Source organism: Haliotis cracherodii, unplaced genomic scaffold, assembly GCF_022045235.1.
Source record: "Haliotis cracherodii isolate W230 unplaced genomic scaffold, xgHalCrac1.p SCAF_9, whole genome shotgun sequence".
In the NCBI taxonomy this organism is placed as follows: domain Eukaryota; kingdom Metazoa; phylum Mollusca; class Gastropoda; order Lepetellida; family Haliotidae; genus Haliotis; species Haliotis cracherodii.
In genome coordinates, this window is record NW_027266343.1 from 39,801,282 (window position 1) to 39,873,370 (window position 72,089).

The 72,089-nt window shown below is 41.5% G+C and overlaps 3 protein-coding genes and 1 pseudogene across 3 annotated transcripts; all 4 read right to left on the reverse strand.

Moving 5' to 3' along the window:
• Positions 1-3,079: 3,079 nt before the first annotated feature.
• On the reverse strand, positions 3,080-6,714 carry LOC139452404 (funoran endo-beta-hydrolase-like). Its single transcript, XM_071233873.1, has 3 exons — positions 6,448-6,714; positions 4,983-5,127; positions 3,080-4,545 (listed from the first exon to the last, which is right to left on the reverse strand). The coding sequence occupies exons 1-3, from the start codon at positions 6,688-6,690 to the stop codon at positions 3,089-3,091; spliced, it is 1,845 nt and encodes a 614-aa protein (XP_071089974.1). The 5' UTR covers positions 6,691-6,714; the 3' UTR covers positions 3,080-3,088.
• Positions 6,715-13,795: 7,081 nt separating this feature from the next.
• On the reverse strand, positions 13,796-19,710 carry LOC139452934 (funoran endo-beta-hydrolase-like). Its single transcript, XM_071234553.1, has 3 exons — positions 19,442-19,710; positions 17,496-17,640; positions 13,796-15,272 (listed from the first exon to the last, which is right to left on the reverse strand). The coding sequence occupies exons 1-3, from the start codon at positions 19,682-19,684 to the stop codon at positions 13,816-13,818; spliced, it is 1,845 nt and encodes a 614-aa protein (XP_071090654.1). The 5' UTR covers positions 19,685-19,710; the 3' UTR covers positions 13,796-13,815.
• A 10,710-nt stretch (positions 19,711-30,420) lies between these two features.
• Positions 30,421-33,329, reverse strand: LOC139452138 (protein let-653-like; annotated as a pseudogene).
• Positions 33,330-33,372: 43 nt separating this feature from the next.
• On the reverse strand, positions 33,373-49,438 carry LOC139451878 (collagen alpha-6(VI) chain-like). The gene is made up of 20 exons (XM_071233173.1): positions 49,412-49,438; positions 48,261-48,465; positions 47,718-47,900; positions 47,074-47,256; positions 45,880-46,062; positions 44,790-44,972; positions 43,596-43,778; positions 43,053-43,235; positions 42,409-42,591; positions 41,215-41,397; positions 40,125-40,307; positions 38,931-39,113; positions 38,388-38,570; positions 37,841-38,023; positions 36,647-36,829; positions 36,104-36,286; positions 35,557-35,739; positions 34,363-34,545; positions 33,820-34,002; positions 33,373-33,380 (listed from the first exon to the last, which is right to left on the reverse strand). The coding sequence occupies exons 1-20, from the start codon at positions 49,436-49,438 to the stop codon at positions 33,373-33,375; spliced, it is 3,351 nt and encodes a 1,116-aa protein (XP_071089274.1).
• Positions 49,439-72,089: the final 22,651 nt, after the last annotated feature.

Consider the following 72,089-nt stretch of genomic DNA (forward strand, 5'->3'; position numbering starts at 1 on the left):
ACTAAATAACGTGACAGATAAGATACTGCCTTGTGGGACGCCCTGATCCTGATGATAATGATCAGACAGGGTTGAACCCACGCGGACCTGAAATTGTCTGTCAGTTAAAAAACTTGGATATAAATTGCGGCAAACGGCCTCGCAATCCAAAGTCATGTAAATACCTAGCTTCCATGTAGTGTCATATGCTTTTTCTAAATAAAAAAAGATAGACACTGCATGCTGTTTGTTAACAATGGCATTCTTAACGAATGACTCAGTCGAACTACAATGTAAATGGTCAATGGTACTGTGATTTTTACGGAATCCACATTGAATATTTGTGATTAAATTATTAGATTCTAAGTACCAAGTTAATCTATTATTTACCATGCGTTCCATGGTTTTGCAAACGCTAGTCAATGAAATGGGACGATAATTGGAAGGATCAGTATCATCATGTCCAGTCTTAGGTATGGGAACAATGATAGCTTCACGTCATGAAGAAGGAAATTCCCCTGACGTCCAGATTTTATCAAATATTATCAAAAGGGTTTCTAAACAGGATTGTGGTAAATGTTTTAAGAGTTGATAATGTATATTTTCAGACCCCGCAGCAGTATCATGAGCTTGCCCAAGTGCAGCATGGAGTTCATCATAGAATAGTTGTATAGAGTCGGGAACATCAATAAAAACTTCAGGTTTCAGTTTGTTAGAACAAAGGACTTCATATAATGCCTAGTTGACTTTAGTAAAATTCCAACTTGAAGCTGGAGAAACATCAGAAGGAAAATGGTCACTTCCACAGAGGTCATCGTGGACTGACCATTCAAATTCATTAAGTAAATTAGCATCTACAACTGACAAGTCAAGACAAGAGTAAGTTCCAGTTGCCGGATGTAGATACGTAGGAGAACCATCATTAAAAATACATAAATCGTTATTAAGAAAAAATCTTCCAGCAATTTTCCTTTGTTATTGGTATCATTACTACCCCAAAGTGGGTTATGACCATTCAGATCTCCCATGATAACACATGGTTTGGGGAGCTGGTCATGCAGTGCCTGAAGATCAGACTGTCGGAGAGAGTACGACATTAAATGTTACACGTACTGCAACAGCCTGAAGAGAGGTATTAAGAAGAACAGGACTGTGAATGATGCCCTGCCTCACTATAACAGAAGATCCTCCAGATGCCTTTTCACCCGGAGGGGAAAAGCAATGGTAAGAATCGTACTGTCATAAATCACATTTATCAGTTGTAGTAGAGGAGTGAGTGAGTGAGTTGGGTTTATCGCCGCTTTTAACAGTATTTAAGTTATATCGCGGCGTGTCAGCTTAATGTGGGAGGAAAGCCCGAAGTGATGCAGATCTCTCAAGACGTTTACCACTTCGGTGAAACCCACTAGCACGGGTATGGTGCTGACAAACCTAGAAACATAATCGAGGCGAACCGGGATTCGAACCCACAATCATAGGTTTCTGGCGTGCCCAAGGGACGCAACTCTGCACAGCGAATCGCGGCGCCTTAGACGACTGGGCCACCCGTGCCCCCCTGTAGTAGAGGAAGTAGTATACTCTTGATCCACCAGCAAAGGAAATGTCATTAGTATACTTTAGTTTGAGAAGTTTTGATTGTCTTATCAAAGCTGGACATGATTTGAATGAGGACATGTGGTTACCGCCGCAGTTGGCACACCTGATGTTATCAGTGCAATCAGTGCCCTCATGATTATTACTGCAGCGGGCGCACATTTGGGTGGCATGACAGGATTTTGCACCATGTACAAAATGTTGATATTTAAAACATCGGAGTGGGCTTGGAATGTAAACATCCACAACGATGTTAAAATACCCAGCTTTGACAGATCAAGGAATTTTAGGAAGGGCAAATGTAAACAGATAGGTGTTGGTTTTGGTAACGGTATATCCATCTTTCCTGGTGAAACGTGTGACAGACGATACACCTTGGTGCTGCATTTCTTTTGTAATTTCCTCTTCAGACATATCTGAGAGGCACTTTGAACGATCTCGTACAATGCCTCTACATGAATTTAATGTTTTGTGCACTGAGACAACAATCTCAGTATTTGCAAAATGATGTGCATTGAGAAGATTTTGAGATTGCTGTCCACAAGCGGGGATCCGGGCCGGAAACAAGTAACATTTTTAACTGTTCCATATACATGTATACCTTCAACTGACTTTGAAACAACGAAGGGGTTGATTTTGAGGGGCTCTCGATCAACTCCTCCATTAACCAGAAATCGTGGCCAAGAATCAATATTGTGTGCAGACTCCTTCCTCATCAGAAGATGTGGCTGTATTAGTATCAACATGCCTACGTTTAGATTTTTTTATCTAGAACCAGCGAATTGTTGGGTAGCCATAATGTAACAAATGAAATTTAACACCCCTGCTCCCCGACCGCCACGGAGTGTCAACAGAGATGATGTTGAAGTAGAAACCAACTGCAAACACCGGGGTGTGCTACAGGGGTGCTATACTCCAGCAAAAAAGGACACAGGTAGCTAAACTTGTCAAACAGGGATACAAGTCAGGCTGGTTCCGCCCTAGACAGATATCTGATAACAAATAGAACCTGGAGGTCATTGATGCCAGACTGGCCCATGAGCCCCTGCCTTCTGGCATAGGACTCTAGGCAGATTTATAATGTATTCAAAATCATGTTTTCCAAAATAACTATGTTGAATATAAGGATATATTCAAAATCTAAATATACTATGCACAGGGCATGGCGTGACCAACCGATTGATAAAACCGGGCCCATTCTACCACCCGTCTAGGTGAAGTTAGGGTCAAAATGGTGTGTTGGGCAAAAGGAACACTGTTCCTGGCTCCAGTGCCCTCAACCAACAGAATCCCTTCCTCACTCGACACAGGGACGCAACCCATGGCAATTCGGTCGCCTTTTACGACAAGCAATGGGGTGCTGTGGACACATTCTACCCCGGGTCCACACGGGGGAAGAGCTATTAGCGTTACCCATCACTGACCACAGGGAGGTTGCTCTTCACGAGTGCCTATCACTATATTTAATAGCCATAGAATCATAATAAGCCAAGAGATGTATAATTAAAAAAAATCTTTAATGAAGGTTCCCTACAATCAGTGCAACAGAGCTAACATGACCCCCATTCCCTGCAAAGGTCATACTGATTGTGTTTGAAGAATGAACTTTATCCACAGGCACCCAGTACTCCCACATTTCCCATGTGGTTGGGGCGTTGTTCTTGTCTGTATCATACAGCATATATGTTGCTGGCAGTTTATGTTCATTAACCATGACGCTCAGAGGTTTCCCGTTTGCGCCTTTGTCTCTGCTCACGCCAATCCTCATACGTGCAGTATGGAAGCCTGATCCTTGTACCTGAACTGTAGTTTGAGCATGCCCGTTACTTATTGGGATCACCATGGTCTTTCCAAAGAAAGAATTCTCATTATTCGTCTTTACGCCTCCAAAATTGTAGTTGGTCTTGAATTTGTAGATACAGCTGGACTCTCCTGGGAGACCGACACGTCCGTTGTTCTTGTTGGTGTCAAAGTGGACATTGGAATGCATTGCTGCGTTGTCATTCTGGTACTGAATACATGTGGATTCGCCAGTTGTTGGGTTAATCCAGCCATTGTGGAAGTCTAGCTTTACATTCTGCCATTGTTTGCCATAGTTATGAAGGAGGACCATCATCTCTTTGTTATTCGGGTTCGCTAGAGCTAGAGGTGCCACTTGTCTCTCCCACCCTGTGTAATCACTCGAAAGTTTGAGAAACTTCTGGTCATAGTACAAATTGTGCCAGAATTTGAAGAAGTTTGCAATTGGTGTCTCATGCCCATCTGGAGTGAACAGAGACCAGTTAAGGCTAGCTGTGCCTGGATGTTGCTGCGTGGACCGGAGGAAGACAACGACTCTTTCCATAAACTCCCTAAGGTTGAGATAAGTGAACATGTGTGCATTTGACAAGTAGATGGTCGCAAAGTCTACAATCCCAGAATGAGCAACCTGGCCGATTCCGTGAACTCCACCTCTGCCGAACTCGCTGACGATGATAGGAAAATTCCTCCCTTTCTTTATGTGAGAGTAGTTTTCTATCATGTCAATTATGGCAACCAGTCGTGCTTCATTGATACCAGAAAAGGAATGGCTTCCACCAGATACATGGAGATCGTTGTAAGCATGGAAGGAGAAGAAATCCATGTTATCCAGAGACATGTCCATAAACTGTGCCATTCCCTTCCACAAACTGAAATTATTTGCATCTGCTCTGATTGTATAGCCAGTGTATGTTGGACCTCCAACTTTGATCCCAAATCTTGACTTAAGCTTTTGTGCCACATCTTTATGAAAGTTTAACACAGTCGTTGCATCGAGGATCTTATATGAGGCGTCGGGCTCGTTCATGACTTCAAAGAAAGCTGGGAGATGTCCTCCACTGTAATCCTTGGCACTCTGAACCATTAATGACACGAACTCTGCCGCCGCATCTAGGTTATTGGGGAACTTTCCTCCATGCTGGGACTTGTCAATCCAACTGGGCCAGCTGAGACCTGCCACAAAAATATAGATACCGTAATCAATAATCAATAATCAATAGTCTATCAAGTTCATTGGTCTCATATGGTATTAACCATACTGACGTATACAAGTTAGGGTCTACACAACTTTACCGCATTCGTATGAGGCGACTAACGGGATTGGGAGGTCAGGCTCGATGTCTTGATTGATGCATGTCATCCTATCCCGATTGCGGAGATCGATGCTCATGATGTCTATTACTGGATTGTCAGATCCAGACTCGATTATTTACAGATCGCCGTCAAAAAGGTGGAATATTGCTGGGTGTGAGTTAAACAACAACAAACAAACAAAACATGCAGTGAACAATACACGCAACAGCAATTTCATAATCCTCTGCCAAGATTAATTCAAGTATATCCAATGAATGGAGTCCATAAACGAAGTTTGGTCATTCTTGATGGCATACCTTTTATTTCCCACACCATATTCTTTATGTCATTTCCGAAAGCATGGACCTGTTGCATATAGAAGTCCCACGTGCGCTTCTGTAGACTATGGTCTTGAAGGTAGTGGGGGTCTGGGTAACCATAGTGAGATGGATTTTGGTGCCACTATAAATAAATTAGTAGTAGTAGTAGTAGTAGTAGTAGTAGTATTTCTTTTTACTGTAGTAGTTGTAAATACATATCGAAATGAGGGTTTGGGTGATCCTGGCACAGTCAGGCTGGTAAGGCTCATCATCAGCTCAGGGCCCTTGTCCCCTCTACACACAGCCCAGACAACGAATGGGACTTCTCCGTGGAAGCGCTGCACAGTCAAAACTATCCAGACCTTTTCGGGTAACGTGAAGACTCCCACTGCACTGAACACTGCAGCCATCTGCATTACCCACATTGTTTGAAGGGCTGCATTCATGGCAGAAAACCCGGGTACTCTTCAAATGTCAGACAACAGGTTAGGAGGTACCAAACCTAAGGCACCGAGAACAATGGGGAGTCAGACAACCTGGTACTTTGGATGCAAGTGTGACATATCGAAAGCGCATATTTGTCATGTTTTTGCTAAATCTTGTCAATCAAATTAGTGTCAAAAGAAACAGCATAATTCATTAATATAAATGATTTTAAGGGATTTTATAGATCAGGTGTGTTAGCCTAGACAGGTCTGAGGCTGTATACGGGCCTATTCCAAATACGCCATCTACAAATTCTGGGTCGTATCATGGAGACCCGTGAAGGTTCCGGGGTAGAATGGGTCTTCAGCAATCCTTGCTTGCCATAAAAGGTGACTATGCTTGTCGTAAAAGGAGACTATCGAGATCGGGTGGTCAAGCTCACTGAATTGGTTGAAGTATGTCATCGATCCCAAATGCGTCGATCGATGCTCATGATATCATTCACTGGATTGTCTGGTCCAGACTCGATCATTTACAGACCGCCGTCATATACCTGGAATATTGCTGAGTGCGGCGTTAAACAACAAACCAACCTCATCGTACCATAAGACAATGCCACAAAGAAAATCCTCTGACCTCTGTATCATTATTGCTGAAAAAAAACGGATCTGAAAAATAATAGACCGTATGCACTGTGATAAGAACACATGGAACTTAATATTATAGATAACAACTTCACTGTGCGTCCCTTGCACAAGCCAGAAACCTAAGATTGTCGGTTCGAGTCCCGGTTCCACTCTCGGGTCGTGCTCGTGGGTTTCACCAAATTCATAAGCCTCTGAGATTTGTATCATTTCCGGATTAAGCTGACACGCCGTGATATAACTGGTCCACATTTCAAAGCGGTTTTAAATCCAACTCACTCACTCTTTATTCTTTGTAACGTTTCGGGGCTACTTGTCTCTTCATCAAGTAAATTGAAACAAAGCGTATTTGGTGTAGTATTTTTTTTACAAAACCACATAATTATACCTACATTCTCGAAGAGGCCGCCATTTAAATCTCTGTTGAGCCAGCGTCCTGGTACGGTACCAATAGCTTTACACTTGGAAATGAGATTAGACCTGGTAAGACCGTTGTGTTTGTTCCATCTGTCCACCTCGTAATGAACACGCCCACCTTGGGAGAGCCACTCGTTGTAGATGGTGACTGTGGTGTCGGGGATCACCTCCCCACACAGCAAGACTGTTATGAACGCTACCACCGGCACCTGATGCATGGCTTTACGCGTTCAGGTGAGACGAGTTTGTTATATACTAAGACGCAATGAGTATCAAAATCATATGTTATACACACCTTGTTTTGAGATAAATAATTCCATATCAGTTAAGATTTTATCAATATAATCAAGACTTTGTAGATGTGTACCTTCAAATACAGAACTGACAGTTGTTTAACATAGATTTTTTTTATAAACGAGATAAGACTTGTGTTTGTCCATATTCAGGGTTTGTGCAACAGAGAGATGTAAGCTACATGTTGCTTATAGGAGGCCGGATATTCGCAAATATGGCAGTCAAACGTTACAGGAACAAATAATGATTAAACAAACTTTTAGAGTAGTTTACAGCAGACGACAGGATGATATACTGATGAATCTGAACCAAATTCGAGTCAAAGACATGTCACAGACCAAGTTTGATAAATTGATCGATATTATTTAGTCCAAAGTAAATGATCGATATTATTTAGTCCAAAGTAGATGATCGATATTATTTAGACCAAAGTAGATGATCGATATTATTTAGACCAAAGTAGATGATCGATATTATTAAGGATGAGACTATATTGTTGTGACCAAAGAAAAAACAGGCAATATTAAAGATATCAAAGGTTATGAAAGGGGGGAAATCGTGATATTTAATGGAGTTAAACCCAAAAATTGAGTAGGTAAACATAGATATGATTCAATCAGTACTGTTACATCATAATGAGATCAAACAATGGTACGGTTATGACTACCTGTCTAGCTTCAAAATTGAGAATTTGAAAAATAATCGAGTGTGGAACAGACAATCCAGTGATTCACATCACGAGCATCGATCCACGCAATTGGGACACGATGGCATGCATCAATCAAGTCAGCGAGCCTGACCCGTTAGTCGCCTCTTACGACAAGTATAGCCGCCATTTACGGCAAGCATGGGTTGCTGAAGACCTATTCTACCCCGGATCTATACGGGTCTTGTATTACTGACGAAGCGTAAACCCAAATACTAGTTAAACGTGTTACATCAACAAATGTTGAAGGAGTCTCTTGTAAAAAGATGTATTGACACGGCGATATTCTTTGGATCTTTCATAAGACAATAACACCTCAAATTAGGCGTGTGTTGTTTGGGTGTGTTTTTTTTATCGAAAACGTATGTTGTCCACATGACCTTGATTGAGCCACCATACACCAAGTTGTGTGGTTATGGGTTAGGATGATACATACTTTGTTCATATTAGTTATTTCCCCAATATCGGTAGCTGAATCGGTTGGCAGATAATTCTCGCTTCATCACTGTCATACAGTACTGTACTCTAGAGGTGAGGTGAGGTGAAATTGGGTTTAACGTCGCGTCAAGATTATTGCACTTTTATAGCGACTGTACTCTAGAGTGAGTGAGTTTGATTTTACGCCGCTTTTAGCAATATTCCAGCAATATCATGGCGGGGGACACCAGAAATGGGCTTCACACATTGTACCCATGTCGGGAATCGAACCCGGGTCTTCGGCGTGACGAGCGAACGCTTTAACCACTAGGCTCCCCGACCGCCCGACTGTACTCTAGAAGTGACCGTGGTTACAATCCGGGGAAAGGTCAGCAGTCAGGTGACAGGGAGCGGCTATATTTCGATAATCGCATACTTCTAAATATAACCGCTCGCAGTGACCTGACGGTATCAGAAGGTAGAGACACCGAGCAAAAGTTCCTGTGACACCAATATTTTAGTGTATTTTTCAAACAAGTAAAGTTTGGTTTTCAATATTGTTGTACATGTATGGAATCAGGTCACAAAACGCAACTGCTACAGAAAAGCATGCATTCCACGCAAAAGTTGACTTTTATGCAAGCCCCATGCATTTCACTACCCAAGAATGCGTATAAAAACATGTGCGATAACGGGATTCCATATGCATTTCTTAGCATCGTGCTGACAACAACCACTCAGAATTTTTTTTTTTTAAATTACGCAATTAGTCAACATCACGAAATGCCACGCCTGTCCGAAAATGAGCGTCTGCGAGCCATTGGTATGCTTGAAGCAGGATCGAGTCAACGTGATGTTGCAAGACAATTTAACGTCCACAGAAACACCATTTGCTGTTAATGGCAACGTTGGCAACAGACGAATGCAGTCAGAGACCATCCTCGGAGTGGCAGGCCACGCGTAACCAAAAATCGACAAGACAACTGGAATCGAACATCACACCTACGAAATCGATTCCAATCAGCAACAGTCACTGCAAGAAGCATCCCTGGCCTTCGACGAATATCTTCACCAACCGTACGTCGTCGCCTCAGATGTGCAGGGATTGTCGCCAGAAGACCAGCCAGACGTCCCATTTTGAAAGGAAACCACCGTCAAGCACGTCTACCACGGTGCAGACAGCGTCTACGCCGGACGGCCATGCAGTGGCGACAAGTATTCACTGACGAGTCTCGTTTTCACCTCAGCCACAGCGATGGAAAGATTCGAGTGTACCGACGTCGAGGTGAACGTTACGTCAATCATTGTATCATGGAAGAAGATTGGTTCGGGGGCGGCAGCGTTATGGTATGGGGTGGGATTACAGCAAGACAGAGGACCCGTTTGGTAGTGGTAGAGGGACACCATCGGCCCTTTTGTCCTACCGTTTTTGCGTCGTCATGGCCCAGGCAATACCTTTCAACATGACAACGCCCGGCCTCATATTGCTCGACTTGTTCAGGATTCTCTTCAACAAAACAACGTGAATGTCAACCACGTGATCCACAGACACTCCAGGAACTTGGAAACATGCTCCAGCAGATATGGACAGATATCCCACAGGACTTTGTGCGACGCCTGGTCCTTTCCATGAGACGAAGATGTGTTGCTTGCATCGCAACCAGAGGAGGACACACACGCTATTGATTTGTAAATTGACATTTTGGCATGTTCATGATTTTTTAATGAAATCACGCATTTTCTCCAGTCAGTATTGCAAATTAAACCTTTTAAACACTTACAGGAGTCATTTATCTGTTGCAAACCGAAATTGTTTCAGATTTGGTAAAAAAACATAACTTTGCATTAAATCTTATCCAATGTCACAGAAACTTTTGTTGTTCAGTATATGTAGTCCTGTGTTACTGTTTCATCCGGTTTCCTGGGAATGCTGAGTCAGCTACTGGAGATCGACTTCAGGTAGGGTGATGCCACAAAATGTGCACGAGACATACAGCACTATTTTACAGCTTGTACCTATTCATCTTCCTGAGGCAAGGGCGTTAACTGACTATAAATATATATGTTTTTCACCCTTGCCAAACTGGGCTTGAATTTCTGGACTCAACCGGATTCAACCTCTCATATCTTTTGCATTAGCTTTAAGGAAGAGGAAGAAATCTGCCCAAACGATCAGTACTGTCAGCTTTTGACCTGACTCTGAAACCTGTCCATTCCTCTTTTGTACTGGATTCCAAAGCTCCATAAAAATCCGTACAAAGAGAGATATATTGCTGGGTTCAGCAAATGTACCATCAAATCCCTGTCTCAAAGACTAACCATAATCCTTAATACAATCAAGGAAGGACTTTCTTTATATTCACAGAAAGTATTTAGGACAATTGGAATTAATACCATGTGGATTCTCAAAAACGCAAAGGATTTACTTGACCTTTTGCAATCTCAGAATTGAACCAATTTCTATTCTGTCAAAACATTAGGTTTTTCAACTTTGTACACCACCACCCCACATGACAAACTTTAGGGAAAACGTCATTCCTCGACCCATGTTTTTTTTGTTACAAAACGTGCTGAACACAGATACAGTTACGTATCTATATTAAGAGGTTCGGGACAATTTGTGAAACATGAAAGCAAATACCATCTGAGGTTTACTAAGAAAACAATATATGAAATGCTGGACATTGATAACATCTACGTATAATTTGGGGGTAAAATATTTAGGCAAGAAGTAGGCATCCCCATGGGCACCAATTGTGCTCCCCTTCTTGCGGTTCTGTTTCTTTATGCATATGCAAGGTCAAAACAAGGTAATTTGGCCAAGAAGTTTTACTCGAGCTTCAGGATTATCGATGTCGTTCAATAACAATCAAGCTGACAATTCCCTTCCACCGATTTACCCACCTGAACTAGAAATTGGATTTGTTTATTTGTTTGTTGTTTAACGCCGATAAAACTAAGATAAAAGAGAGACTATAACATCATAATCATCATTAAAATACTTTAATGAGAATGTTATTTCGGACAAATTTTCAGACAAAAAACTCATGACTAATACAAGTTTACTGAGGGATATTTTCTTTGAATATTCTACACATAAACGATATGCCTTCTGTAGAGCATGGTACTAACGTCTGTTTCAGTTTGTGTTGAGTTATCCATCCATGTTGTTGTAAGAATATAATTGTACACAAATTTCAATCGATTTCTTTAACAAACGTGTACCAAACCATAGCCTAGACTTCACCTTATAGAAACATACACATTTTCACTGTTGCTTGCTTGGTTTGTTTGTGTGTTGTTTAACGCCGCACTCAGCAATATTCCAGCTATATGACGGCGGTCTGTAAATAATCGGGTCTGGACCAGACAATTCAGTGACTAATGTCATGATCATCGATACACGCAATTGGGATCGATGACATGCATCAACCAAGTCAGCGAGCCTGACCACCCTATCCCGTTAGTCGCCTCTTACGACAAGCATAGTCACCTTTAACGGCAAGCGTGGGTTGCTGAAGACCAACATGTATTCTACCCCGGATCTTCCATCCTCTGCCGACACAGGGAAGCAACCCACGGCAAACAGGCTGCCCAATCTGACCAGACCAGTAATGGGGTGCTTGGGACATATTCTATCCCGGGTTCCCACAGGGTATTTTGCTGCGGATTTGGGTCTGAATATCAGCCTCTGAGGACTAGATTTATCATGGTGACATCCCCAATCCCATGGTCCAGATGCCCAAATAAGATACATGTTATGATTCATTTATTATAAAATACAAGGACAATATAGCAGAGAGGGGAAATAATTTAAGAATTTCTTTTTTATTTACTATTCTTTTATTTTCATTCATTGAAACTCTATGCCTTTCAGGTAATTGCACCAGGTATAAAATGTAGGCAATGTTGTAGCTGTTGACAATTTATTTATAGATCTCCTCATGATTTGCCCTTCTCACTTTCAGCAATGGTGACCTTAATGATCGATAATGTACGATGTACCATTACATCGGACTTATGCCTCAATTTAATTCATCACATGCAATTTAAAACTACAATATGACCCTAAACAAAATATGATTAATCGTCCTCATTAGGTATTTGATTGGTGCAAAAATCATCGCCCGCGAAGTAACTTTTCGCTGGCTGTGATGTCATAGCAATTAGTCAGTGGTTGTCCCTCTGGTTGAGACGGGAGCTAGGGGGCGGGTTTTATAGGCCGGGGCGGGACTGGATCGGTCTATTAAGCCCCGCCTCCTCGTTAGCGGTTTAAAGATTCGGCCACCGTATTGTACATTTGGCTACATAATGATGTAAGAAAAATAATACTAATTCTATTTTTCATGTTCTATCTTTAGTTATTCCTTATGACTGATTTGCTTTGTCGGATTGCTGTGGTTTTACTATGATTCTTACGAACAAATCGCCAGTTAGTATTTACATATCTATGAGCACGAGTGAGTATGGTTTTACGCCGCTTTTATCAATATTCCAGCAATATCACGGCGGGGCACACCAAAAATGGTCTTCACACATTGTACACATGTCCGGAATCGAACCCGGATCATCGGCGCCACGAGCGAACGCTTCAACTACTAGGCTACCCGACCGCCCCGTCTATCAACACGAACGGTAGTTTGTTTACGACGAGATACTACCAGTATTCAGATGCCGATGTTATCTCAGGATATTGTCAATTGTACACTGTTTTATTTCTCACAGAAACTGAGCACAGAGCTAGTGTCCTGTCGGACCAAAATCATAAGAATTTTAATGTGTGTAAATTTAAATGTCGTACATTGCAACAATGTTTTACAGGCAGACTTACTAACGTGGGAATGGAAATTCAGTTACTTGTCACATATTTGGTACATGTGCTCAGTATTTAGTGTTGCTGAAAATATTTGAGTAGGAATGCTGACAGCAACTTTTATTAAGCTGTTGACTACATATTCAAGTGAGCTACAGTTCCGTTGCACTCTTTCCTTAAATGTAGGTATCGTAAGTCCCCTCGGTCCCTAGTATGGTGGCCCAACTTTGGTTGCTGGTGATCTATATCCCGTTTTTATAATGTGTTGTTGAATCATAGGTTAATATTCTTTTAATTGTTCGAGCAACTAGTTTTACTTATAAACTGTGATAGTCTAGTTATTATACTGTCCATCGTTGACAGGTTTTTATTCGTCTAAATTTAAGTATTATAAATGTTCTCGTCACGATATGGCTTAAATACTGCCGATGTGACGTTACAGTATAACTCACTCACTCCTTAAATGTAGCCTATTGGTAGTTTGCCCTGTAGCCTTAGGGCGACAAGTATTTACGCTACTTCAACCAGGTTTCAGCCACTAATACTCTCAGTTACAAATTAGCATTTGGCCACAGTCGAGTACACACCATCCATATCCCTGTGGTCTGTAAGTAATTGTACCAGGACCAGACAAACTAGATGAGATTATGAATAGCGCCACATGTCGCTGAGGTTCGAAATCAACCCATAAACCTGTTAACCATAATTGATGCATTCTGTTTTGATATTCAACATGTTTACGTGAATAATGTTTATTATATGAAGATTGGATACATTATTTGTTTGTTTGTTTGTTTGTTTGTTTGTTGTTTAACGCCGCACTCAACAATATTCCAGCTATATGACGTCGGTCTGTAAATAATCGAGTCTGGGCCAGACAATCCAGTGATTGACAACATGAGCATCGATCCACGCAATTGGGGTCGATGGCATGCATCAACCAAGTCAGCGAGCCTGACCATCCAATCCCGTTAGTCGCCTTTTACGACAAGCATAGTCGCATTTTATGGCAAGCATGGGTTGGCCCTTTCGTAGCAAGGCATACATGTGTATCACTATATTTAATAGCCATAGATACATAATAATCCAAGAGTTGTATAGTTTAAAAAATCTTTAATGAAGGTTCCCTACAATCAGTGCAACAGAGCTAACATGACCCCCATTCCCTGCAAAGGTCATACTGATTGTGTTTGAAGAATGAACTTTATCCGCAGGCACCCAGTACTCCCACATTTCCCATTTGGTTGGGGCGTTATCCTTATCTGTATCATACAGCATATAGGTTGATGGCAGTTTATATCCATTAATCGTGACGCTCAGAGGTTTCCCGTTTGCGCTTTTGTCTCTGCTCACGCCAATCCTCATACGTGCAGTATGGAAGCCTGATCCTTGTACCTGAACTGTAGTTTGAGCATGCCCGTTACTTATTGGGATCACCATGGTCTTTCCAAAGAAGGATTTCTCATTATTCGTCTTTAGGCCTCCAAAATTGTAGTTGGTTTTGAATTTGTAGATACAGCTGGACTCTCCTGGGAGACCGACACGTCCGTTGTTCTTGTTGGTGTCAAAGTGGACATTGGCATGCATTGCTGGGTTGCCGTTCTGGTACTGAATACACGTGGATTCACCAGTTGTTGGGTTAATCCAACCATTGTGGAAGTCCAGCTTAACATTCTGCCATTGTTTGCCATAGTTATGAAGGAGGACCATCATCTCTTTGTTATTCGGGTTCGCCAGAGCTAGAGGTGCCACTTGTCTCTCCCACCCCGTGTAATCACTCGAAAGCTTGAGAAACTTCTGGTCATAGTACAAATTGTGCCAGAATTTGAAGAAGTTTGCAATTTGTGTCTCTTGCCCATCTGGAGTGAACAGAGACCAGTTCAGGCTAGTGTGACCTGGATATTGCTCCATGGAAAGGAGGAAGACGACGACTCTTTCCATAAACTCCCTAAGGTTGAGATAAGTGAACATGTGTGCATTTGACAAGTAAAGGGTCGCAAAGTCAACAATCCCCGAATGAGCATCCTGGCTGATTCCGTGAACTCCACCTCTGCCGAACTCGCTGACGATGATAGGAAAATTCCTCCCTTTCTTTATGTGAGAGTAGTTTTCTATCATGTCAATTATGGCAACCAGTCGTGCTTCATTGATACCAGAAAAGGAATGGCTTCCACCAGATACATGGAGATCGTTGTAAGCATGGAAGGAGAAGAAATCCATGTTATCCAGAGACATGTCCATAAACTGTGCCATTCTCTTCCACAAACTGAAATTATTTGCATCTGCTCTGATTGTATAGCCAGTGTATGTTGGACCTCCAACTTTGATTCCAAATCTTGACTTAAGCTTTTGTGCCACATCTTTATGAAAGTTTAACACAGTCGTTGAGTCAAGGATCTTATATGAGGCGTCGGGTTCGTTCATGACTTCAAAGAAAGCTGGGAGATGTCCTCCACTGTAATCCTTGGCACTCTGAACCATCAACGACACGAACTCTGCCGCCGCATCTAGGTTATTGGGGAACTTTCCTCCATGCTGGGACTTGTCAATCCAACTGGGCCAGCTGAGACCTAACACAGAAATATAGATACTGTTATCAATAATCTTCTTGTCATATCTACCTGGCAGGTATCACTGCATTATTCAGTTCATTGGTCTCGTGTGGTATTTACCTTCCTGACGGATACAAGTGTTTAATGTAAGGAATTGGTTGGTTGGTTGGTTGGTTGGTTTGTTGTTTTACGCCGCACTCAGCAATATTCCAGCTATATGACGGCGGTCTGTAAATAATCGAGTCTGGACCAGACAATCCAATGATTGATATCATGAGCATCGATCAACGCAATTGGGATCGATGACATGCTTCAATCAAGTCAGCGAGCCTGACCACCCGATCCCGTTAGTCGCCTTTTACGACAAGCATAGTCGCCTTTTACGGCAAGCAGGGGTTGCTGAAGACCTATTAGTTTTAACCTTTGCCATTTCAAGTCTACTATTCTGTGCTAAAATAAGAGTGCAAATATCGATAGTTTAAATCAGAGAACGTTTTTGAAAATCATCTTCCGTGTTCCGTGGTCGCTGTTATGGCCACGTCGCCCGTCGAATTTGCGTTGACATTATTCCAAACATTTAGCTGAGACAAATATTTTCAATCAGCTCGCCCAAGTTCATTTATGTGGTTGGTTGGTTTGTTGTTTAACGCCGCACTCAGCAATATTCCAGCTATATGACGGCGGTCTGTAAATAATCGAGTCTGGACCAGACAATCCAGTGATTAATATCATGCGCATCGATCCACGAAATTGGGATCGATGACATGCATCAACCTAGTCAGCGAGCCTACGTTTATGAACTAGTATGTCAGTGACTGAGATGCAGTGTTATTTTAGAGGGGAAAAAGCATTGGTATAATGCTGACAAACCTAGAAACGTAATCGGGGCGAGACGGGATTCCACCACACGATCGTAGGTTTGTGGTGTGCTCAAAGGACGCAATTCTGCACAGCGAATTGCGACGCCTTAAAGTGAGTGAGTGAGTTGGGTTTAACGCCGCTTATAACATTATTCCAGTTATATCACGGCGTGTCAGCTTAATGTGCGAGGAAAGACCGAAGTGATGCAGGTCTCAGACGTTTACCACTTCGGTGAAACCCACGAGCACGGGTATGGTGCTGACCAACTTAGAAACATTATTTGGGCTAGCCGGGATTCAAACCCACAATCATAGATTTCTGGCGTGCCCAAGGGACGCAACTCTCCACAGCGAATCGCGGCGCCTTAGAGGACTGGGCCACCCGTGCCCCCGCGACGCCTTAGAAGACTTTGCCACCCGTGCCTTCTCCCCGGCAATTGGGCATGTTAGAATTATGTTTGTTCATATAATATAGTAATAATACATATTGTTAACTATTAAAAAAGTGTCATATAAAGCCTTCAGAATAGACAGGCACAAGGGTGACTTGATGGTATGAGAAAATCTGATTAAACTTTAAATTTATACACAAAAGTCCATTCTCTGGAACAAATAAAGAATGGAACAAATAATTATTGGCAAACAATTTCGAACTCAGTCTTCATAAGTATAGATTATCTCAGATAAGCTTACAAATTCTCATTCATGTAACTCCATTAGTTTTTTGAGAAAACGTGTCCCCATTTCACGCAGTATGCACATCACGAGCATCGATCCACGTAAATGGGATTCGATGACATACATCATCCAGGTCGGGGAGCCTGACCACCTAATCCCGTTAGTCGCCCTTTACTGCAAGTATGGGTTGCTGAAGACCTATTCTACCCCGGATTTGATACTTGGTTGAAGCATGTCATCTATCCCAATTGGGTGGATCGATGCATATGATGTCAATCACTGTTTTTCTGGTCCAGACTCGATTATTTACAGACCGCCGTCATATAGCTGGAATATTGTTATCATGAGCCTCCGAAGATCCGTGTTAAAATTTGTCTTCAGCCACACGTTTGTCGTAAGAGGCGACAAACGGGATTGGGTTGTCAGACTGGCTGACTTGGTTGAGGCATGTCATCGTAACCCAGTTGCGTAGATCGATGCTGATGTGGTCTATCACTGCATTGTCTGGTGCAGACACGATTTTGTTTTGACAGACCGCGTCAAAAAGCTGGGGTTTTGTTGGGTGTAAGTCAAACATCAACAACCAAAACGTACAAGTAACGATACATGCAACAGCAATTTCAACGTCCTCTAACAAGACCAAGTTAAGTATGTATTATAAATGGAGTACACAAACGAAGTATAGTCATTCTCGATGGCATACCTTTGATTTCCCACACCATATTCTTTATGTCATTTCCGTAAGCATGGACCTGTTGCATATAGAAGTCCCACGTGCGCTTCTTTAGACTATCGTCTTGAAGGTAGTGGGGGTCTGGATAACCATGGTGAGATGGGTTTTGGTGCCACTGTTCAGTAAGGTTAAATTATTGTCATTATGTACAGATTAAAATAAAGAAAATGCAGCAAAGAGGGTTTGGGTGATCCTTGCACAGTCAGGCTCATCATCAGCTCAGGGCCCTTGCCCCCTCTACACGCAGCCCAGACAGCGAATGGGACTTCTCCCAGGAAGCGCTGCCATGTCGACGAACATACTCAGGCTTTTCGGAGAATGTGAAGACTCCCCAACACTGCAGCCATTACCCAGATTGTCAGAAGGGCTGTATACCTGGCAGCAACCCTGGGTACTCCCCCCAATGTCAGTCAATAGATTGGGAGGTACCAAACCTAAGGCACCAACAACAATGGGGAGTCGGACAACTTGGTACTTGCGATGCAAACGTGACATTTCGAGACGAGGTCTGCATAAGTGCCATGTTTTCCTGAATCTTTTCAATCACATTAGTGTCAAAAGGTACAGAAAATTCAATAATATAGATGATGTCATGGATTTATCAAAAAGGACAAGATCAGGTTTGTTGGCCTTGATAGGTCTGAGGCTGTATACGGGCATATTCGAAAAAATATTGTACTTATCATTTTCCATGACGCCCTCGACATATTCTGGGTCGTACAATGGACCTCTGTGTCAAAATCACAAGCATTGCGAAGACACAAGCATTGCGCCACTCCATCATGACGCTTAAGATACTGTGTTTGTGCCAAAGCTAGGCATCCACTGACAATATGTTGGGTAGTCTCATTAAATTCGACCCCTGAAGATCCGGGGTAGAATAGATCTTCAGCAACATATGCTTGCCGTAAAAGGCGACTATGCTTGTCGTAAAATGCGACTTACGGGATCGGGTGGCCAGGCTCGCTGACTTGGTTGATGCATGTCATCGATCCCAATTGCGTGCACGATGATCATGACATTAATCACTGGATTGTCTGGTCCAGACTCGATTATTTACAGACCGCCGTCATATAGCTGGAATATTGCTGGGTGCGGCGTTTAACAACAAACCAACCAACGACAAGGACCAATGGAACTGTTTTTTTATATATGACAAATTCACTGTGCGTCCCTTTGGCACACCTATGATCGGTTCTCCCCGATTATGTTTGTCAGCATTATACCCGTGCTCGTGGTTTTCCCCCATAAACGTCGGACACCTGCATCACTTTCCGCCACATCAAGCTGACACGCCGTGATATAACTGGAATACTGTTCAAAGTGGCTTTAAACCCAACTCACTCACTCACTTACTCTTTATTCATTGTAACGACGTTTGAGGGCTACTTGCCTCTTCATCAAGCGAATTGAAACAACGTATTTGGTGTAGCATTTTCTTGACAAAACCACATAATTGAACCTACATTCTCGAAGACCGTATGCACTGTGATAAGATTAGTTGGTTTGTTGTTTAACGCCGCATAGTCGCCTTTTACGGCAAGCATGGGTGGCTGAAGACCTATTCTACCCCGGAACTTCTACTGTGAAAAGAACACATGTAACTTATTTTTATACATAACAACTTCACTGTGAGTCCCTTGCGCACGCCAGAAACCTATGATCGTCGGTTCGAGTCCCGGTTCCACTCTCGGGTCGTATTCATGGGTTTCACCAAATTGATAAACCTCTGAGATTTGCATCACTTCCGGATTAAGCTGACATGCCGTGATATAACTGGAATACTGTTCAAAGCGGTTTTAAATCCAACTCACTCACTCCTTATTGTTTGTAACGTTTCGGGGCTACTTGTCTCTTCATCAAGTGAATTCAAACAAAGTAGTATTTTCTTGACAAAACAACAAAATTGTACCTACATTCTCGAAGAGGCCGCCATTTAAATCTCTGTTGAGCCAGCGTCCTGCTACGGTACCAATAGCTTTGCACTTGGAAATGAGATTAGACCTGGTAAGACCGTTGTGTTTGTTCCATCTGTCCACCTCGTAATGAACACGCCCACCTTGGGAGAGCCACTCGTTGTAGATGGTGACTGTGGTGTCGGGGATCACCTCCCCCCACAGCAAGACTGTTATGAACGCTACCACCGGCACCTGATGCATGGCTAAATACGCTTTCAGGTGAGATGAGTTTATAATATAAGACATAATGAGTGTGAAAAGTGCATATGTTATGCGCACCTTGTTTTAGATATATTTAGTTCCATATCTTTTAAAAATTCACGATTTTAAAGATATTTAGTTTCAAATATAAAACCGACAATTGTTAAGCCTAGATTGTGCTTTTACAATTAGATAAGAATTTTGTTTGTCCATTTGCGTGTTTCACGGTTTGTGCAACAGTCAGATATTAGCTGCATGTTACTTAGTCGTTTAAGGCGCCGCGATTCGCTGTGCAGAGTTGCGTCCCTTGGGCACGCCAGAAACCTATGATTGTGGGTTCGAATCCCGGTTCGCCCCGATTATGTTTCTAGGTTTGTCAGCACCATACCTGTGCTCTTGGGTTTCACCGAAGTGGTAAATGTCTGAGACCTGCATCACTTCGGGCTTTCCTCCCACATTAAGCTGACACGCCGTGACATAACTGGAAAACTGTTAAAAGCGGCGTTAACCCAAACTCACTTTCTCACTATTGGAGACCAGACATTCGCAAATATGGCAATCAAACGTTACAGGCACAAATAATGATTAAACAAACTTTTAGAGTAGCCGACAGGATGACATACTGATGAATCTGAACCAAATTCGAGTTAAAGGCATGTCACAGACCAAGTTTGATAAATTGATCGATATTATTTAGTCCAAAGTAAATGATCGATATTATTTAGTCCAAAGTAGATGATCGATATTATTTAGACCAAAGTAGATGATCGATATTATTAAGACCAAAGTAATTGATCGATATAATTTAGACCAAAGTAAATGACCGATATTATTTAGACCAAAGTAAATGATCGATATTATTTAGACCAAAGTAGATGATCGATATTATAAAGACCAAAGTAATTGATCGATATAATTTAGACCAACGTAAATGACCGATATTATTTAGACCAAAGTAAATGATCGATATCATTTAGACAAAAGTAAAGACAGTCAATACTAAAAAAGGTCAAAGTTTGTGAAATGAATAAAATCATGATATTTGATGGGAGTTCAACCAATTTTCTTTTGCAAGCACAGATATGATACAATCAGTACTGTAACGAGGTGAAATAGTGATATGGCAATGATTGCCAGTCCAGCTTAAAAAAGGAGTACGCAGTCCCTCTTTTTAAAAAATAGTCACATGTAACAATTTTGGGATTACACCTTCTTAGTAAAATACAATTTTAGTACTTTTTTTAGTAGAGTCCAATCCGAGGTTAGTTTTTTTAGTAGAGTCCAATCCGGGATTCAAACCAACATACTGAGAGTGAGGCACCTTATCGCCAGCACACAAAGTCAGTGATCTAACCCACTCGGGCAGCGAGGCTTCCACAAATATTGAAGTCTGACAACTGGTAGTGAAGATAAACCCAGAACAGTACTAGAATTTGTACTTTACTCACAAAGTTTAATCCCAAATATAACATGTATTAGCTTCAACAAATGTTGAAGGAGTCTCTTATAAAAAAATATGTATTGGCATGGAGATATTCTTTTGTTTTTGAAAATAATATAAACAGCTCAAGTTTTTTTTATCGAAAAAGTATGTCTTCCACATGTTCGTTTGGTTTGTTTTTTTTGCTTAACGCCGCACTCAGCAATATTCCAGCCATATAAGGGCGGTCCGTAAATAATCCACACTGGCCTAAACAGTCCAGTCATTAACATCATGAGCATCGATCAACGCAATTGGGACACGATGACATGCATCATCCAAGTCAGCGAGCCTGACCACCCGATCGCTTTAGTCGCCTTTTACGACAAACATGGATTGCTGAAGACCCTCTTCCACCCCGGATCTTCATGATCACGGACCATTTTCCACATGAATTGGATTAAGCCACAATACAAGTGCCGCTATACAGTTGTGTGTGGGTTGTGATGATACATACTGGTATAAGCTACCTATAATATACCTATTTCACTGAGCATGTAGCAGTTGAGATCGACTTTCAAAATTTCAAAATTCATGATTCCAGTTGTTCACGAAAAGGTGACCATATCCTGCCCAACCGGCGGCACCCGCCACAAACACATGCAAAGGCATTCCTTCATTATAGACGTGCTGCAAGTCTTGGGTTTGGAGAAGGCATTAGGCACAACATGGAAGTAAGGCATTTTGCACCTTATATATTGTGAAGATTCCGGGGTAGAATGGGTCTCCAGCAACCCATGGTTGCCGTAATTATAAAAGGTGACCATGCGTGTCGTAAAAGGCGACTAACGAGATCGGGTGGTCAGGCTCGCTGACTTGGTTGATGCATATCATCGAATCTCATGATATCAATCACTGGATTGTCTGGTCCAGACTCGATTATTTACAGACCGCCGTCATATGGCTGGAATATTGCTGAGTGTGCCGTTAAACAACAAACCAACCAACCTTATATATTTAGTATTATTCTTCACACAAACACACACACACACACACACACACACACACACATTATATATGCGTACCGTCAGTACAGTAAATATAAAATGTCATCGCCAGGGAATAATAAGTCTTGATTATCTAACGACAAGTTTTCCATGGGACAAAAGGCATAATACTGGTGAAAGTTATATACATGTAACTGGATCACTGAAGATCAGTAATGACGACAGGTGTTCACGAAAAGGGTCCTGCTGCACAGCTTAAATTCCATATAATGACCTCAGGCCCATGATAAGACAATATGTCAACAGGTGTTGGCAGTCAAGGTGTGACAAGCAGACTGGTAACACATTCTACGCCATTTAGCCCAGTAGACGGCACAAGTCATTTTTTGATAGGAGATGACGTTGTATTTCGTCGATGCCGTTAAGGACATTCCTTTCATTCTCAGTCATATCTGTCAAAAGCACAACCTGCTCCAGAATGTATTCCGTTAAAGATCATTCACAATAAAAAAGGACCCGTGAAGATATCCGTGGTGGAACAGGTCTTCAGCAACCCATGATTGCTGTAAAAGGCGACTGTACTTGTCGTACGAGGCGACTAGCGGGATCGGGTGGTCAGGCTCGCTGACTTGGTTCCCAATTGCGTGGATCGATGCTCATGATATCAATCACTGGATTGTCTGGTCCAGACTCGATTATTTACAGACCGCAGTCATATAGCTGGGACATTGCTGAGTGCGGCGTTAAACAACAAACCAAACCAAATGTCTTCCTTTTCCAAACGGCCAGCGACTGAATGAAGAGTGTAATTCATGCTGGTGTGCCATGCAGGTAGCAAGTCCCCATGGTATTTCGTATGGTGGCCCGACCCGTGAAGATTCCGGGGTAGAATAGGTCTTCAGAAACCCAGACAATCCAGTGATTGATATCATGAGCATCGATCCACGCAATTGGAATCGATTACATGCATCAACCAAGTCAGCGAGCCTGACCACCCGATCCCATTAGTCGCCTTTTACGACAAGCATAGTCGCCTTTTACGGCAAGCATGGGTTGCTGAAGACCTATTCTATCCCGGATCTTCACGGGTCACGGCAAGCATGGGTTGCTGAATATCTATTCTACCCCGGTTCTTCACGGTTCAGATACACACGTAGGTGGACCATTCCCACTGTATCAATTCGAGTTTCAAAACATACAGAAGACTTTATCAATAAGTAGAAGATGAAATGTTAAGAATAAAGACGCTTAATTCCACAATTCAGCACTCTCGTCACTGTTGAACACACATTCCCCTTCACAAAACATCCCTTGGGGAGACAGCGGCAAATGTCGGAACCTATATCAAGAACTTACGTTCTCGTGTCTGGAAAAGGACACACGTGACGTAACCGGAAGTAATTTGATTAGAAGTTTATTTTAAACAATAACACATTAAGTGATGTAATTTCAAAATATACAACAACGAAACAACCATGAGTGGTAACAAGTTGTTTGTCAACTGGCAACATAAATTTTGCATGAGCTTACAAAGAACATATTTCATGATTTTATGAGATTTTCTAATAGCTATGCTTCAGTAAGTATGCCTCTTGGACATTGCGCAAACTTTATTCTTTATCTTCTCCACAGGGGATATATAATGAACATAATGTCATTATACTGTTATTGGTCAAAGTAAAATATTCAACATGACTGTTGGATAAATCTTAATTTCAACTTAGTAAACTCAATTGTTTTACAGAGGGTGAGGAATATGTGCAACATTAGACTACAAGTGGTATAAACATGTAAAGATCTACTGTCAAATGTAAATACACAAAGTGTCAACATGGTTCCAATTTATCAGATATAATTCCATTAGATATTAAAACACGTCTAGGCAATGGAATAAACAGAAAACAACGGACACAGTTACATAGTTGCCACATTAGACACAAATGTCATACCCAGATATGTCTGGTACAATTGCAGTGATGCTCCATTCAATGTTACAAAACAGGGCCATTTCTGTGTAAATGTTTCCACATCTTACAATACATTACGAGTGTGCACTTAAATGCACATTTGAACCTGAGCATTGGCCTATTTATGATAAATATTTCTGTTGGATAAGATCCATTAATTTTCAGCTTCTTTTGCCAATTTGTTTCAGGAAAATGTGGTTTCATTTAATTTGAAATGAAGCAAAACGCATTGAAAAACCGTATAAATCTATAAAAAATAACCAATTAAATCTTGACACGTGAAATAATAATTGCATTCACAGCAAAACATATTCAGATGTGCTTTGAGCAAACCAGTCCAGTAACTGTCAATGGTTCAGTTACAATTAAGTTTTTACACAGACCTCATCAGCGAACCAAATGAGACACACAATCAGTTATAAATGATCACCTGAAATAACGTTTTTTCAACAGCCGCAAATTGATTAGGGTTTCACCACAATATTACATTTACCGTTATGATATAATTTCCGTAGTTCTAAACGAGCTGTTGAAAAGAAAAGTTTAACCATAGATAGAAAACAAAACATCTTGCCGCGACATCAGCTTCTATTAACACAAAGTTAAAACAAATCACTAAATGGTTACAAGGTCAAATAAATTTAAAAACAGGACAAAATGAAACAATCAACTTCTTATAATATTCGACTTGGTTGGTTGATTAACGCCGCACTCAGCAATGTTCCGGCTATATGACGGCGGTCTGTAAATAATCGAGTCTTGATCAGACAATCCAGTGTTTGATATCATGAGCATCCATCACGCAATTGGGATCGATGACATGCATCAACCAAGTTAGCGAGCCTGACCACCCGATCCCGTTAGTCGCCTTTTACGACAAGCATAGTCGACTTGGAAATTATTCTGTTGTTTACATCAATTTTCAGCTTCATATGAAGAGGAGAATAGCAATAAAAGCTGTATCACGGTCATAACCTGTATACACCAACAATGATAATTATATCGTACAAATATACACACCATCTACGCGTCTAGAAAAAAGAATTAATTATGAACATGTACAATATACATTATTATTGTTTATCTTATAATTGCGACAAAGTCCACAAAAGCGTTTGTTTACATTGCATGAATATTTCAGAAGATAAAATAAAGTTTTTATTTCACTTTAGTTGTAAATTCACTTTCAACTCGATTCATATGACGGCGGCCTGTAAATAATCGGGGAGCAACGATCCATGCTGTCGGGGTACAATTCTAAAAGGGACTCTTCATGGGTTGATCAAGTTCAGAACATTAAAGGCCTTTATATGGCAGACATGAGAATGTTGGTTGGTTGGTTGGTTTGTTGTTTAACGCCGCACTCAGGAATAGTCCAGCAATATGACGCTATAAAGAATCTCGTAATTGATATCATGACCATCGATCCACCCAATTGGGATTCATGACATGTATCAACTAAATCAGCGAGCCCGATCCCGTTACTCGCCTCTTACGACAAGCATAGTCGCCTTTTATGGCAAGCATGGGTTGCCGAAGACATGAGAAGGACATTTCCAAATTTGACGCATCAGTGAAATACATTTTTTTCCGATCAATTACCTTTTTTGATTTGTACCATAGGTTCCCATATTTTTTCAGGTACACAATTGACTAACCTGTGCATGTATTTGTGACAAGTGCCGCCGGTAGGGCAGGCTACGTTCACCTTATCGCTAACACCTGGTATCATCACTATTTAACCTGATTCATCATCACATGCTCATGTTATAACCGGAATCGTACAATGGACAATGATTCTATCAGATATGTGTTATGAATATGGAAAGGAATGTATATGTTGTTTATATTTTAATCACTTGGTCATATTAAAAATTACAAACGTATGGTCAAAATGAGCGGAAAGGTAGCGCTTTAGGCCCCCACCACCACCCAAGGTGTAGAGTCTGAAACTTTAGGAAGATGTCACAATTATAAAACTCGGGTTTTCAACGTTCAAGGCGTTAAACTCCTTTTTCAGATTTCTAAAACGAATTATAAGAAGACCTAAATAATCCTTCTACAAACCAAACAACACATGGATATTACCTGTAGAAAAACAGTGGCTTTCAACTTTTTCATGTCTGTGAAATTGTTAAAAATGGTGAAAATTAACAATAAAAATCTTCTCTCAATTCTAAATCCCCACGGAGATGAAAGCTTTTGAAGATTTGTAGGACTAAAATTTTACTTTGATTTTTCGTTTCATGACATGTACAAATTCGTTATTGGTCCTTACAATTAGGAACATTTTTTAAAGATCACACCCCCCACTCCACTTAAGATTATATTTTGGTAGGAGGTACTTCGAAGGGTTGTTGTGTAATGGGTTCACACATTATCGGGAGTCGAACCCGGCCGGTCTTTGACGTGATGTGCCATCGCTTTTTTTATCTGACTAACCCAACACCAACCAACTAGCATTACGTATCCACAAACAATCACAAATATTGTTTTGTTGCACTCACATACATGTACGGTATATCGAATTATATCTTCACATAAATATAGAAAAAATACATCTAAATTGTAACATGTTAAGAAACTAAAACAGGGGGTGCATTTTTAAGCATATGTAACTACATACATTTATAATAAGTAATTAAGTTCTTTTTGCAGTCTATGCTGGAGCATTTTAGATCTCCAACAAGTTTGCATTCATTATCAAGGCCTGAGTCTCTGCCTTGGGGACCTCAGAACGTTCCACTGGTGAACCGCCCCTTAAACAACTTTGCATCAAATTATCCTCTTGCACATTTCTAAATTTCATGTCTAATTTCTCGTCACGATATGGCTGAAATATTGCCGATGTGACGTAAAGCATTACCTCACTCACTCACTCTAAATTGCATACTCCTTAATCCAATCCAGCGTATGGCTGTTTTTAAAACCCTTTCTATGAGGATCTCTATAAGACATTTTCCTTTCTGCTGCTAAAATACGCTCCAACAAAACATTTGTCTTCTCCTACATGGCAGTTGGTAAAAGCAACGGAGGACATAATATTAACTAAACTTAAATCTGAAACAAATTAATTAATTTTTCAACAAGCAAATAATCAGTTAAGACGCTCATACAAATTGAATACATGCAAAGCTATATTTACAGATGGATCCAAAGCTTTTCATTTTTACGCAGAATCACAGTCCATGTTAACAGAACTATAATTATAATTATAAATAAACAATCGAAACTGGAACAATTAAGTACATTTTCAGACATTGTTGAACTATATAATGATCTTTCTGCTACCCAATACGACGTCACTTTCATCGGTAAGGGAGCAACCATTTGAATTTTGGGTAGGGTAGTGGTATTGTTTCTAAATAATTAACCCTAAGTATTACTGACAGCAAATTACATAGGACCCGCTTGTAGTTCAACATTGTCCCCTTTTCTTGCATACGGCGCATATTGAAATATTGAGAAGTCAAATTTACAACTGCTTATATTAAACTGTTTCCACACAATCCTGTTAAAGCCAGATTGCGATTGGGGCCAAGTTCCCAATGTCTTTTAAAAATCCCCAATGGCCCTCACCCGAGTCAAGTCCAGCTCCTGGCCTTCACGTGGTGGAATTGTTCTCACTGACAGGAGAAAGGGTGAAAGGTGCCTTAAAACCAGACGCTTCGGGCAGAGGGAGCTCGTCATCCTTGGCTGGCTGCTCTTCTAGGAGAAGGAATAGTCAGCGGAAAGGCTGAGAGAGTAAACGTCTCACAGCAAACCCGAGTCGGGGTCCCTCAGCCAGTCTGGTGTTGTCTTCAACACGGGAAGCAGTGCTCTATGGCCTGGGTTCGTGGGCCTCGGGCTCTGACCAGCCTGACCCGCGGACTGTAAACCTTGAGCAGGGTGAAAACTCATAACTGACTCAAAGCCAACTCTTGTCAGTCTCCAAGCGCCCAAGAGAAAAAAGGGCGTCCAAAGCTAGTCTAGAATGATTTGCGATGTCTAGATGGCCTCGGCTCTTGGGTATGTCCAAATCTCCATCGTTCACAAGCCAGATTCTGGCGTTTTATCCGTTAATTTTGTTCTTTCCACTGATTTTTTCAGCTGATGTGGGTGACCCCTACTGTAAACTTAATGAATGCCACCTTTGGGAGCTCACAATAACACTCTATACAGGGTTTAGGCTTTATGAGGAGGAAGCATCCCTGCATGGAACATTCACAGTATTTATATAGTTGCAATGTTATGCAAGGTATTAAAGGCAATTCTGACTACACTTTTTAGACTTAATATTAAGCAGATCCGTCCGAATCAGAAAATAGTTATTGTGAAGAACTTGTGTTATTTTGTTCACCAACTGGATGTGGAAAGTCACTAACATTTGAAATTGTATCATTCTTATAGATACTATACAGAGCTGGAAAACACAAGAACAACAGTCTTGATGCCACACTGGGAAGAGGAAGGATACCAGAGAGTGGTCAGAGTGAGTGAGTTGGGTTTAACGCCGCTTTTAACAGTATTCCAGTTATATCACGGCGTGTCAGCTTAATGTGGGAGGAAAGCCCGAAGTGATGCAGGTCGCAGACGTTTATCACTTCGGGGAAACCCACGAGCACGGGTATGGAGCTGACAAACCTAAAAACATAATTAGGGCGAACCGGGATTCGAACCCACAATCATAGGTTTCTGGCGTGCCCAAGGGACGCAACTCTGCACAGCGAATCGCGGAGCCTCAGACGACTGGACCACCATTGCCCCCGGAGTGGTCAGAAATATGCTGTCTGTGTAGCAGTGACATATAAACAGAAATGAAGGTAGACTTTGACAAGATTACAACAAATTAGAGCTTTGCAGATTTTGTTAGTCCCTGGAATTAAGGATTATTCTGGGCTTCATTTGGAATTTTTTTTTTTCTTTTGTAGATATATATTTTAAATAACTTTATTTCTGGAACTAAATGTCAGTCTGAGCCGACTTCTGCGAGTTCATCGCCGTCAAGGGGGAATGTGTGCAGCACCAACATAATACAAACTCTGCCCCAATCAGAAGCCCCTGCACGTTCTATGAGCAGTCGGATGCAAAGTTCAGAAAACTATAAGATGCGTTAATATCTGCTGGTTTTGGAGAACAGCAACCTAACAACCAACAGCAAGGCAGCGAGTCTTTCCAGTACAAGAAACGCTTTGATGTCTTTCACCAAGGCGTATCCTCGGAATCAGCTGGAGTGACCGAGTCAAAAATACTAAAGTTCTCTCCCTTGCCACGAGTCTCTTCACTCTGCTGAAATGGCACCGACTTGGTTGGCTTGGCCACGTCAGTTCAAGGGAGGACGGAAGGATCCAGAAGGATCACTTGCACTGGGAGCTCGGCTCCTGTAAAAGTGTGCTCTTAAGACGTCTGCAAGGAAGACTTAAGGGCGCTGGACATGAACGGTGAGAGGACTGCGGGAGATATGGAGGTAGGAGCTCAGCATGGGACCCAGGAAAGGCGATGCCAAACTGCAACAAGTCGCTGAGGAAAATCGAACTCGGCAGAAGAACTGCCAGAGCACAACTCCAGCAGACTACTCCATATCGCCTTTAAATCGAAATATCTAAAACGGAAAACAACTCGCTTACAATGCGAAGACAGATACGTACTATGGAATTAATCTGTGTAGTAATTTAATCGCAAAACCATTTCTGTTAACAGGTCTCTTAGACCGTGACATCTGTATGTGCACATGGTAAACAAATGGTGTATATGAATGCGAAGTGTATGAGACGCACGGTTTAAGCCCCATTGGGATGTTTGTAATTTTCGAGAGTTACTCTAAAAATCCCTTTAAAGCAAAAGGCACCAATTGGCAACCTTGTCTTTGTGTGTGCACAGTTTCAAGAAAGAGTACCTGTTAGTTTTAATATATGGTCCGGACAAACACACCATTATGAAGGGAGTCAAAGTCAAACTTGTTGCCATGGAAACAGGACATTTCTTTAGATTCCTGAATGGCAAAAGGCACGACTGCATCCCTTGATTAATAGTCCAGGTCCGGAAACGACACCTACCTCCGTTTCAGCTAGGTCTAAACTTGTTTCCATGGAAATTTGGAAAAAAGTCTCAAACAGCAAACGGCACAAAATGATTACGGTCGGGCGGGCGGACGGACAGACAGACCAGGCGTCGACTATACGAGGCGTCCCCGGGGGAGGGGGATAATAATCTTCCGTGAACGTTCCCAACAACGATCACAAGACAAAAATAGCGTGTACGTACATTGATTTTTCCCCTTTAGTCTTTAATATCGATACCAAATTATCAATTAAAAAACAGTTTTAATGTTCGTTTACACAACGGTAGTAGTTAAAATGCAAATTAGCACTGTAATCCTAATTTCGAATATCATTTTCTGTAGATGTTCCTCAGGAGGTCGAGGAGGTCCCATCCTAACAGGAAGGCACATGGAGCCAACAGGACAATGGATACCACCTTTCCAGTCATCTGTTGACTCTCAGAGCGGTTGGGAGTGGAAGTTTTCTTGCCGATCTGCTTGGAAAGTTGACGTTTGGGAAGCCGGAGATCTTTGATCACGTCATCGCTAACCTTGGGGATGAAGGCTGCCACTCGCTCACACTGACGGTAACAAGCGTTGGACGTGTTGCAACCTGTAGCATAAAATGGTGAGGACGAATACAATCATACTTTGTTTAACATTAAACGTCAGGATATACTGAGTGTAGACGTCTTACAACACTGTGAGTAACTTATATGGTCAGCAAACTACTTCTCGGATCAATGCTTTCATCTGGCACTTGTTAGTTTAGTTGGAACCACAAAATGCACCTAGCTCACATCCCGTTTCCCAAAATCTGAAGTAACGCTTGTGAATACAGATATTACATAGCGGGTTTTAACGTATATTATCAGGAACAGAAACTGTATTATAACTTATTATTCATATTATGATGGTATAAAATGAGGATGACATTAATCACTTTCCTTGAAATGTTCATAATTTGTTGCTTAATGCCCCCACTCTGCAATATTCTAGCTAAAGTACCTTGCCTGTAAGAAATTACAATCGAAACAGGAAACAGATTAACGTGGATACAATAGCCACGTCACAACTTGACCACCCTGTCCATACAGGAGACCATTGTACATTGCACAGATAAATTTGATAATTCGCTCCCCTACTCAAAGATCCTATAGTTACCCAGTAACCAATATGCCCTGGTATACTACAAATACCTTTTGGAAAATATGGTGGCGATACTGGTGTAGAAGTAGTTGTTGTGAGCATCGGTGTAGACACGGGTGATGTCCGAGTTGTAGCCTCAGGTGATGTCCGAGTTGTAGTCACATGTGATGTCCGAGTTGCAGCCTCAGGTGATGTCCGAGTTGTAGTCACAGGTGATGTCCGAGTTGCAGCCAAAGGTGAAGTCGGAGTTGTAGCCTCAGGTGATGTCCGAGTTGTAGCCTCAGGTGATGTCCGAGTTGCAGCCTCAGGTGATGTCTGAGTTGTAGTCACAGGTGATGTCCGAGTTGTAGCCTCAGGTGATGTCCGAGTTGCAGCCTCAGGTGATGTCCGAGTTGCAGCCTCATGCGATGTCTGAGTTGTAGCCACAGGTGATGTCCGAGTTGGAGCCTCAGGTGATGTCCGAGTTGCAGCCTCAGGTGATGTCCGAGTTGTAGCCTCAGGTGATGTCCGAGTTGCAGCTTCAGGTGATGTCCGAGTTGCAGCCTCATGCGATGTCTGGGTTGTAGCCACAGGTGATGTCCGAGTTGGAGCCTCAGGTGATGTCCGAGTTACAGCCTCAGGTGATGTCCGAGTTGTAGCCTCAGGTGATGTCTGAGTTGCAGCCACAGGTGATGTCCGAGTTGCAGCCTCAAGTGATGTCCGAGTTGTAGCATCAGGTGATGTCCGAGTTGTAGCCTCAGGTGATGTCCGAGTTGCAGCCTCAGGTGATGTCCGAGTTGTAGTCACAGGTGATGTCCGAGTTGCAGCCTCAGGTGATGTCCGAGTTGTAGTCACAGGTGATGTCCGAGTTGCAGCCACAGGTGATGTCCGAGTTGTAGCCTCAGGTGATGTCCGAGTTGCAGCCTCAGGTGATGTCCGAGTTGTAGTCACAGGTGATGTCCGAGTTGCAGCCTCAGGTGATGTCCGAGTTGTAGCCTCAGGTGATGTCCGAGTTGCAGCCTCAGGTGATGTCCGAGCTGTAGTCATAGGTGGTGTCCGAGTTGCAGCCTCAGGTGATGTCTGAGTTGTAGCCACAGGTGATGTCCGAGTTGTAGCCCTAGGTGATGGCTGTGCTGCAGTCACAGACCGAAGACCTTGAAGTGACATAATTCAGAATTTTAAAGAAAGAGTAATTTCGTTGGTGGCAGCAGGGATGGTCTGACTTTCTTGCATATTTGAACTTCCATCAACTAATAGTAGCAGGACATTCCTGACATAGTTTCTGTCCCCTTTTTTTATCTGAAAAACCTTTGTGTTTGCTGTTTCAAGGCCGGACACAATATTAGCATATCCACTTTTATACTTGATTTTTTTAATAGCACTCTCAATATCGTTTCTTGTATTGGAGGCACTCAGATAGAATTCAACATCGGAGGAGCTGGAGAAAGTGACACCTCCAACCCGGACCTTTCCGTCGTCTATACTTGTATTATTTACGACTTCGATGATAAATTTCTTTAAACGATCAAAGTTTGTAAGGTCCAACACTTTCAGACGAGTCAAGCAGAAAAAAACAGATACATGTAACTGTTGGAACAGTCTTCAAAAGTTGCTGCAAGAACAACACTATATGTCTGAGGATGCATGACAAAATATGTGGAACAAAGAAAACAATAAATTCATCTTTTGGTTGATTGGTTGGTTTGTTGTTTTACGCCGCACTCAGCAATATTCCAGCTATATGACGGCGGTCTGTAAATAATCGAGCCTGGACAAGACAATCCAGTGGTTGATATCATGAGCATCGATCCACCCAATTGGGATCGATGACATGCATCAACAAAGTCAGCGAGCCTGACCATCCGATCACGTTAGTCGCCTTTTACGGCAAGCATGGGTTAGCATTCAGTCACTGAATCGATATATGTACACTATAGCAACTATGCTCACCCTTGGAGGAGCTGGAGAAAGTGACCACTCCAACCCAGGCCTTTCCGTCGTCAAAACTTGTATCATTTACGACTTCGATAATACATTTCTTTAAACGATTAAAATTGGCAGGTCGAACTTTTTTAGGCGAGTCAAGCAGTAACACCAGATCCATGGAACTGTTGGAACTGTCTTCAAATGTTGCTGCAAGAACAACACTATATGTCTGAGGATGCATGTCAAAACATGAGGAACAAAGAAAACAATAAATTCATCTTTTGGTTGGTTGGTTGGTTGGTTGGTTGTTTTACGCCGCACTCAGCAATATTCCAGCTACATGACGGCGGTCTGTAAATAATCGAGCCTGGACAAGACAATCCTGTGATTGATATCATGAGCATCGATTCGCCCGCACTCAGCAATATTCCAGCTATATGACGGCGGTCTGTAAATAATCGAGCCTGGACAAGATAATCCAGTGATTGATATCATGAGCATCGATCCACGCAATTTGGATCGATGACAAGCATCAACCAAGTCAGCGAACCTGACCACCCGATCCTGTTAGTCGCCTCTTTCGACAAGCATTGTCGCCATTTACGGCAAGCATGGGTTAGCATTCAGTCACTGAATCGATATATGTACACTATAGCAACTATGCTCACCCTTGGAGGAGCTGGAGAAAGTGACCACTCCAACCCGGACCTTTCCGTCGTCAAAACTTGTATCATTTACGACTTCGATAATACATTTCTTTAAACGATTAAAATTGGCAGGTCGAACGTTTTTAGGCGAGTCAAGCAGTAACACCAGACCCATGGAACTGTTGGAACTGTCTTCAAATGTTGCTGCAAGAACAACACTATATGTCTGAGGATGCATGACAAAACATGTGGAACAAAGAAAACAATAAATTTATCTTTTGGTTCATTTGTTGGTTTGTTGTTTTACGCCGCACTCAGCAATATTCCAGCTATATGACGGCGGTCTGTAAATAATCGAGCCTGGACAAGACAATCCAGTGATAGATATCATGAGCATCGATCCACGCAATTGGGATCGATGATATGCTTCAACAAAGTCAGCGAGCCTGACCTCCCGATCCTGTTAGTCGCCTCTTTCGACAAGCATTTTCGCCTTTTACGGCAAGCATGGGTTAGCATTCAGTCACTGAATCGATATATGTACACTATAGCAACTATGCTCACCCTTGGAGGAGCTGGAGAAAGTGACCACTCCAACCCGGACCTTTCCGTCGTCAAAACTTGTATCATTTACGACTTCGATAATACATTTCTTTAAACGATTAAAATTGGCTGGTCGAACCTTTTTAGGCGAGTCAAGCAGTAACACCAGACCCATGGAACTGTTGGAACTGTCTTCAAATGTTGCTGCAAGAACAACACTATATGTCTGAGGATGCATGACAAAACATGTGGAACAAAGAAAACAATAAATTCATCTTTAGGTTCATTTGTTGGTTTGTTGTTTTACGCCGCACTCAGCAATATTCCAGCTATATGACGGCGGTCTGTAAATAATCGAGCCTGGACAGGACAATCCAGAGATTGATATCATGAGCATCGATCCATGGAATTGGGATCGATGATATGCTTCAACAAAGTCAGCGAGCCTGACCTCCCGATCCTGTTAGTCGCCTCTTACGACAAGCATAGTCGCCTTTAACAACAAGCATCAGTAGCTGAAGACCTATTCTACCCCGGATCTTCATCGGTCTTCTGAGCATAATTCCACAGCAAATATTTAGAAGGAGTATTAACATCGAATTTATTTAAGAGAAACTAAGATAAAAGAGAGACTAAAACATCATCATCTTCATTAAAATACTTTAATGAGAACGTTATTTCGGACAAATTTTCAGACAAAAAACTCATCACTGTAATACAAGTTTACTGAGTGATATTTTCTTTGACTATTCTACACATAAACGATATGCCATCCGTAGAGCATTGTACTAACGTTTGTTTCAGTGTGTGCTGAGTTATCCATCCATGTTGTTGTAAGGATATTATTAAACAAATTTCAATCGATTTCTTTAACAAACGTGTACCAAACCATAGCCTTGCCTCCACCTTTTTGAAACATACACATTTCCACTGTTGCTTGCTTGGTTTGTTTGTGTGTTGTTTAACGCCGCACTGAGCAACATTCCAGCTATATGACGGCGGTCTGTAAATAATCGAGTCTGGACCAGACAGTCCAGTGATTGATATCATGACCATCGATTTGCAAACGATGACGTGCATCAACCAAGTCAGCGAGCCTGACCATCCAATCACGTTAGTCGCCTCTTACGACAAGCATAGTCGCCTTTTACGGCAAGCATGGATTAGCATTAAGTCACTGAATCGATATATGTACACTATAGCAACTATGCTCACCCTTGGAGGAGCTGGAGAAAGTGACCACTCCAACCCAGGCCTTTCCGTCGTCAAAACTTGTATCATTTACGACTTCGATAATACATTTCTTTAAACGATTAAAATTGGCAGGTCGAACTTTTTTAGGCGAGTCAAGCAGTAACACCAGATCCATGGAACTGTTGGAACTGTCTTCAAATGTTGCTGCAAGAACAACACTATATGTCTGAGGATGCATGTCAAAACATGAGGAACAAAGAAAACAATAAATTCATCTTTTGGTTGGTTGGTTGGTTGGTTTGTTGTTTTACGCCGCACTCAGCAATATTCCAGCTATATGACGGCGGTCTGTAAATAATCGAGCCTGGACAAGATAATCCAGTGATTGATATCATGAGCATCGATCCACGCAATTTGGATCGATGACAAGCATCAACCAAGTCAGCGAACCTGACCACCCGATCCTGTTAGTCGCCTCTTTCGACAAGCATTGTCGCCATTTACGGCAAGCATGGGTTAGCATTCAGTCACTGAATCGATATATGTACACTATAGCAACTATGCTCACCCTTGGAGGAGCTGGAGAAAGTGACCACTCCAACCCGGACCTTTCCGTCGTCAAAACTTGTATCATTTACGACTTCGATAATACATTTCTTTAAACGATTAAAATTGGCTGGTCGAACGTTTTTAGGCGAGTCAAGCAGTAACACCAGACCCATGGAACTGTTGGAACTGTCTTCAAATGTTGCTGCAAGAACAACACTATATGTCTGAGGATGCATGACAAAACATGTGGAACAAAGAAAACAATAAATTCATCTTTTGGTTCATTTGTTGGTTTGTTGTTTTACGCCGCACTCAGCAATATTCCAGCTATATGACGGCGGTCTGTAAATAATCGAGCCTGGACAAGACAATCCAGTGATAGATATCATGAGCATCGATCCACGCAATTGGGATCGATGATATGCTTCAACAAAGTCAGCGAGCCTGACCTCCCGATCCTGTTAGTCGCCTCTTTCGACAAGCATTTTCGCCATTTACGGCAAGCATGGGTTAGCATTCAGTCACTGAATCGATATATGTACACTATAGCAACTATGCTCACCCTTGGAGGAGCTGGAGAAAGTGACCACTCCAACCCGGACCTTTCCGTCGTCAAAACTTGTATCATTTACGACTTCGATAATACATTTCTTTAAACGATTAAAATTGGCTGGTCGAACGTTTTTAGGCGAGTCAAGCAGTAACACCAGACCCATGGAACTGTTGGAACTGTCTTCAAATGTTGCTGCAAGAACAACACTATATGTCTGAGGATGCATGACAAAACATGTGGAAAAAAGAAAACAATAAATTCATCTTTAGGTTCATTTGTTGGTTTGTTGTTTTACGCCGCACTCAGCAATATTCCAGCTATATGACGGCGGTCTGTAAATAATCGAGGCTGGACAGGACAATCCACAGATTGATATCATGAGCATCGATCCATGGAATTGGGATAGATGATATGCTTCAACAAAGTCAGCGAGCCTGACCTCCCGATCCTGTTTGTCGCCTCTTACGACAAGCATAGTCGCCTTTAACAACAAGCATCAGTAGCTGAAGACCTATTCTACCATGGATCTTCATCGGTCTTCTGAGCATAATTCCACAGCAAATATTTAGATGCAGTATTAACATCGAATTTATTTAAGAGAAACTAAGATAAAAGAGAGACTAAAACATCATCATCTTCATTAAAATACTTTAATGAGAACGTTATTTCGGACAAATTTTCAGACAAAAAACTCATCACTGTAATACAAGTTTACTGAGTGATATTTTCTTTGACTATTCTACACATAAACGATATGCCATCCGTAGAGCATTGTACTAACGTTTGTTTCAGTGTGTGCTGAGTTATCCATCCATGTTGTTGTAAGGATATTATTAAACAAATTTCAATCGATTTCTTTAACAAACGTGTACCAAACCATAGCCTTGCCTCCACCTTTTTGAAACATACACATTTCCACTGTTGCTTGCTTGGTTTGTTTGTGTGTTGTTTAACGCCGCACTGAGCAACATTCCAGCTATATGACGGCGGTCTGTAAATAATCGAGTCTGGACCAGACAGTCCAGTGATTGATATCATGACCATCGATTTGCATACGATGACGTGCATCAACCAAGTCAGCGAGCCTGACCATCCGATCACGTTAGTCGCCTCTTACGACAAGCATAGTCGCCTTTTACGGCAAGCATGGATTAGCATTAAGTCACTGAATCGATATATGTACACTATAGCAACTATGCTCACCCTTGGAGGAGCTGGAGAAAGTGACCACTCCAACCCAGGCCTTTCCGTCGTCAAAACTTGTATCATTTACGACTTCGATAATACATTTCTTTAAAAGATTAAAATTGGCAGGTCGAACTTTTTTAGGCGAGTCAAGCAGTAACACCAGATCCATGGAACTGTTGGAACTGTCTTCAAATGTTGCTGCAAGAACAACACTATATGTCTGAGGATGCATGTCAAAACATGAGGAACAAAGAAAACAATAAATTCATCTTTTGGTTGGTTGGTTGGTTGGTTTGTTGTTTTACGCCGCACTCAGCAATATTCCAGCTATATGACGGCGGTCTGTAAATAATCGAGCCTGGACAAGATAATCCAGTGATTGATATCATGAGCATCGATCCACGCAATTTGGATCGATGACAAGCATCAACCAAGTCAGCGAACCTGACCACCCGATCCTGTTAGTCGCCTCTTTCGACAAGCATTGTCGCCATTTACGGCAAGCATGGGTTAGCATTCAGTCACTGAATCGATATATGTACACTATAGCAACTATGCTCACCCTTGGAGGAGCTGGAGAAAGTGACCACTCCAACCCGGACCTTTCCGTCGTCAAAACTTGTATCATTTACGACTTCGATAATACATTTCTTTAAACGATTAAAATTGGCTGGTCGAACGTTTTTAGGCGAGTCAAGCAGTAACACCAGACCCATGGAACTGTTGGAACTGTCTTCAAATGTTGCTGCAAGAACAACACTATATGTCTGAGGATGCATGACAAAACATGTGGAACAAAGAAAACAATAAATTCATCTTTTGGTTCATTTGTTGGTTTGTTGTTTTACGCCGCACTCAGCAATATTCCAGCTATATGACGGCGGTCTGTAAATAATCGAGCCTGGACAAGACAATCCAGTGATAGATATCATGAGCATCGATCCACGCAATTGGGATCGATGATATGCTTCAACAAAGTCAGCGAGCCTGACCTCCCGATCCTGTTAGTCGCCTCTTTCGACAAGCATTTTCGCCTTTTACGGCAAGCATGGGTTAGCATTCAGTCACTGAATCGATATATGTACACTATAGCAACTATGCTCACCCTTGGAGGAGCTGGAGAAAGTGACCACTCCAACCCGGACCTTTCCGTCGTCAAAACTTGTATCATTTACGACTTCGATAATACATTTCTTTAAACGATTAAAATTGGCTGGTCGAACGTTTTTAGGCGAGTCAAGCAGTAACACCAGACCCATGGAACTGTTGGAACTGTCTTCAAATGTTGCTGCAAGAACAACACTATATGTCTGAGGATGCATGACAAAACATGTGGAAAAAAGAAAACAATAAATTCATCTTTAGGTTCATTTGTTGGTTTGTTGTTTTACGCCGCACTCAGCAATATTCCAGCTATATGACGGCGGTCTGTAAATAATCGAGCCTGGACAGGACAATCCACAGATTGATATCATGAGCATCGATCCATGGAATTGGGATAGATGATATGCTTCAACAAAGTCAGCGAGCCTGACCTCCCGATCCTGTTTGTCGCCTCTTACGACAAGCATAGTCGCCTTTAACAACAAGCATCAGTAGCTGAAGACCTATTCTACCATGGATCTTCATCGGTCTTCTGAGCATAATTCCACAGCAAATATTTAGATGCAGTATTAACATCGAATTTATTTAAGAGAAACTAAGATAAAAGAGAGACTAAAACATCATCATCTTCATTAAAATACTTTAATGAGAACGTTATTTCGGACAAATTTTCAGACAAAAAACTCATCACTGTAATACAAGTTTACTGAGTGATATTTTCTTTGACTATTCTACACATAAACGATATGCCATCCGTAGAGCATTGTACTAACGTTTGTTTCAGTGTGTGCTGAGTTATCCATCCATGTTGTTGTAAGGATATTATTAAACAAATTTCAATCGATTTCTTTAACAAACGTGTACCAAACCATAGCCTTGCCTCCACCTTTTTGAAACATACACATTTCCACTGTTGCTTGCTTGGTTTGTTTGTGTGTTGTTTAACGCCGCACTGAGCAACATTCCAGCTATATGACGGCGGTCTGTAAATAATCGAGTCTGGACCAGACAGTCCAGTGATTGATATCATGACCATCGATTTGCATACGATGACGTGCATCAACCAAGTCAGCGAGCCTGACCATCCGATCACGTTAGTCGCCTCTTACGACAAGCATAGTCGCCTTTTACGGCAAGCATGGATTAGCATTAAGTCACTGAATCGATATATGTACACTATAGCAACTATGCTCACCCTTGGAGGAGCTGGAGAAAGTGACCACTCCAACCCAGGCCTTTCCGTCGTCAAAACTTGTATCATTTACGACTTCGATAATACATTTCTTTAAACGATTAAAATTGGCAGGTCGAACTTTTTTAGGCGAGTCAAGCAGTAACACCAGATCCATGGAACTGTTGGAACTGTCTTCAAATGTTGCTGCAAGAACAACACTATATGTCTGAGGATGCATGTCAAAACATGAGGAACAAAGAAAACAATAAATTCATCTTTTGGTTGGTTGGTTGGTTGGTTTGTTGTTTTACGCCGCACTCAGCAATATTCCAGCTATATGACGGCGGTCTGTAAATAATCGAGCCTGGACAAGATAATCCAGTGATTGATATCATGAGCATCGATCCACGCAATTTGGATCGATGACAAGCATCAACCAAGTCAGCGAACCTGACCACCCGATCCTGTTAGTCGCCTCTTTCGACAAGCATTGTCGCCATTTACGGCAAGCATGGGTTAGCATTCAGTCACTGAATCGATATATGTACACTATAGCAACTATGCTCACCCTTGGAGGAGCTGGAGAAAGTGACCACTCCAACCCGGACCTTTCCGTCGTCAAAACTTGTATCATTTACGACTTCGATAATACATTTCTTTAAACGATTAAAATTGGCTGGTCGAACGTTTTTAGTCGAGTCAAGCAGTAACACCAGACCCATGGAACTGTTGGAACTGTCTTCAAATGTTGCTGCAAGAACAACACTATATGTCTGAGGATGCATGACAAAACATGTGGAACAAAGAAAACAATAAATTCATCTTTTGGTTCATTTGTTGGTTTGTTGTTTTACGCCGCACTCAGCAATATTCCAGCTATATGACGGCGGTCTGTAAATAATCGAGCCTGGACAAGACAATCCAGTGATAGATATCATGAGCATCGATCCACGCAATTGGGATCGATGATATGCTTCAACAAAGTCAGCGAGCCTGACCTCCCGATCCTGTTAGTCGCCTCTTTCGACAAGCATTTTCGCCTTTTACGGCAAGCATGGGTTAGCATTCAGTCACTGAATCGATATATGTACACTATAGCAACTATGCTCACCCTTGGAGGAGCTGGAGAAAGTGACCACTCCAACCCGGACCTTTCCGTCGTCAAAACTTGTATCATTTACGACTTCGATAATACATTTCTTTAAACGATTAAAATTGGCTGGTCGAACGTTTTTAGGCGAGTCAAGCAGTAACACCAGACCCATGGAACTGTTGGAACTGTCTTCAAATGTTGCTGCAAGAACAACACTATATGTCTGAGGATGCATGACAAAACATGTGGAAAAAAGAAAACAATAAATTCATCTTTAGGTTCATTTGTTGGTTTGTTGTTTTACGCCGCACTCAGCAATATTCCAGCTATATGACGGCGGTCTGTAAATAATCGAGGCTGGACAGGACAATCCACAGATTGATATCATGAGCATCGATCCATGGAATTGGGATAGATGATATGCTTCAACAAAGTCAGCGAGCCTGACCTCCCGATCCTGTTTGTCGCCTCTTACGACAAGCATAGTCGCCTTTAACAACAAGCATCAGTAGCTGAAGACCTATTCTACCATGGATCTTCATCGGTCTTCTGAGCATAATTCCACAGCAAATATTTAGATGCAGTATTAACATCGAATTTATTTAAGAGAAACTAAGATAAAAGAGAGACTAAAACATCATCATCTTCATTAAAATACTTTAATGAGAACGTTATTTCGGACAAATTTTCAGACAAAAAACTCATCACTGTAATACAAGTTTACTGAGTGATATTTTCTTTGACTATTCTACACTTAAACGATATGCCATCCGTAGAGCATTGTACTAACGTTTGTTTCAGTGTGTGCTGAGTTATCCATCCATGTTGTTGTAAGGATATTATTAAACAAATTTCAATCGATTTCTTTAACAAACGTGTACCAAACCATAGCCTTGCCTCCACCTTTTTGAAACATACACATTTCCACTGTTGCTTGCTTGGTTTGTTTGTGTGTTGTTTAACGCCGCACTGAGCAACATTCCAGCTGTATGACGGCGGTCTGTAAATAATCGAGCCTGGACCAGACAGTCCAGTGATTGATATCATGACCATCGATTTGCATACGATGACATGCATCAACCAAGTCAGCGAGCCTGACCATCCGATCACGTTAGTCGCCTCTTCCGACAAGCATAGTCGCCTTTTACGGCAAGCATGGGTTAGCATTACGTCACTGAATCGATATATGTACACTATAGCAACTATGCTCACCCTTGGAGGAGCTGGAGAAAGTGACCACTCCAACCCAGGCCTTTCCGTCGTCAAAATTTGTATCATTTACGACTTCGATAATACATTTCTTTAAACGATTAAAATTGGCAGGTCGAACTTTTTTAGGCGAGTCAAGCAGTAACACCAGATCCATGGAACTGTTGGAACTGTCTTCAAATGTTGCTGCAAGAACAACACTATATGTCTGAGGATGCATGTCAAAACATGAGGAACAAAGAAAACAATAAATTCATCTTTTGGTTGGTTGGTTGGTTGGTTTGTTGTTTTACGCCGCACTCAGCAATATTCCAGCTATATGACGGCGGTCTGTAAATAATCGAGCCTGGACAAGACAATCCAGTGATTGATATCATGAGCATCGATTCGCCCGCACTCAGCAATATTCCAGCTATATGACGGCGGTCTGTAAATAATCGAGCCTGGACAAGATACTCCAGTGATTGATATCATGAGCATCGATCCACGCAATTTGGATCGATGACAAGCATCAACCAAGTCAGCGAACCTGACCACCCGATCCTGTTAGTCGCCTCTTTCGACAAGCATTGTCGCCATTTACGGCAAGCATGGGTTAGCATTCAGTCACTGAATCGATATATGTACACTATAGCAACTATGCTCACCCTTGGAGGAGCTGGAGAAAGTGACCACTCCAACCCGGACCTTTCCGTCGTCAAAACTTGTATCATTTACGACTTCGATAATACATTTCTTTAAACGATTAAAATTGGCTGGTCGAACGTTTTTAGTCGAGTCAAGCAGTAACACCAGACCCATGGAACTGTTGGAACTGTCTTCAAATGTTGCTGCAAGAACAACACTATATGTCTGAGGATGCATGACAAAACATGTGGAACAAAGAAAACAATAAATTCATCTTTTGGTTCATTTGTTGGTTTGTTGTTTTACGCCGCACTCAGCAATATTCCAGCTATATGACGGCGGTCTGTAAATAATCGAGCCTGGACAAGACAATCCAGTGATAGATATCATGAGCATCGATCCACGCAATTGGGATCGATGATATGCTTCAACAAAGTCAGCGAGCCTGACCTCCCGATCCTGTTAGTCGCCTCTTTCGACAAGCATTTTCGCCTTTTACGGCAAGCATGGGTTAGCATTCAGTCACTGAATCGATATATGTACACTATAGCAACTATGCTCACCCTTGGAGGAGCTGGAGAAAGTGACCACTCCAACCCGGACCTTTCCGTCGTCAAAACTTGTATCATTTACGACTTCGATAATACATTTCTTTAAACGATTAAAATTGGCTGGTCGAACGTTTTTAGGCGAGTCAAGCAGTAACACCAGACCCATGGAACTGTTGGAACTGTCTTCAAATGTTGCTGCAAGAACAACACTATATGTCTGAGGATGCATGACAAAACATGTGGAAAAAAGAAAACAATAAATTCATCTTTAGGTTCATTTGTTGGTTTGTTGTTTTACGCCGCACTCAGCAATATTCCAGCTATATGACGGCGGTCTGTAAATAATCGAGCCTGGACAGGACAATCCACAGATTGATATCATGAGCATCGATCCATGGAATTGGGATAGATGATATGCTTCAACAAAGTCAGCGAGCCTGACCTCCCGATCCTGTTTGTCGCCTCTTACGACAAGCATAGTCGCCTTTAACAACAAGCATCAGTAGCTGAAGACCTATTCTACCATGGATCTTCATCGGTCTTCTGAGCATAATTCCACAGCAAATATTTAGACGCAGTATTAACATCGAATTTATTTAAGAGAAACTAAGATAAAAGAGAGACTAAAACATCATCATCTTCATTAAAATACTTTAATGAGAACGTTATTTCGGACAAATTTTCAGACAAAAAACTCATCACTGTAATACAAGTTTACTGAGTGATATTTTCTTTGACTATTCTACACATAAACGATATGCCATCCGTAGAGCATTGTACTAACGTTTGTTTCAGTGTGTGCTGAGTTATCCATCCATGTTGTTGTAAGGATATTATTAAACAAATTTCAATCGATTTCTTTAACAAACGTGTACCAAACCATAGCCTTGCCTCCACCTTTTTGAAACATACACATTTCCACTGTTGCTTGCTTGGTTTGTTTGTGTGTTGTTTAACGCCGCACTGAGCAACATTCCAGCTATATGACGGCGGTCTGTAAATAATCGAGTCTGGACCAGACAGTCCAGTGATTGATATCATGACCATCGATTTGCATACGATGACGTGCATCAACCAAGTCAGCGAGCCTGACCATCCGATCACGTTAGTCGCCTCTTACGACAAGCATAGTCGCCTTTTACGGCAAGCATGGATTAGCATTAAGTCACTGAATCGATATATGTACACTATAGCAACTATGCTCACCCTTGGAGGAGCTGGAGAAAGTGACCACTCCAACCCAGGCCTTTCCGTCGTCAAAACTTGTATCATTTACGACTTCGATAATACATTTCTTTAAACGATTAAAATTGGCAGGTCGAACTTTTTTAGGCGAGTCAAGCAGTAACACCAGATCCATGGAACTGTTGGAACTGTCTTCAAATGTTGCTGCAAGAACAACACTATATGTCTGAGGATGCATGTCAAAACATGAGGAACAAAGAAAACAATAAATTCATCTTTTGGTTGGTTGGTTGGTTGGTTTGTTGTTTTACGCCGCACTCAGCAATATTCCAGCTATATGACGGCGGTCTGTAAATAATCGAGCCTGGACAAGATAATCCAGTGATTGATATCATGAGCATCGATCCACGCAATTTGGATCGATGACAAGCATCAACCAAGTCAGCGAACCTGACCACCCGATCCTGTTAGTCGCCTCTTTCGACAAGCATTGTCGCCATTTACGGCAAGCATGGGTTAGCATTCAGTCACTGAATCGATATATGTACACTATAGCAACTATGCTCACCCTTGGAGGAGCTGGAGAAAGTGACCACTCCAACCCGGACCTTTCCGTCGTCAAAACTTGTATCATTTACGACTTCGATAATACATTTCTTTAAACGATTAAAATTGGCTGGTCGAACGTTTTTAGTCGAGTCAAGCAGTAACACCAGACCCATGGAACTGTTGGAACTGTCTTCAAATGTTGCTGCAAGAACAACACTATATGTCTGAGGATGCATGACAAAACATGTGGAACAAAGAAAACAATAAATTCATCTTTTGGTTCATTTGTTGGTTTGTTGTTTTACGCCGCACTCAGCAATATTCCAGCTATATGACGGCGGTCTGTAAATAATCGAGCCTGGACAAGACAATCCAGTGATAGATATCATGAGCATCGATCCACGCAATTGGGATCGATGATATGCTTCAACAAAGTCAGCGAGCCTGACCTCCCGATCCTGTTAGTCGCCTCTTTCGACAAGCATTTTCGCCTTTTACGGCAAGCATGGGTTAGCATTCAGTCACTGAATCGATATATGTACACTATAGCAACTATGCTCACCCTTGGAGGAGCTGGAGAAAGTGACCACTCCAACCCGGACCTTTCCGTCGTCAAAACTTGTATCATTTACGACTTCGATAATACATTTCTTTAAACGATTAAAATTGGCTGGTCGAACGTTTTTAGGCGAGTCAAGCAGTAACACCAGACCCATGGAACTGTTGGAACTGTCTTCAAATGTTGCTGCAAGAACAACACTATATGTCTGAGGATGCATGACAAAACATGTGGAAAAAAGAAAACAATAAATTCATCTTTAGGTTCATTTGTTGGTTTGTTGTTTTACGCCGCACTCAGCAATATTCCAGCTATATGACGGCGGTCTGTAAATAATCGAGGCTGGACAGGACAATCCACAGATTGATATCATGAGCATCGATCCATGGAATTGGGATAGATGATATGCTTCAACAAAGTCAGCGAGCCTGACCTCCCGATCCTGTTTGTCGCCTCTTACGACAAGCATAGTCGCCTTTAACAACAAGCATCAGTAGCTGAAGACCTATTCTACCATGGATCTTCATCGGTCTTCTGAGCATAATTCCACAGCAAATATTTAGATGCAGTATTAACATCGAATTTATTTAAGAGAAACTAAGATAAAAGAGAGACTAAAACATCATCATCTTCATTAAAATACTTTAATGAGAACGTTATTTCGGACAAATTTTCAGACAAAAAACTCATCACTGTAATACAAGTTTACTGAGTGATATTTTCTTTGACTATTCTACACTTAAACGATATGCCATCCGTAGAGCATTGTACTAAGGTTTGTTTCAGTGTGTGCTGAGTTATCCATCCATGTTGTTGTAAGGATATTATTAAACAAATTTCAATCGATTTCTTTAACAAACGTGTACCAAACCATAGCCTTGCCTCCACCTTTTTGAAACATACACATTTCCACTGTTGCTTGCTTGGTTTGTTTGTGTGTTGTTTAACGCCGCACTGAGCAACATTCCAGCTGTATGACGGCGGTCTGTAAATAATCGAGCCTGGACCAGACAGTCCAGTGATTGATATCATGACCATCGATTTGCATACGATGACATGCATCAACCAAGTCAGCGAGCCTGACCATCCGATCACGTTAGTCGCCTCTTCCGACAAGCATAGTCGCCTTTTACGGCAAGCATGGGTTAGCATTACGTCACTGAATCGATATATGTACACTATAGCAACTATGCTCACCCTTGGAGGAGCTGGAGAAAGTGACCACTCCAACCCAGGCCTTTCCGTCGTCAAAATTTGTATCATTTACGACTTCGATAATACATTTCTTTAAACGATTAAAATTGGCAGGTCGAACTTTTTTAGGCGAGTCAAGCAGTAACACCAGATCCATGGAACTGTTGGAACTGTCTTCAAATGTTGCTGCAAGAACAACACTATATGTCTGAGGATGCATGTCAAAACATGAGGAACAAAGAAAACAATAAATTCATCTTTTGGTTGGTTGGTTGGTTGGTTTGTTGTTTTACGCCGCACTCAGCAATATTCCAGCTATATGACGGCGGTCTGTAAATAATCGAGCCTGGACAAGACAATCCAGTGATTGATATCATGAGCATCGATTCGCCCGCACTCAGCAATATTCCAGCTATATGACGGCGGTCTGTAAATAATCGAGCCTGGACAAGATACTCCAGTGATTGATATCATGAGCATCGATCCACGCAATTTGGATCGATGACAAGCATCAACCAAGTCAGCGAACCTGACCACCCGATCCTGTTAGTCGCCTCTTTCGACAAGCATTGTCGCCATTTACGGCAAGCATGGGTTAGCATTCAGTCACTGAATCGATATATGTACACTATAGCAACTATGCTCACCCTTGGAGGAGCTGGAGAAAGTGACCACTCCAACCCGGACCTTTCCGTCGTCAAAACTTGTATCATTTACGACTTCGATAATACATTTCTTTAAACGATTAAAATTGGCTGGTCGAACGTTTTTAGGCGAGTCAAGCAGTAACACCAGACCCATGGAACTGTTGGAACTGTCTTCAAATGTTGCTGCAAGAACAACACTATATGTCTGAGGATGCATGACAAAACATGTGGAAAAAAGAAAACAATGAATTCATCTTTTGGTTCATGTGTTGGTTTGTTGTTTTACGCCGCACTCAGCAATATTCCAGCTATATGACGGCGGTATGTAAATAATCGAGCCTGGACAAGACAATCCAGTGATTGATATCATGAGCATCGATCCACGCAATTGGGATCGATGACATGCTTCAACAAAGTCAGCGAGCCTGACCTCCCGATCCTGTTAGTCGCCTCTTTCGACAAGCATTTTCGCCTTTTACGGCAAGCATGGGTTAGCATTCAGTCACTGAATCGATATATGTACACTATAGCAACTATGCTCACCCTTGGAGGAGCTGGAGAAAGTGACCACTCCAACCCGGACCTTTCCGTCGTCAAAACTTGTATCATTTACGACTTCGATAATACATTTCTTTAAACGATTAAAATTGGCAGGTCGAACGTTTTTAGGCGAGTCAAGCAGTAACACCAGACCCATGGAACTGTTGGAACTGTCTTCAAATGTTGCTGCAAGAACAACACTATATGTCTGAGGATGCATGACAAAACATGTGGAACAAAGAAAACAATAAATTCATCTTTTGGTTCATTTGTTGGTTTGTTGTTTTACGCCGCACTCAGCAATATTCCAGCTATATGACGGCGGTCTGTAAATAATCGAGCCTGGACAGGACAATCCAGAGATTGATATCATGAGCATCGATCCATGGAATTGGGATCGATGATATGCTTCAACAAAGTCAGCGAGCCTGACCTCCCGATCCTGTTAGTCGCCTCTTACGACAAGCATAGTCGCCTTTAACAACAAGCATCAGTAGCTGAAGACCTATTCTACCCCGGATCTTCATCGGTCTTCTGAGCATAATTCCACAGCAAATATTTAGATGCAGTATTAACATCGTATATATTTAAGAGAAACTAAGATAAAAGAGAGACTAAAACATCATCATCATCATTAAAATACTTTAATGAGAACGTTATTTCGGACAAATTTTCAGACAAAAAACTCATGACTGTAATACAAGTTTACTGAGTGATATTTTCTTTGACTATTCTACACATAAACGATATGCCATCCGAGGAGCATTGTACTAACGTCTGTTTCAGTGTGTGCTGAGTTATCCATCCATGTTGTTGTAAGATTATTATTGTAAACAAATTTCAATCGATTTCTTTAACAAACGTGTACCAAACCATAGCATTGCCTCCACCTTATAGAAACATACACATTTTCACTGTTGCTTGCTTGGTTTGTTTGTGTGTTGCTTAACGCCGCACTCAGCAACATTCCAGCTATATGACGGCGGTCTGTAAATAATCGAGTCTGGACCAGACAGTCCAGTGATTGATATCATGACCATCGATTTGCATACGATGACATGCATCAACCAAGTCAGCGTATGGTTCGTCATATCCATACAGAACGATAGACAAACAAATTAAAGTGTCAATTTGCTTATCATAGTTAAACGTACCTTCGTGGTCACTGTCTCTAGTTTCATTGATATATTGTTCTATGCTAAGTTTTGATATAATGTAACCCTTCTTCAATGAAACTTAGTGCTTAATGCGTTTGGACATCACGCCACAGACCTGTGTTTCAGCAACCCATGCTTGCCGTAAAAAGCGACTATATGACGGTGGTCTGTTAATAATCGAGTCTGGACCAGAGAGTCCAATGATTGATATCATGACCATCGATTTGCATAATATGACATGCATCAACCAAATCAGCGAGCCTGACCACCCGATCCCGTTATTCGCCTTTTACGACAAGTATAGTCGCCTTCTACGGCAAGCATGGGTTAGCATTCAGTCGCTGAATCGATATATGTACACCATAGAAACTATGCTCACCCTTGTGAAATATTAACGCATGTTTGTTATATATATCAATGATAATAATTGTTCATCAGCCTTTTATGAAAGCTCTAAGCAACTGGTCGCTTTATGGCCTAGATCGATAAATGCAGCTTCGAAATCGACAGCAAATGAATAAATACATTTACTAGCGGCAAACAAGTACAAACTAGTTTGTTGATAAGTTTGCTGTATGCCGATCCCGTTAGTCGCCTCTAACGACAATCATGGGCTGCTAAACACCAATTTTAACCCGGATCGTTGCGGGTGTTATCCTTATGCCTGTCATTTATGATGTACATGGTATTACATGAAAACAACAGAATTTGTTCACTTAATGTCCTGAAGGAAAGAAGTTTTAGGCATGTATTAATCAAATTGTCAAACATTCCAAATTGTGAGACAAGTGGATTTCCGAAGAGATGGTACAAATTATTGTATAACCTTTTTCAAACAAAGATGAATAAGAAATACAAGCTGTATATGACAATATACATTTATGTGTTGAAGAAGTCGTCTGTTCTGAATATATATTCTTCAAACAACCAACGGCCGGGAAACGTATTTCACATTGTCAGATTTTAAGTTTGTAAGACCTTCACTGACTCGGGGTATTAACAACAACCACAGATTTAGAATGTGCAATAAATATATACAGTGTAATATATCTATTGCACATTATATATCTTTACATGTGATCAAGGTAAGAATTGGTCTGCAGCAACCCATGCCTGTCGGAAGAGGCGATTATGCTTGTCGTAAGAGGCGATCATGCTTGTCGTAAGAAGCGACTAACGGGATCGGGTGGTCAGGCACGCTGACTTGGTTGATGCATGTCATCGTATCCCAATTGAGTGGATCGATGCTCATGATGTCAATCACTAGATTCTTTGATCCTGACTCGATTATTTACAGACTGCCGTCATCTAGTCGCTTTTTACGGCAAGCATCCGTTGCTGAAGACATATTCTAACCCGGATCTTCACGGATGAATACACTTATCACATTCCAGTTCATCACTGACATCAACACAGTCATGCCGTCCGTTACAAAGTCTTTTATAAAAGATCCACTGTCCGTTTCCGCTGGTGATCTGGATCATTTTATTTCATAAACACATGCTTATGATATAGTCGAGCTTTTAGCCGAGCTTTCTATTGAATATGGAAAGGGTTTTGTTGTTTATATATCATTAACAAACGTGTATGTTATAATAATATGAACATCCTTACTGTTGCTTGGTGTAGATGGATGCAGAGTAGCAGCTTGTAGGACAGGTCCATCATCTGAAATGAAGTGAGTTGGGTTATTAGCTGCTTTCAGCATACCTCCAGCAATATCACGGCGGGAGACATCATGAACGGGCTTTATCCATGAGGGAAATCAAACCCAGGTCTTCGGCGTGATGACCGAACGCTTCAATCACTGCGTGAAGATTCCGGGGTAGGATAGGTCTTCAGCAACCCATGCTTGCCGTAAAAGGCGACTATGCTTGTCGTAAAAGGCGACAAACGTGATCGGGTGGTCAGGCTCGCTGACTTGGTTGATGCATGTCATCGATCCCAATTGCGTGGATCGATGGTCATGATATTAATTACTCGATTGTCTGGTCCAAACTCGATTATTTGTAGACCGCCGTCAGATAGCTGGAATATTGCTGAGTGCAAACCAACCAACCAACCAACGACAATGAGCAGATACTGTATTTTATGAAATAAAGTTCTTCATTGCTTTTATTTTTGTTCCCCGAACATTGCACATGTTTTTGTTAGATGTGAGTCGTCCTTTGAAAAAGAAACTAAACATAACATCAAACATTTTCGCGGAAAATACACCCCTTATGCACCCTTATGTTTTAGGTGTCAAGTCAAAGGTTCTTTCGGGAACACTAATCATACCTTTTCAGATATCATGATGATCGTATTTCATTGAATAAAATATTGACTTTGAACATGGCTATTCACTAACATTACAAGAGCCAGTGTTTTGCTCCCCCACGCATCCCCGCCACCATCCCATACTTACAATGGAATGTACAGTGTTAGCCCCACAGATTATCTATCGAATCAATGTCATAACTAATATTAATTAAGTTTTAGTTGATTGCTGTATCGGTGCTCTTTAAACCTAAACCAGGACAGACGGTTTCAAACGCGACAAGCAGGGGCTGCCGAAGACGAATTCTAACCCGGATCTCAACGGGTGGTATCCTTATGCTTTGTTTGTTTGTTGTATAACACCGCACTTAGCAATATTCCAGCTATGACGGCGGTCGGTAAATAATTGAGTCTGGACCAGACAATCCAGTGATTGACATCATGAGCATCGATCCACGCAATTGGGATACGATGACATGCATCAACCAAGTCAGCGAGTCTGACCACCCGATCCCGTTTGTCTCCTCTAACCACAAGCAGTCACCTTGTACGGCACGCATTGGTTGCGGGAAGACCTATTCTAACCCGGATCACATGCAACGGTATATAATGTGCGTCATTTAATTGGCGTCATATCAATGACCACATTTGCTTGGATCATAAACACAAAATGAACTGAATCTTAGAACAGTGAAACATGATGTCAAGGTGGTAGAAATAAAATTAAGTGCACAATCTCTCTGTAAGAAGTACCGTGTCACTTTGCTGCCTTTTGGGGAAATCATTCTCCTGGAGGAGCTAGTTAGGCATCTTCCCAAGGCAAGAGAGTTAACTGACTATGAAAGTCCAGTTGGCTTGAATAACGAGTCTATGCATAGTCCAATCAAATTCGCGCAACGAAATCGAAATCCGGTTCGTAAACTGTCGTGCAGATTTCGGTCTCATTTGTGACCAACTCGTGTTATTCCGGGACAAGCCGAATAGCGACTCGTGCCCCTCTCATGGCCATTTTTGCGACCGGGTTCCGTCTAAGCGCAAACGGGCATACATAAAACAATTGTCAACTCGTTGCGTAATGCTTCACATATATTTCCCCATATATTATATATATTTCAGATGCAATTTATAGCACATCTGGGCATGCGGAATCATACTGTATGATTGAACACATTTAACTGTGTCATGGGCATATTTCTAAATGCAAGACAAATGTAAAACCAACTTTATTTCTGAGGGATTCTTTGATGAAGAACTTGAAATCATACGCGCATTCTGATTGGTTTGTCGTATTTTCGGACGTAACATTCATCGATAGGGGGACGAGTCTTCTTGCAGGTTTCGGAAAGGGGCGAGTGGTGACGAATGATTTCGGTCCATTGCAGGATTTGCAAAACATGTGCACCGCCAACTCGTTGTCAGCAGATCTTTTCATGTTATAATCAAGGTGCTCACGTGATTAGACGCATTTCGCGATGTGAGACCCGTTTTATTACAATATAGATCTTGAACATCGATCAGATCGTCTTGACTGGGCGCCACCATTGTGTTTGAAGCAAACGCAAGTGATACGAGAGGTGGAATCTGATTGGCCTATAGGAGAGGCTTAGAAGGGACATAGCTGGTAATAGCCACTGGTGGCGCTACGATCGAGCCCAGTAATTCCAGCCAAGTTCGGCAAGGGTGAAAACTGGCCTTTTATAGTCAGTTACCTCTCTAGCCTTGGGAAGATGCTAGTTAGGTTGATCATATGTATTATGTGTCATTTATGAAAGGGCGATTTTGCTAACGATAGCATCTATCTATGTCAAATAAAGTTGGATGAGTCAGTGGGAATCCACTTACCAGATTCCGGTTCACCACTGCCATCAACATGACAACGTCGTTCGGGACGGAACAACCACCAACGTCTGCAGGGAGCTGCTGTAATATAATAATAATTATCACTTGAAAACGTGTTCCATTTTTACTGGAATCCGGAGAAGATAACATTTATCATCATATAATATTTTGTTTTATGCATTTAGATCCGGTATGCTAAATTCAGAGTCGATTGTTCTAACACGGGGTTGTATTTTACGTAAGGTTTTGCAACAGTGTAACTATATCATGGCATAATAATGGGCCTCACACACATGTCATTGTGGGGAATCAATACCAGGTCTTCAGCATCACAGTCCAACGCTTTCACTAAAAGGCTGAGCCAAGCATATGAAAGACCAATAGTTGATTCAAGCGTTCAAGTGACATATTGACAAAACACAAAACGACCAACAATGATTAATTTTACACACCCGGAAAAGGTTAAGCACCTTTGTTTATAAATTGAAAAAATATTGTTTTTAAACGGGGCCCACACATATTACCCAACAGTAACATGAAAATACAGTTCAGGATATTGACTGACATGTCTTTGTTTTAAATGTGCATCTTAAAAAACGGTGTAGATCTCTAAAGGCGACCGCCTCCGTGGCCTAGTGAGTATAGCGTCTGAACGGAGAGCGGAAGGTCCGGGATTCGACCCTCTGCCGCGTCATACCAAATGACGTTAAAAGATGGTACTTGTTGTTACCCTGCCTGTCGCTCGGCATTTAGGGGCAGAAACAAGGACTGGTCGGCTCAGTATACTTTTTCTGAGTGGGGTATTGGTGGTTAACTGCAGCATACTATCTCAGTGGGCTAGCACTATAAACTCGGCATTAGTGAGTATAAACCCACCACGTGTGGCGGTGATCTGTAAAGAATCGATTCTGGACAAGACAACCCAGTGGTTGATATCATTAGCATCGATCTATACAATTGCAATATGATGACGAGCATCATCCAAGCAAACATGACCACTCGATCTCTTTAGGCGCCTCTTACGACAAATGGGTTGATGATGTCCAATTCTGGCCCGAATTGAATAGTATCTAATAACCTACCAGTTACACTCGATGCTACACTTACGGCATTGTTACCCGTGAAGCTTCGGGTAGAATAGGTCTTCAGCAACCTAAGCTTGCCGTAAAAGGCGACTATGCTTATCGTAAGAGTCGACTAACGGGATCGGGTGGTCAGGCTCGCTGACATGGTTTATGATGCATGTCACTGTATCCCAATTGCGTGGATGGATGCTCATGATGTCAATCACTGGATTCTCTGGTCCAGACTCGATTATTAACAGACCACCGTCATATAGTCGCTTTTTACGGCAAGCATGGGTTGCTGAAACACAGGTCTGTGGCGTGATGACCAAACGCATTAAGCACTAAGTTTCATTGAAGAAGGGTTACATTATATCAAAACTTAGCATAGAACAATATATCAATGAAACTAGAGACAGTGACCACCAAGGTACGTTTAACTATGATAAGCATATTGACACTTTAATTTGTTTGTCTATCGTTCTGTATGGATATGACGAACCATAATACCAATAGTTAACAAACAGTAAGTAATCTTAAGCTTTATTATGTAACCCTAGTTGCTTGGATTCAAAAGTACGTACAAAGTAAGTCCAAAATTGATAGAAATATTCTAGCATTGAGTCCCGTATGTGTCGCATTCGGCGGACTCACATATTAGAGCATGGATCGAGTAACCAATAACATGTATTTGGCGTAACTCAATACCGTACTGTGCCGTTACGTTCGTGTTTCAGTCAGGAAACGTTTCACGCTTAGTTTGTTTGTTGTTTAATGCCGCATCCATTAATATTCCAGCTATATGACGGCGGTCTGTAAATAATCGAGTCTGGACCAGACAATCCAGTGATTAATATCATGAGCATCGATCCACGCAATTGGGATACGATGACATGCATCAACCAAGTCAGCGAGCCTGACCACCCGATCCCGTTAGTTGCCTTTTACGACAAGCATAGTCGCCTTTTACGGCAAGCATGGGTTGCTGAAGACCTATTCTACCCCCGGAATCTTCACGGGTCCCACCCAATTGGGATATGATCACATGCGTCAACCAAGTCAGCGAGCTTGATCACCCGATCCCGTTAGTCGCCTCTTACGACAAGTATAGTCGCCTTCTTCGGCAAGCATGGGTTAGCATTCAGTCGCTGAATCGATATATGTACACCATAGCAACTATGCTCACCCTTGTGAAATATTAACGCATGTTTGTAATATATATCAATGATAATAATTGTTCATCAGCGTTTTATGAAGGGCTCTAAGCAACTGGTCGCTTTCTGGCCTAGATAGATAAATGCAGCTTGGAAATCGATAGCAAATGAATAAATACATTTATTAGCGGCAAACAAGTACAAACTAGTTTGTTGATAAGTTTGCTGTATGCCGATCCCGTTAGTCGCCTCTAACGACAGTCATGGGCTGCTGAACACCAATTATAACCCGGATCTTTGCGGGTGTTGTCCTTATGCCTGTCATTTATGTTGTGCATGGTATTACATGAAAACAACAGAATTTGTTCACTTAATGTCCTGAAGGAAAGATGTTGTAGGCATGTGTTAATCAAATTGTCAAACATTCCAAATTGTGACAAGTGGCTTTCCGAAGAGATGGGGCAAATTATTGTATGGCTTTCCGAAGAGATGGGACAAATTATTGTATAACTTTTTTCAAACGAAAATGAAAAAGAAATGCAAGCTGTATATGACAATATACATTTATGTGTTGAAGAAGTCATCTATTCTGAAAATGTATTCTTCAAATAACTGACGGCCGGGAAACGTATTTCACATTGTCAGATTTTAAGTTTGTAAGACCTTCACTGTCTCGGGGTATTGAAAACAACCACAGATTTAGAATGTACAATAAATATATACAGTGTAACACTGTATATATCTATTGCACAATATATATCTTTACATGTGATCCGGGTAAGAATTGGTCTGCAGCAACCCATGCTTGTCGTAAGAGGCGACCATGCTTGTCGTAAGAAGCGACTAACGGGATCGGGTGGTCAGGCACGCTGACTTGGTTGATGCATGTCATCGTATCCCAGTTGCGCAAATCGATGCTCATGATGTCAATCACTAGATTGTCTGATCCCGACTCGATTATTTACAGACTGCCGTCATATAGTCGCTTTTTACGGCAAGCATCGGTTGTTGAAGACATATTCTAACCCGGATTTTCACGGACGAATACACTTATCACATTCCAGTTCATCACTGCCATCAACACAGTCATGCCGTCCGTCACACAGTCTTTTGCAAAAGATCCACTGTCCGTTTCCGCAGGTGATCTGGATCATTTTATTTCATAAACACATGCTTATGATATAGTCGGAATCGTACAATCGACTCTGCTTTTAGCCGAGCTTTCTGTTGAAAATGGAAAGGGTTTTGTTGTTTATATATCATTAACAAACGTGTATGTTATAATAATATGAACATCCTTACTGTTGCTTGGTATAGATGGATGCAGAGTAGTAGCTTGTGGGACAGGTTCATCATCTGAAATGAAGTGAGTTGGGTTATTAGCTGCTTTCAGCATGCCTCCAGCAATATCACGGCGAGCGACATCATGAACGGGCTTCACCCATGAGGGAAATCAATCCCAGGTCTTCGGCGTGATGACCGAACGCTTCAATCACTGCGTGAAGATTCCGGGGTAGGATAGGTCTTCAGCAACCCATGCTTGCCGTAAAAGGTGACTATGCTTGTCGTAAAAGGCGACTAACGGGATCGGGTGGTCAGGCTCGCTGACTTGGTTGATGCATGTCATCGTATCCCAGTAGCAGATCGATGCTCATGATGTCAATCACTAGATTGTCTGATCCCGACTCAGTAATTTACAGACCTCCGTCATATAGTCGCTTTTTAAGGCAAGCATCGGTTGCTGAAGACATACTCCAACCCGGATCTTCACGGACGAATACACTTATCACATTCCAGTTCATCACTGCCATCAACACAGTCATGCCGTCCGTCACAAAGTCTTTTGCAAAAGATCCACTGTCCGTTTCCGCAGGTGATCTGGATCATTTTATTTCATAAACACATACTTATGATAAAGTCGGAATCGTACAATCAACTCTGCTTTCAGCAGAGCTTTCTAGTGAATATGGAAAGGGTTTTGTTGTTTATATATCATTAACAAACGTCTTTGTTATAATAATATGAACATCCTTACTGTTGCTTGGTGTAGATGGTTGCAGAGTAGCAGCTTGTAGGACAGGTCCATCATCTGAAATGAAGTGTGTTGGATTATTAGCTGCTTTCAACATACCTCCAGCAATATCACGGCGGGAGACATCATGAACGGGCTTCACCCATGTTGGAAATCAAACCCAGGTCTTAGGCGTGATGACCGAACGCTTCAATCACTGCGTTTCATAGATAAAGGGTCACATTATATCAAAACATAGAATAGAACAATACACATTACTATCGAAAGTGACCAACAAGGTACGTTTTAGTATGATAAACAAATTGACACTTGAAATTGTTTGTCTATAATTCTATGTGGATTTGAAGAACCATAACACGAATAGTTAACAAACAGTTAGGAATCTTTATCTTTATTATGTAATTCTAGTTGCTTGGATTCAAAAGTACGTACAAAGTACAAAATCGATAGAAATATACGTCAAGCATACAGTCCCGCATGTGTCGTATTCGGCGGACTCACATATTAGACCGTGGATCGAGTAATCAATAATTGTCTACATGTTATCCCTCTAGCCTTAATCGATACCGTTACATTGATGGTACATGCGGGACAAGAGATGAGAGATGTGAATTTGGCTTTGCCATTATTTATCTCCCAGGCCAGTTGTGTTGTGAATATCTGACGTTATACGAGTGAGTGAGTATGTCATCGTATCCCAATTGCGTGGATCGATGCTCATGATGTCAATCACTGGATTGTCTGGTCGAGACACGATTATGGAATGAATTATGTTCAAGTCATTTATCATATTAAAATTTGCAAGAAGAATATCATGAAACATGAAAATATAATTAGGGGGTACCTTTCTTCCCTTTTATATAAACTGATAGCCATTCAGTGTTTTATTTTGCTCTATATTTTTATTGCTCTTCTACCACGATTTCAAAAAGCGTGAAACAACTCTTGCTAAGAACTTGTTTGATCACGGTTACAACATTCAAATAAAGCTTTTAAAGCGTTTTATGGTAGACATGTGGAGAACATTTCCAAAACTTGACGCATCAGTGACAAAAACGATGTCCGATGCAGTTCCCAATTTTTACAATTTCATCGCCCTTTGCATGTGTTTGTAACTGTTGAAACCGGTGGTAAAGGATACGCTCACCTTTTCGCGAACACATGGTATCATCGCTTTTTGATAGTAATTCATAAACACATGTTCAATGTATATTCTCTGCCACACAAGAAACGTAGAAGTGATTATAGATATTTATTTTTCATATAAATAATCAACGTAATAGATTGTTGCAAATGGGCACACATAATTGTCATTGACCAAGGTTCCCTGTGGTACACATAAAACAGTAGATTTACATGATTAAGGTAGTCTGTTCTCAATATCGTGTATGGCCACCAATAGAGTCCAAAAACTCGTCCCATAGAAGCAGTCAGATCCCGAATTGTCTGGCGAATGTTCACCCACAGTGCTTGTGCCATCTGTTGGAAGTGGTTGTTTCTGACGTGCTCGCAGTCGTTGATCCAGTGCATGCCATAAATGCTCGATTGGGTTTAAATCTGGAGACCTGGAGGGCCGTGGCAGGACATGGATGGTGTCATTTCTGAAAAGGCTGTTGTCAGTCTCACCATGTGAGGTCGGGCACTGTCTTGTTCGAGAATGACGTTCGCTTGATGCATTATGGGAAGGACGTGTGACCAAGAATCTCATCCACCTAACGTTGTGCCGTTAAATTCCCCAGAACTTGCACCACGTCTGTCCACCAGTGTCGAAGATGGCTGATAACATCATCACACTACCACCACCAAATCTGTCCACTTTCTGTTTGCAGTTTCGTTCATACCGTTCCCCGCGACGCCTGTAGACACGACGTCTACCATTCGCACGTCTCGTCACTGACCAAACTTGTCTCCGTCGCAGTTGTGGCCATACTCTGTGACCTTGCCACCATTGACGTATCAGCCGACGATGCAGTCCGTCAAAATGACACCTCGAAGTTGTGGTCTCGCGAGAATTCCTTTAGCACGTAAACGGTTCCTTATTGTCTGGGCAGATATCCTACGCAATCCTGGTATTGTCGAAGTTCTTGGGGTGGCCGTGGTGGTTCTTTCACGTAAATGACGTAGCAAGATGAATCCGTCCTGTGATGTAGTAGTGATACGTGGTCGGCCGGATCTGGGAAGGTCACGTGTTGTCCGGCGGCGTTAAACAACAAATCAAGCCAAAATACTACAATAACGCCGTTCAACTTATCCTTGATAATACATTTTGACCAGAAAGTACAAAGACAAACGAATGAGAGAGTGCAATACATATTCCGTCCACATCCGATGGCCTTAGACTTTTTAGGGATATATTTGCTTTACAGTAGCTTTATGACAAGATTGTTCATAAATTTCATTTATGCCATTTAACAAGGTGCTCGAATACCTACATTCTCTCTGGTTAAAGATGCTGAACCATATCGACAATCTATTGAAAATGTTAGACTTTTTAGCTTCGCTAACATGAAAGAGTTTGTGCTAACTTCTTCATGAGAGGGTGAAGATAAGGCTACTGAATTGTGTTCAATTATGCCTTACGAATAACTTTTAAGTTATGAATTTGAAACCTCGTCAACAAGCTAAAGTAACCGATCTCAACTAAGATTTAGAGGTCTCAAAACAACTACACATACCATAAAATTAAGTTAGCTATATCTCATTAGAGCCTGATTGTTTTAACTAGGAGTGTACCAATACGCCGTGTCTTTATTTGTTCAAATTTGTCAAATTGTGCATTTGATTAGTTCTAAATCAGGGAAATTAAATCGGTCACCGGAATGTACAGTTTTCTGGTGCGTAGAGCGATGTTTTTATCAGCACATTGTACATGTCCAATACTGTTTATTCCAGTGTTGCGTTTGTAGCCAAGGTGTTGATACATGCAGGTTTCAATGACAGGATGTTAACATTTATTATTAAATTTCTAATGACCCCTTTGGAGTGGATTGCCAAGTCACCGTAACAGAACTACATCATATCTCAGAACATGAGAACCACACCTTGCATGAGATTATAAGGATAATCAATACTATGTTTCAATAATTCACTATTTCCAACAAGGGTTTGTGGCAGTTCTGCCATTGGAAATTGCAACATGAATATTGTGACTGAAAAGTATCGATTAGTTACACCAGTTCAGTCATATTTTTTAATTTAAATTCATTCAGAGCTGTGTTGATTATGTCTCCAAACTGTCAGAACCAGGCAACTTTAAATGGAAAGTAATACCATCATTCGTTGTTTGGTGGCATTACCTGACCAGAGTAATGTATCTTCACAAGTGTTTCTTTATAGGCAAAGAGGTTCTACTAGAAATTAGGAAAACGTTTTTTGTTGGTTTTTTTGTTTTATATCACTTCATATTAAACTGCTGTCAATATTCAGGTTACCTACAGTGCCTTCTGGTGTCCTTCACATACAATTACACATATTAGTCAATAATTTTATTATATCCTTCACACATCAAAAAGTTAAAAAAATGTTTTTTTAATGAAATCATGTCTTTTTCTGTGTGAATCCACCACAATTATCGAGTCTATTATGATAAATGTTCAGGACACATTCGCCACTTTAAATTCATTCACCTCCATTGGTCCTATCTCTGAAGAGACCGCCTCCGTGGTCTAGTGGTAGAGCGTCCGCCCGGAGAGCGGAAGGTCCGGAGTTCGATCCCCGGCCGCGTCATACCAAAAGACGTTAAAACATGGTACTTGCTGTTACCCTGTCTGGCGCTCGGCATTAAGGGGCTAAAACAAGGACTGATCGGCTCGGAGTCAGTATACTGTGTCTGAGTGGGGTATTCATGTTAAACTGCGGCATGGTATCTCAGTGAGCTAGCACTATAAATCGGCATCAGTCCGGACTAATACAAGCAGCCACACAAACACACACATGTACATGCACGTCGCTATATAAGTGCAATCTTGGACGCGACGTTAGGCCCCATTTCACCTCACCTATCTCTGAAGTAACGCAGAATTTCACTGGTTGGCTATTGTAAGCATTGTGCTATTGGAATTGGTCTCGAAATAATGCTATTGTATTAAATGGGCCCAGAGTATTTAAGAAACAGAACAGAGATATAATACACTGTTTAGTACCGAATAAGTTCATATAAGTTCGCCGGGATGTACAGTTTTCTGGTGCGTAGTTTAATATGTTTATTAGCATGTATACTAGGGCTGCGTGGTACCGCGGCATTCGTCGTATCGCGGCATTTGTGATTTCCGAGAGTTCACGAGGGACACGCCTCTTAGCGGCTGTCTATTAATGCAAATCAGTAACCAGGAAGTGCACACTTCGTAAACAACTCAATTTCCTCGGAATGTTCTGTCTACTGTAAGTAAGGAGTTATTAATGCGTTGATACTTACTTCTTGCATCATTTTTATTATTGCCTAACCCCCATCCATCAATGGCCAACGATATAACCCGCAGTTCCCCAAGTAAACTTTCTCTATCGACCTGAACTAGATCATCTGCATATTCATGGCTACTTGTTGTTGTTGGTTTGTTGTTTAACACCGCACTCAGCAATATTCCAGCTATATGACGGCGGTCTGTAAATAATCGAGTCTGGACAAGACAATCCAGTGATTGATATCATGAGCATCGATCCACGCAATTGGGATCGATGACATGCATCAACCAAGTCAGCGAGCCTGACCACCCGATCCCGTTAGTCGCCTTTTACGACAAGCATAGTCACCTTTTACGGCAAGCATGGGTTGCTGAAGACCTATTCTACCCCGGAATCTTCACGGGTCTCATGGCTACTAGTAAGGTAACGGAAGTTACGTAGTCCGTACATTATTTTCCCGCTCTGTGCCCAGAATCTATTGGGAGATCATAAAGGCCATAATGCCAAACTTAGAAATATGTTCTTCACTAGTAGCCAAAAGATAAATACATACTTTGGGCATACAAGGAGTGCTTTTGATATATTTATTGTTGGCTTTTAACATTTTTCCATTTGGGGACAAATTATTGTCATCCAATTTTTTTATAGACAATCTTAGAATATCACTTCTGATATTTTGTTGTTGACTTATAAAAATATTTTTCACTTACTTTTCGATAAATATGCATTGAATACCTATTACTGATAACACATTTAGAATTTTACTTGTGCTGTCTTTGCACGTGTCTGGACAAATCACTGATGTCTGGCATGATCATACCAAGTGGTTGGTAGAATTATGTCCTCCTTTTGTCCAATTCGTACCACCATACACAACCTTTCTCTGTACCGCGATACGATGGAGTTCTCTCCCTTGTCAAACAGGGCGCGAGGCCCGGCTTTTACTCGGAGCTACTGATGTAAATAATGAACTTTTATCAGTAAAATATGCATTGTTTGATAAAATAAATGTTATTTGATATAGAGAACACGGATAATCATAAAGGTTAGTGAGTGCATTTTGCTCCGTTTAGCGTACATGACAAGTACCGCGATACCCCGAGGTTGCGGGCTACTATTGCTTATTCCAGTGTTGTTATACTTTGTGGTTTCAGAGACATGACGTAACAATGTAGTATCAAGTTTATTAGGGGATTGTTTGTCAAGTGACCGTAAGACAATTACATCCTTTCTCAAAACATGCAGGTACCAACATCATGTATAAGATTAAAAGAGCCATGGACGCTATTATTTTGATAATTCATTATTTCTTACTACTGGTTCCGATAAACGGGAACCCATGCATAGTAACGACTTGGCCCCACCCATGACAATGGTATCCATCAGTTTATGAAATACATATGAGGGAGTAATCATGTAGTTTCACGGCGAGGGCCAGGAATAATAATTATTAAGCACCAGTTTTACTGAAAAATGTTACATATTTTTCGCATTGTTGGAAAAGAATAATGTACTTATTTCTTTCAGACAGTGGATTTTTATATATTGAAAAGTCAAATATAATTTGCAACTCCTATTTAACTATGAAGCAGGAGTGGTTTGGGGGACAAGGAGCTATCTAGCACCTCAAAACCAGACGCTTCAGAAAAAGGGGTCTCGTCAGCCATGGGTGGTTGCTCTCTTAGGAGAAGGAAAACTCTCATTCCCAACCCTGATGCTTTTCGGCTGTACCCATCCATGACGAAGGCTATGGGAAAACCAGAGTCGGAGTGGTATGCTGTATGCTGTTGTCGGAGTGGTATGCTGTATGCTGTTGTCTCCAAAACCCTTCAGGACCTCGGAGAGATGAGTGATGTACGCAAGACCGCGGTCATCAACAACAAACTCTGAAGACATCGCTATGCTACAGGAGCTGATCAAACCAGAAAGCATGGAGTTGGCCTTACTGTCATTGACCAAATGGTCAGAATGGCAAGAACAGAATTGAGAGACTTCTGAAGCTATGACTTGTCACAACCGACAGGCCTCATTGGGGTGTACGTTCAAACCTTCTGCTCTACACAGGAGGCGAAGGACGAGTTCCAGTTCTACGACCAGCTTCAAAACCACCATCAGGCCGGGTGATCCGATTCCTGCCAAATAGGATGCAACAGACTAAACTAGAGGCAAAGGCTCGTATCGATGTCAGCAAGACGTCACATCCGACGAGACTGGACTCTTTTACTGGTGCCTTGTTTGATTATCTGTTTACGGAATCTCCACAGGAAGATGCCAAGTGGCACGGAGCTGTGCTCCAATAAATCAGGGCGTCATAAAATAAGAATATAGTAATAAAGAAAAAAAGGTAATAGGTACACGGGTTTATTAAATAACTACTAATTGTACTTATAGTTGACAATTAACGATAAATCCAATCTCCGCACACACAGATCACAAATGAATTCTATCAGCGCATAAATATAAACAAGTTTTAGCCAACAAACTGTATTATAGCTATAAAAGGGAGGGTAGCTAAATTAACACTTTGACAAGATACGGACCAGATGCGTAGACTGAAAATAAAATCGGCTGTGTCCAATTTACACCACACTTGAATGAGTGAATAACATCGGCTGGTTATCCACGGATTGCTAGAAAAACTGAGTATTAGAAACAATAGTTACTCAGAGCTAAGAAATCACGGGAAGGTTGGTTATCCATTGACTGCTAGAAAAACAGAGTATTACAAAGCCTAGTAACTAAGACTAAATCAGAATCAAGATCGACATAGCCCCGAACCCACTTACTGACGAAACCTGAGTTTCGACCGTGACCACACAAGCAGCGAGACCATCGTGAATGAATTAACAATGTTTAGAGGGTGAAGATACGAGATCTTACAAAGTTTATATAAACATTGCGCGCGGACGTCAGAGGGGTCGTCCTCTCCTGGACCGCCAGGGAATACAACGCACAGAGGTGCCTAGCTAAAGAATAGCAACTAACTACTACACCATCACTGGATAGGTAAGTACCAAAATAAAGCGCGAAACGTAAGCCATCCAACGGTATCATTCAAGATTTACAGGAAGCTATGTACAATTATTGATGAGGCAAAAATGACTATAAATCTGAATGTAGATCCTCAGCAGGGGAGACCGCCTCCGTGGTCTAGTGGTCATGCCAAAAGACGTTAAAAGGGTACTTGTTGTTACCCTGTCTGGCGCTCGGCAATAAGGGGCTAAACAAGGTCTGGTCGGCTCGGAGTCAGTATACTGTGTCTGAGTGGGGTATTCGTGTTAAACTGCGGCATGGTATCTCAGTGAGCTAGCACTATAAATCGGCATCAGTCTGGACTAGTACAAGCAGCCATACACACACGTACATGCACGTCGTTATATAAGTGCAATAATCTTGGACGCGACGTTAAACCCAATTTCACCTCACATCACCTCACCTCAGCAGGGGAGAACTCAGAGCCGACTCCTGCGAGCTCATCCTTATCACTGAGAAAAAGGCGTAAATTCAAACACTGCATCAACCAGAAGACCCTGCAAGCTCCCACAACAGACGGAAGTAAATTACAGTGAAAAAGCAATAATATAAGAAAACATGCTGCATATCTGTACGGGCATTCAATAAGCAACTGATGATGGGGTCACCCAAGCTGCATATGACAGCATCAAGGAAGATATTGGTCCAACTCAAAGCAAGAAAGAAAATCTACAACGAGCAAAACGATCAGTGACAGTGGCAAGCAGATGGGTTGAACAATACACAGTTGGACTCAAGGCAAAACAACTGACTCAGCAAGTAATGGAGGAGCTGAGCAAGGTCATTGGGGACAGTTTTACGGATTAGTGCTCTGAATTGATGGGATCCCTACAGATATCGATGCCGTCAACTACAGAAAGAGGCTTCTGCTAAGCCACCTGTATAAACCTCTGTGTCAGCGGTTGGAAGAGGGAGTGGCGCCTCAAGACATTAGAGACAATATCGTCACCTTGCACAAGAACAAGGGTGATAGATAAAGCGTGCGCACGTAACAACTAATTGTGGGTCTCTTTACTGGACCCATGAAGATTCCGGGGTACAATAGGTCTTCAGCAACCCATGCTTGCCGTAAAGGGCGACTATGCTTGTCGTAAAAGGCGACTAATGGGATCGGGTGGTCAGGCTCGCTGACTTGGTTGATGCACGTCATCGATCCCAAATACGTGGATCTATGCTCATGATATTAATCACTGGATTGTGTGGTCCAGACTCGATTATTTACAGACCGCTGTCATATAGCTGGAATATTGCTGAGTGCGGCGTTAAACAACCAACCAACCAACCAATCTCTTTACTGATCATCGCAGGAACGCTCCTCGCTTGTGTGGTCCTGAACAGACGACTGAAACTTGTTGATATGGTTATCTCGAATCACAGTATGGATTCAGGGCAGAATGATCCACGACCGACATGATTTTCTCAGTCGACAGCTGCAGGAAAAGTGCTGAGAGCAAAAGCAGCCAATCTTTGTCCCATTTATCTACCTCACAAAAACCTGCCGAGATTATTTCCTTAGTATTTTCCAGTCACAACATACGGATATGAAAGGTACCGTGCAGTTTGATGGCACGTCCTCTGTGGTTTTCAACATTTGGAGTTGAGTAAAGCAGGGCCGTTGACTTGCACCAACCCTGTTTATTATCTGTACCCTGAACTTGCGCCGCTTCTCACACACGGGGAATCCGTGATTTCGCTTGGGAGATGATTTCAAATGTCTTTTTTATCGTCTGTTTTACGCTATTTCCCTCTTTCAAATTGAATTTTCGTTTTGTGCCCAAAAATGTTATAATCTACAAAGTTGGTATGTTACGTACGATTGCCCTTTCATGTATCTAGGAAAATTTATATTCGCAACAATATTGCAATCAATCCCCCTGGTTATCTATGTGACATTGGTCATTAATCCCTCTCAATCAACATGGCTCATCAACATCAATTATTGGAATTCCTTGTTGTCGGAATTCGAATGACGACAAAAAGTGATCCAGAAAATACTTTACAAGGGTAGATTGTATGTTAATGCTGATCACAGTATCAACTGACACTACCAGCAATCAAGTACAGTACACTATGGTTATAACGAACTCAAAGGGACCAATAATTTCTGTTCGTTATAACCGTAGTTCGTTATAAGCGTTTTAACTGAAGGATACCGCCAATGGCCGAGACCAAAAACAACGTTAACAGTTCGTTATATCCGTCACTTCGTTGTGAGCATGTTCGTTATAAACATAGTTTACACATCAGTGCTCGTATCTTCAGCATTCAATACACAGAGTGGGTGAGTGAGGTTTTACGTCGCCTTTAGTAATATTCCATCAATATCACGGCGGGGGACACCAGAAATGTGCTTCACACATTGTACCCATGTCGGAAATCGAACCTGGGTCTTCGGCGTAACGAGCGAACGCTTTAACCACTAGGCTACCCGACCGCATCTTCAGCATTCATTACACAGACAGAAAGACATGTACAAATTGCGATGTGCGATTTAAACAAAATGTGATTCATACAATTTCGGGATGTTACTATTCTCGAATGTTTTTGTGGTAAGAGCATCTGTGATAAACCAAGAAAGGTAAGTAGAATATTATTTATGCACACGCACATGCGCGCACGTCGAAAAACGATTTGTGAGTAAAATACGTCAGATAATTAATAACTATATTTGAAGATAACGACGATGATAAAAACAATGACGTTGGATGATGACGTGTAAGAGGTTATTTGCACTAACCAGCGAGGTAGAATATCATATGAATAGTCACACACATACATGTATACAGACATACGTGTTTTTGTGTATAATCCAATACTTCTTTTGTTTGTGACAAGTAAAACGATTTATGAACAAAATACATTAGACTTTTAATAACTATATTTGATGATGACAAAGATGATATTTTTACTTACATGTGGGATGCGGTCTCACAAGACTTGTACACGAGAAAGTCAAGAATAGTACAGAAATGACTAGGTTCATTGCAAATGTTGATATCAGTACTTCAGTAAATCACATTCGGAGAGCTGAACGAACCCTCAACTGATAAACACCATACCATCAGTTCAAGTATGGAATACTGTAAGGGACATTCTCGCGTTCCTTTCTTTAAACTATTTCTTACACTGTTCAATCAATACACATAGATTCCTCAGAGAATATAACATATTGTTCATTGGCTTATTTGAAATACAATTGTGCATTGCTCGCTTCTGCAGCACTGCTTATTAAATCATGCTATGTTCAGATCAAGTATCAGTATTACACATGCATGGCAATACCGTTTCATACGCGAGAGACTGAGAGCTCAAGTGTGTATGCGATGACAAATTTAAATTATTTCGCCGTCAATGATTTATAACAATTGTGACAAATAATTAAAGAAAACATGTACCTTATTAGGCTTAGCAGCAATCACTATTCAGTCTGTCCACTCGACAAAAAACAACAAAGCGCCACTCTCGCCTCAAGCTTGTTAATTCACAGCTTACATATTGTGAGTAGTGTCACTGATTATGATTCCTTTAATTCCACTTTGATTAGCACTGCCGCTGTGATTTTACTCATGTTACTGTGTTTTGTTTCTCAATAACGATTATGATTGTCTCCCCAAATTCCTACATGCCAAAACCCTACACGTAGTTAAAACAACGAATGGAATTTACCTTTGTAATAGTAGAATAGTCCAATGAAGGTTAAAGCTGATTAACCCATGAGAGTAACGATAAGCTGAGACGAAATACGCTGAAGATTTCAATATTATTATTTGTTGGATGTGATCAAAGATATTTATGCTGAATATATGACCATAACTATTCATTGTGCTTAGAAAATGATATTTTGTGTTTAAAATATGTATTTCCAACTACGGACATTAAAAAAGCAGTATTGTTTCAACAACTGAGGGACAACAATCACAGGAATCATCAGTTTTGCGTTTTATCATTTTCAAATATTTATTTGTTGCTATAATTCTGTTGTATTCTAAACTGGACCTCAAATTTGGCCTTTGTGTTTACATTTAAAAGTGTATTCCATTCTTCAGTAGTAAAATGAGTTCGAACATATCATCCTATGTAGTGATTTTCCTTATATAATTGGCTTGCTATATATATTTTCATTGAATTTCATATTGAGTCAACAAGATCAAAGATAGAGGTTTCAGCGTACCCGTTTCCTTACTGGTGGTACTGTTCTAACACATTTGATACACAAATCTCAACATGCCATTGTCTTGTAAAAAGTTCCGCTCCTTTTTATATTCTTAACGATAACTATTTACCTTGTTCTTTCATTGTATCATTAACGTTTCATATTCCTTGAGCGTTTTAACTCCAATTTATATTTGACCGTTGTACCATAAATTTTGTGATACAATATTAAGTTGTCATTATAAACTGACGTCCAAAAGAAACTTTACCAACTGAAAATATAAATTTCAGACAAAGTATAAATATTTTTTCGATGAAGTATATCTAAAACACATAACCTAAATAAAACAATAGTGTATGCAGAAAATGTTAATCGTCTGTTACATGTTTGCGTGAAAACACGCGAAAAAGTGAAAAACACGTGCACCACGGACAACTGGAAATGCACGTGCGGGTAAGGGTATAAAACGATTGCAAACTAAGGCTAGTCAGACATTCACAGTGATAAAAAAAAACACACAAAAGAAATGCCACGACTCATAGTCGAACAACGTGAACGAGCCTTGGGTATTGTACAGATGGGAGCCACCCACGCCCATATTGCACGAACCTTCGGTTGCTCCCGTGTTGTCGATACCAACTTCATGCAACGTTACAGACAGATAGGGCGGACCGCTGACAGGCCAAGAACAGACAGACCCAGGGTGACCACGTCCCATGATGACCGGTACTTGCGTACCTTGCACCTCCGAAATCGCAGTGACGTCATCGGCGACAAATTTATCAGCATGACAACGCTAGAGCCCATACAGCCAGAATTGTCACTAACTTCCTCGCAACCAACAACGTCAACGTCCTGCCGAGGCCTGCACGCTCACCCGACATGTCCCCCATAGAACACCTCTGGGACTTGATGGATCGTCGTGTTCAACAACGACCACACTCTCCAGCCAACCGGCAAGAACTGGTCTTGGCCCTCCAAGAAGAATGGCGTCAAACCCCATGTGACCTCATCAGACGACTGACTTTTTCTGTGCGTCGAAGAGCTTTTGCGTGTATTGAGGCATTTGGTGGTCACACACGCTACTAATGACTTGTTATTGAACGTGAGCAATTTTTTATGTATTCTGCCTATTGTCCATGATTCTGAGAGCTCGAGTTTTGTACCACACCCAACTTTGGGGGGCTCTGACGTCATTCTTGGTCGCGGTATGATTGTCATTTTCAGTGTTGATTTTGTTGATACGTTGATCTTCTCAATACACTTTACTTCATGCATGTATGTTTTGTTGTTTTTGAGCAAGAGTGATTTTAAACTCTGGTAAAGTTTCTTTTGGACGTCAGTTTAACTTATACAAATTTGTGCTAATAAGAACACATCTGCCTAATTTTCATATTATTTGATATTACCCAGGAACTAAAAACATCCATTCAATTCTTGGATGCTGTAGGCCATTTAATCAAACTTGGATAATCACTTGAAAGCAAAAGTCGAATCTTTGTGGTTGATGAATAAAACGTGCAATGCATTTTTTTCATTATTGACATTATTTAATTAAGAAGGTAACAGACAGGGATAAGTTGCACTCGACTGTGAAGTGTATGTGTTTTGAGCTGAAGGGTTTTATGGAATGTAGGATTTGGGGGAAGATACCAAGATTACCATTACAATTGGATTAAAAGATAACTACAAAATTGATTGAAAGATTTGTTTAAATTGCGCAGTACTATGACAGCGAAATAATTAGATTGTAAGGGAAGGTACTAGATATACTTGCGCTTCTGAAAACTGTTCATGTGGCCAACCCTAACTTCGAGATAAAGGTACAAAATTCAACAGTAAAGTCAAAGTTAGAACCGAATCCAAGTTTCGGGATATCGCTACGTACTTTTATCTTGATGTTAAGAGAAGCGTTTGTGACATGTGCCACCATGGGTCAGGATACGTTTACTTTTTCGCGAATATATGCTATTATCACTGAGTATGTTGTGATGGGAATAGTCTTCTTTCGTAAGTGGCTATACCTTCTTAACAACAGCAATGCATCAGATTATATTTGAAACAATGACGTATCCCATGAGTAAGCATCTACTAGGTTACATAGTTTCTCAAGCACAGGACATTTCTGTTTGGTTGAGTTAGTGAGTGAATAAGTGAGTTTGATTCAATCCCGCTGTGCAGTTTTTCATTTTTTGCATTGCGTTTCATTTTGATGCGTCAGGAGGGTCCAAAATGAAGCAGCCCATAGATGTTTACTGCTTCTGAGAAACCAGTGAGCAAGGCTATGGGTCGTAACTCCTCACGACGAATTCTGATGCTTAAGTAGACTTTGGCACCCGGTTGGACGAATGTTTAGATATTATACCTTTTGGCCACTGTGCTAAAACACCAGCTATGTCGCTCGGCTGGGATCCCAGCTCCTGCCGCACGACCACCTGCTTAAAGTTGCTTCGAGATCCGTCAGGTATGCTGTATACATAGAAGCAAGACAGGAGCATAATATCAACGTGGAGGGTATGAGTATTGTCTCACGCGTCTTGGGGGCACACAAAACTAGCTTCACAAATTCTACCATTTTGGTATTTGTGACATGTGCCACCATGGGTCAGGATACGTTTACCTTTTCGCGAATATATGCTATTATCACTGAGTGTGTTGTGATGGGAATAGTCTTCTTTCGGAATTGGCCATACGTCTAGTTAGTTTGTACAATGACAGATTAACTGTATAATTAGTCCTA

Excerpts from the sequence above, each read along its gene's own strand:
- LOC139452934 (XM_071234553.1), bottom strand. The coding sequence starts at position 19,684 with ATGCATCAGGTGCCGGTGGTAGCGTTCATAACAGTCTTGCTGTGGGGG. Across the intron at positions 17,641-19,441 it reads ATGGCGGCCTCTTCGAGAAT|TGGCACCAAAACCCATCTCA; the intron begins GTAGGTACAATT and ends CTTACTGAACAG. Across the intron at positions 15,273-17,495 it reads TATGGTGTGGGAAATCAAAG|GTCTCAGCTGGCCCAGTTGG; the intron begins GTATGCCATCGA and ends TTTCTGTGTTAG.
- LOC139451878 (XM_071233173.1), bottom strand. The coding sequence starts at position 49,438 with ATGAAACTAGAGACAGTGACCACGAAG. Across the intron at positions 47,901-48,260 it reads TTTCTCCAGCTCCTCCAAGG|CAACATTTGAAGACAGTTCC; the intron begins GTGAGCATAGTT and ends TTGTTCTTGCAG. Across the intron at positions 47,257-47,717 it reads TTTCTCCAGCTCCTCCAAGG|CAACATTTGAAGACAGTTCC; the intron begins GTGAGCATAGTT and ends TTGTTCTTGCAG.
- LOC139452404 (XM_071233873.1), bottom strand. The coding sequence starts at position 6,690 with ATGCATCAGGTGCCGGTGGTAGCGTTCATAACAGTCTTGCTGTGTGGG. Across the intron at positions 5,128-6,447 it reads ATGGCGGCCTCTTCGAGAAT|TGGCACCAAAATCCATCTCA; the intron begins GTAGGTATAATT and ends ATTTATTTATAG. Across the intron at positions 4,546-4,982 it reads TATGGTGTGGGAAATAAAAG|GTCTCAGCTGGCCCAGTTGG; the intron begins GTATGCCATCAA and ends TTTTTGTGGCAG.